This window comes from Erinaceus europaeus, chromosome 3 (assembly GCF_950295315.1).
Source record: "Erinaceus europaeus chromosome 3, mEriEur2.1, whole genome shotgun sequence".
Taxonomy (NCBI): domain Eukaryota; kingdom Metazoa; phylum Chordata; class Mammalia; order Eulipotyphla; family Erinaceidae; genus Erinaceus; species Erinaceus europaeus.
Window position 1 is genome coordinate 120,428,330 of NC_080164.1, and position 52,431 is coordinate 120,480,760.

The window sequence follows — 52,431 nt, forward strand, 5'->3', positions numbered from 1 at the left end:
CATCACCGATCCCAACTTAATCAATGCAATGAGTACCATCTCAGCATACTTCACTTCAGACTCTGTCTAGAGACGTCAGGCATGGAATGCCAACTCTTCACCCTCATTACTCGGGTAAGACCTTTTCTTCAACAGTATTCTCTAATTCCATTCCAGGAGGTTCACTTCCTAACAAAACAATAAAACCTAGATATATACCAGGTCCTATAAGATAGAGTATATGTTCACATGTCTCCATAAATTAGAGCAAAATATATACCTGAAAGCAAAAATACACAATAGTCTGTAGTGAGTCAGTATCAAGTTCATAATGAATAGTGTCTACTTTGACTTAGATACCCTCCTCACATACTTCCTATTACAGTTCTCTCACTCACTCTAAAGCTAACCTTACAAAATCAAGGACTGCAAATGCTGAATAAGGGCAAGACTGGTATACTTTAATGATGACTCTTTAGTCACTATCAGGCCATTCCATCATCTGGGGCCCTAATCGAGGAGTTATGAGATTTCCAAACAGACTTGATGAGCCTAGACCTCAAATAAATCCCTCTCTCCATTGTTACCAGTCATTTCTATCAGGAACAACAAAACAGACCCCTTTGTGGGCCACCATAGGACCTTGCTTTCAACTTGGATCAACAATGGTAGAGAATATTCCATCCTCCAAAGGGAGGCTGGACAACATACTCTATACTACACCTGAGGATGATGGGTTGATATTGGGGTAGCTTGGAATGTTCCTACTCATGACCACAGAATGTGAACTCAGATCTACAGGGATGCAGACGTCACACAGGATCCTAAGGTAATTATGGGGCCCAGATCACATCAGATCAGTGATGTTTACAGTCAACAATATTTATACCCCTTTCCCATATTAAGGAGATGCTCTCTTCCCTGATTCAGCTTTCTGATCCTTTTTCCAGCCATGACATCATCTCCCCAGACAATAACTTTGATCCACTGGCATATCAGATTTCAGGCTAGGGGGCAAAAAGAAAAAGGGAAGAAAAAACATAAACTAGTATAGCCACATGCCCTTTGGAATTTAACTAAAATATTACTACTAGCTATATACAAAATGGAGGACCCCCCAAACTCTTCATCTGTACTATTCCAGCCCTTAGGTCCATGACTGGTGAACAATTTGTTTGGTTTTGTATGTTAACTCTATTTTCTTTTTTATATATATATATATATATATATATATATATATATATATATATATGTAATTTTTTTAATTTGTGATTGATACTGGGTTACCAAATCTTTTTTTAAAATTTTTTTTAATATTTATTTTATTTATTCCCTTTTGTTGCCCTTGTTGTTTTATTGTTGTAGTTATTATTGTTGTTGTCGTTGTTGGATAGGACAGAGAGAAATGGAGAGAGGAGGGGAAGACAGAGAGGAGGAGAGAAAGATAGACACCTGCAGACCTGCTTCACTGCCTGTGAAGCGACTCCCCTGCAGGTGGGGAGCCGGGGTTCAAACCGGGATCCTTATGCCGGTCCTTGTGCTTTGTGCCACCTGCGCCTAACCCGTTGTGCTACAGCCCGACTCCCTGTTAACTCTATTTTCAACAACCAGGTTTGAGATGCTAGCATGATGCTGACCAGACTTCCCTATACAGACAACCCCACCAATGTGTCCTGGAGCTCTGCTTCCCCAGAGCCCTTCCCCACTAGAGAAAGAGAGAGGCAGGCTGGGAGTATGGATTGACTTGTCAACGCCCATGTTCAGCCTGATAATTTACAGCAACTTCCTGCTGTATGCTTTAAGTTTTTCTATGTATACAATCATATCATCTGCAAAGGATGTGTGTTTTGCCATGCATGTGTTCCAGGTTCATATTCCAACACTACATGGCAATGATGTGGAACTAAGGAAATTCTAACATTAAAATTCTAACATTGAAAAGTTGCCTTAGAGTAGTAAAAATAAATGTACAAACCTCATCTCTGAAAAAAAATAGAAGGAAAGAGAGAGATATGAAGGAAAAACAGCTCTGAAAAAGTTATTAACTTTAATCAACTTACATTTTTTCAGTGTACTAAGTTAGGTTAACAAGTGTTTGAAAACTGCACTGTTATTATTCAACATCCTTACAAATGAAAATTATCTTCCTTTATGCAACCATTTTGAAGAAAAAAAAACAATTTAGCTTGTTTTTCATAGAGTTAAATTACAGAAGCCAGACCTTCAACCTTCTGCATCCCACAATGACCTTCGGTCCATACTCCCAGAGGGTTAAAGAATAGGAAAACTATCAAGGGAGGTCATGGGATACAGTTTTGGTGGTGGGAATTGTGCAAAGTTATCTTATGGTTTTGTTAATGTTTCTTTTTTATAAATAAAAAATTTTAAGAAGTGGTTAATGAACACGAACCAAAATGTTGAAACAAAGCAGATGAGATTAGGGATACTGGGCTAGAAGGAAGCTAGGAAGTCCATTTTAGCCATGTTTCTAGGAACCCATGACTGTGGTAGTTTTTATTTAAGTTTGATAGCTAATATGACGTTGAATAAAAATATTTTCTGAGGGAGTCAGACTATAGTGCACTGGGTTAAGTGCACGTGGTGCAAAGTGCAAGGACCAGCGTAAGGGTCCCGTTTTGAACCCCAGGCTACCCACCTGCAGGGAGTCACTTCACAGGTGGTGAAGCAGGTCTGCAGGTGCCTGTCTTTCTCTCCTCCTCTCTGTCTTCCCCTCCTCTCTCCATTTCTCTCTGTCCTATCTAACAAGGACAACATCAATAACAACAACAATAACTACAACAACAATGAAAAACAAGGGCAACAAAAGGGAAGATAAATTTAAATATATATATATTGTCTGAAAAACTGTCCGAGTAGAGGAAAGGGCTAGAAAGGTGAATTAGGGCAGAGAATAGCTCCCATTCTTGAAAAAATTCTATGAATAAAATTGACTATTTAAGCCCATCAACCCAATCCAAGGCAGTCTATATATTTAACAACAGAACCTGTGTAACCTCTAAAATCCTATTGGACGGAGCTCACAACTTATAGTCATAGGTGAGAACATTGCAGGCTGCACTCATTTCAGCACCGGTCATCTTCGGGTGTCAGGGCAGTATGTCACAGTGTCGTTACGGAAGTTGGGGCAGTCCCTACCATCACTGCTTTATGGTGAAGGCAAGGTCCTGGGGAGGTCTGAAAGAGGGCTTATGATGATGTTCCTGATGAAAGTGACCAGTGGTTGCCACCAACATTTGTAGGTTAATTTTGTAGCCTGACACCTTTCTATATTGCCTGATAATTTCCAGCAACTTCCTGCTGTATTCTTTAGGTTTTTCTATGTATACGATCATATGATCTGCAAAGGATGTGTGTTTTGCCATGCATGTGTTCCAGGTTCATATTCCAACACTACATGGCAATGATGTGGAACTAAGGAAATTCTGATATTAAGATATCTGTCCCCTCTCTATCTGAATGAAAAAGTTGCCTTAGAGTGGTAAAACTGAATGTACAAACCGCATATCTGAAAAAAAAATAGAAGAGAGAGATATATAAGGGAAAAACAGCTCTGAAAAAGTTATTAACTTTAATTAACTTATATTTTTTCAGTGTACTAAGTTAGCTAAACAAGTGTTTGAACACTGCACTCTTATTATTCAACAACCTTACAAATGAAAATTATCTTCCTTTATGCAACCATTTTGAAGAAAAAAAACAATTTAGCTTTTTTCATAGAGTTCTAAATAAGCTGCATTTAGTAATAAGTCCTAGTGTAAAATGTGCTCATGTATTATTTTAGCATCTATTGAAGCTCAACATCTATTCTTGATTAAAATAAGAAAACAGAATTCCTGATAAAGGGTCTAACACACACACACACACACACACACACACACACACACACACACACCACTCTTCTAAAAATAACTTTTCAAAGATGTAAAAATGAGTTTTTTTTTAAAGATTTTTTTATTTTTTATTTATTCATGAAGAGAGAAGGAGAGAAAGAGAGAGAGAGAGAGAGAAAGAAGCAGACATTACTCTGGTACATGTGCTGCCAGGGATTGAACTCAGGACCTCATGCTTCAGAGTCTGATGCTTTATCCACTGCGCCACCTCCTGGACCACAAGAGAGTTTTTTTTTTTTCAAAATGTATATTACCATTGGTTTATAATGCTATAAAATGTTGGGACTATAGCTTCACATCTCTGTAAGTAAATAAGACTTACAGTACCCACCACCAAATTTCAGTGCTATCACACTATTAAAATCAACCGTTTTACTCGTTCCTCCTATCCCTTTCTCCATTCCCTCATGTCACTATCATATTTTTCATAGCCAAAGATTATTTTTGTTGTGTGCTTTGCTTCAGTTCATTTGCAAAACAGTTCATTCACTTTAGTTATTTATATTCCACATGTAAGAGAAACCATCTGGTAATGATCTTTTACATTCTGACTTACCATGCTTAGCATAATCATCTTAAATTCTATCCATGTTGTCATGAAGAAGTAATATCTTTCTCGGTGTGTTGTATATCACTTGCATTAAGTCTCTCTATAAAAATGTCTAGTTCAGTTTTTCTACAATTTGAATTTAGACTCCTAACTAAACAATTTTGAAAAAAACAAATTTCTAAAGACTGTATATTTTTCTCTTTTAATAAATTACAAATCTGAATGCTTTCCTAAAGCATATTAATATCAGATGTTAGGAGAATGATACCTTGTTTTTTATTGTTATTTTCATTATTTTTCATGGAAGCAGGGAGTAAAATTTTGTTGGTGAGACAAGACTCTTTCCAGATTTATTCTAAAACCCAATTTTATTTTATTTCATTTTTATTAGATCATTTTCAATAGTAATTAAGTTGAAATGGGTATAATTTTATAAATGTTTGTGACTAATAATAAACAATAATCCATATTGTTTTAAGATATATTGAATAACATGACTATGAACCTTATAAGTTATTGATAAAATATATTTAATCTATTAATGTTATTATATGGATATTTAACCTAAAAATAGCAGTGACTTGAACCCCAAAAGGTATTTCTTAGTAAGTTATCAATAGAGAATAATCATGAACTCTCTTGTATTATATTCTCTGTGTTCATAAGTTTTGTGTACCTATGTACAAATGCATGAACATATAATTCCTTTTGTATCATGCATCCATATGTTATGTTGTATATTTATATAAGTACATGATGGCTACTATATGTTAGGATACCTGTATATGTAAGTTCACTTTTTACTTTTTTATGTTTTTTAGTTTTTTATATATTATTGGATAGAGAAGAGAGAAACTTAGAGGGGAGGAGGAGATAAAGAAGGAGAGAAACAGAGAGACATCTGCAACCCTGCTTCACCACTCATTAAGGTTTCCCCCTGCAGGTAGGGGCAGGGGTTTGAGCAGAGGTCCTTGCACACTGTAATGTGTATGCTTAAACAGATGCGCCACTGCCTGACCCCTACATAAGTTCATTTTTACTCCAACAGTGAAATTATAAAATTCCTAACGATTCAGATTCATCATACCAAACTTACATTGTCAGCTACCACTTGGGGGCACCACATATTTGCAATCAATCTCCTGTTAAATAGAGAAATGTAGATGAAGACATCAAAATTACATTGATAATTTCCTGGCAACTAGAAGTTGAAATTATCATCCATTTTCATTAATTACATATTTTTCTTTTCACTTCATTTGGTTTAGATAACAATAAAACCATGGGAAGAAACTTCCATTGATATTTCTCTATCTCATTTTAATTTACTTGAGTTGTCAATTAACTCTTTCTATTGTTAAATGTTTCCTATACACATTAAAGTCTAAAAACCTGTGAACTACATAAATGTAATATTGTAAATAATTTGAATAAGAAGTAATATAGAATATAATGAGTAAAGAATTGATGAGCTCTCTTATGAAAAATTCAGAACAATTTCATTATGAGCAAAACAGGATAACTGCCATAATTTTCCAATTTTAATTTAAAGAATAACTATTTATTGAAGTATTCATAAACACATAGTTTATATTACTCTGAATTACTCTGTGAAAAAATAATAGAAATAGACTCATGACCTCTACTTTTGCCACTCACTTTTACTTAGCAAGTATCCAAGAAGTTAAAAACAAAACAGTAACAACAAAACAAACAAAAAAACCTAGAGAATATGGAGAGTTATACAAAATATTTTCATGCTTGAGGCTCTGAGGTCCCAGGTTCAATCCCCAGCACCACAATAGCCAGAACTGAGCAGTGTTCTGGTTAGTCTTTCTCTTTATGTCTTTCTCCCCCCACCTCCATCTCCCTCTCCCTCTCCCTCTCCCTCTCCCTCTCCCTCTCCCTCTCCCTCTCCCTCTCCCTCTCCCTCTCCCTCTCCCTCTCCCTCTCCCTCTCCCTCTCCCTCTCCCTCTCCCTCTCCCTCTCTCTCTCCCTGTCTCCCTCTCCTCTCTCTCCCTTCCCTTCCCTTCCCTTCCCTTCCCTTCCCTTCCCTTCCCTTCCCTTCCCTTCCCTTCCCTTCCCTTCCCTTCCCTTCCCTTCCCTTCCCTTCCCTTTCCTTCCCTTCCCTTCCCTTTCCTTCCCTTCCCTCCACTGCGGGGGAGTTGCTTCACAGGCGGTGAAGCAGGTCTGCAGGTGTCTGTCTTTCTCTCCCCCTCTCTGTCTTCCCTTCGTCTCTCCATTTCTCTCTGTCCTGTCTAATGATGACATCAATAACAACAATGATAACTACTACAACAGTGAAAAAGCAGCAAGGGCAACAAAAGGGAAAATAAATAAATAAAATGAAAATAATGACATATTATCTTATAGTGATAAGAAAATATTTGTTTATACACAAAACATGGTTTCATTTCATGTAGCTATGATAACATCAAAATGATTTCATTGTGTTTAGAGAAAATATTAAAAATTAGTAGAAAAATTTTCCAAATTATATTGACAATAAAAAACATATATTGAGAAAGTATAAGTAGATAAGTAAAAAAAAGTTTTCATCAATTTTTATTAGCACTATAATTATTCTGATCACATTTCTATTAGTGAATTTTAAAATTGTAAGATAATAATGGTGTAATTCTACACCACTCCCATCATCAAAATTCTGTCCTACTTACCCACCTCCAGTAGTAATCAACATATTTCTCTCAAAGTCACACATATGGGTTGATTATATATATATATAATATATATATATATGATATATATATATGATGCCAACCTACTATTTTCTTTTGCCTGGTGAGAAATTTGCTAACACAAGGGACACTATGCCCCATTTTGGCTTGTGTATTATTAAATAAAGTTACATAATCACTGCCAGTTCCATTCATTTTGTCCCCAAAAGGACACAATATAATATAGCGTATTTTTTTAACTGCTGAGCAATACCTTAAGTATATGTCTCAGACTTGTTTTGTATTAATAAGACTCAAATGAGTGATTTTTATTCCATTGTTAAAGATTTTTATCCCCTCTTACTCTAAGTATTCTTCCAGGGTTTTTTTTTTCTATTTAAAAATTTTTCAAATATTTTAAAATTCAAACCATGGAAAATAAAAAGGCATGCACCAGAGAGGCACATGGACCATTCAGGCAGATGGTTTTATCTTGTGGAAGCTGATGCCCATTTTTGTTTACTTCTAAGACCCTTCTTTTATTTTATTTCTAAGCCATATCTATACCTATTACAACTTCCAGCTGTGCTGCACTTTTCTCTTTCCTCTCAGGTAATCAGGGAAATAGGACCTGACTTACTGAGGTGGTTTCCAAATCCTCTTCCTTCTCACTGATGCAGCAAAAACAAAAATACTTTGACACAGAAGTCCTGGGTTCCAGTGGAACTGAAGTTCAGAACCCTCTGGTCATAGTATCCTAATACTTCTCCCTTTTGGAGTTTGGACCAAAAATTTTGCAGAGGTGCAGAAGGAAGGAAGTCTTGTTTCTGTGACTAATACTCTACTGGACATGATTTTGGCCAGGTGGCCATACTCCCAGTCTATATTTTTCTCTATTGGGTTAGGGCTCTGGAAAGGTGAAAGTCAGGGACACATTAGTGAAGTCTTCTGCCCATGGAGACCAGGATGGGATCATAGTAGCATATGGAACTTGGTGGCTACAGGCAGTGAGATATAAAGCACAACAAAATGTTCAGTAAATAAAGACTAAAAAGTAGGATTAGAGCTAATGAGAATAAGAATGCTAGATTGTAAAGAAGCTAGATTGTATATTCTAGGTATGATCCTCAGAGACCATGACTTTAATGATGTTTGGTTAAGCTTGACATGAAAGTGGACTAGAAATATCTGGGAGCATGGTGTCAGAGTGGGGAATGGAACTTGAGAGCTGAGTTAGAACAGAGAGTGGCACCCATACCTGAAAACATATATATAATTAAATATTAACTACATAAAATATGACTCAGGACCATATATAATATGGTCAAATCAAAGTGTTTATTTGAATACTTTGTTTTAATTATCTTCAAATAAAAGGGATGCTAATATTTAGCATAGGAGCCTATATAATTTCTAGGTGACTATCAGGCCAAGCTCATTGTCCATGGTTACCTCTGTAAACATTCTAGGCTGCACACATTACAGGACCAGTTTTCCTCAAGTGACAGCCTAGCCTCCCTTCAGACAATGGGACAGTCCTTAGCAGTTTCTAGTGAGGGCACCATGCTAACAAGTCCCCCAAAATTGCTTAATAAAGACACTCCCAATGGAAATGATCAAAGGGATCCCTTAGAGGTCATGCCAATAGTATATATGGGTGAATCCAAAGATTGCCTGACTAGGACCACAGATGATGAGGTGGTCTGACATTGACCAAAATGGTCATAATTGAGTGAACTAATTTCTTTCCCCTTTCCAGTTTTTGCAGTCCTCTCTTTGTCTCACAAACTTACATTTTCTCCCAATTGTTACAGCCATTAATTACATCTAGATATATTAGTATTTAAACTCTAGGGGAGGTTAAGCAGGTGGTATGAAGTGTTATGAAGCTATACTTCTATTATCATATAATTTTATAAGTCACTATTCAATCTGTAATAAAATGATAAAACAAGTTAAGTTAAATAGAATAAAAACAATAAAAAATAAGTAGATGTCAAATCATTTCTAACAAATATAGAGAAGCTAAGTGATTTAATATGAATTAATCCAACTTCCAGGATATTATTATTGGCTTAAATTACTCTTTTTCTATGAGATTTTTCCCTATAAATTAATATGTGCCCTACTTCCCACTCCAAAAGATAGCCACCACAGTTCTCCCAAGATCTTAAACACAAATTGGTTATTTTATTATTTTTAAAAATTTTTCCCCATTTGTTGCCCTTGTTTATCGTCATTATTGTTGTTATTGCTGTCTTTATTGTTGGATAGGATAGAGAGAAATTGAGAGAGAGGGGAAGACAGAGAGGGGTAGAGAAAGACAGACAACTGCAGACCTGCTTCACTGCCTGTGAAGCAAACTCTCTGCAGGTGGGGAACCAGGAGCTCTAACCAGGATCCTGATGCTGGTCCATGCGCCTTCTACCATGTGCGCTTAACCCACTGCACCACTACCTGGCTCCTGGTTATATTATTTTTTTCAAGTTCATGTATCTCAGTTCTCTTTATTACACAGATGAGTGAAACTATCCAGTAACTTTCTTTCAGTTTCTTACTTATTTCATTAAACATAACCATCTCTACATTCTTCCATTTTGTCCTTAAGGACACAATATCATCTTTTTTAATTGTCAAGTCACCCTCTATTGACTATCTTTCCCATTAATATGAAATCAAAGAAAAGTGTTTATTTGCACACTTTGCTTTGATTATCGTCAAATAAAAGGGATGCTAAATATGTTTTCATAGAGGACACTGTCTTACTAGTTTCCAATATATGAAAATATTCTGCAAATTCATTACATTATTATTAAATGAAACTTAATATATTTGAATATTCAGATAAAGAAGTACTTTGTTACATCTCCAACATAATAATAAACCTTATTTCTTATGAATATTATAAAGATATTAGAAAAGTGTAAGTTACTTGTTATAAAAAGAAGTGTTATTATTCTCTAGTAAATTTTAAAGCTGAAATTTGAAAGAGAGAGTGCAGTTCTATAAGGGTTGGCAATATGTAACAAAATGGACATAATGCAAAGAAAAATGATGAAAAGATTTAGTATGAGGGGCTAGAAGCACACAGCTTGGTTAACAACAATTTCTGAAAATTAATTATTAATTAACTTTATTATGAAATAAGATGTAACCTTGGAGTTTTGAAACAGAAAAGAAAGCATGAAATAGTCTTCTAGAAGACAAACCAAACCAACATGTGAAATGTGAAAGAGAAACTCCAAACAGAGTCACAAGTCATAATGGACACTTTGAATGTGTATGAGACTCAACTATTGAGGCTAGGAAGTAGAATGAATAACATAGAAGAGAGAATATTAGGACTAGAGCATACAGTGAATACATTCTATGAATTCAAAAATTATGGAGACGAATAATTTAGGAAAAATGAAGCAATTGTCCATGAAAGAAACTCCATTAGACATATAGATGTGAGAATTACTGGTTTGTCAGTGGGAAAAGAGGAGAAAGTTAGAACCCTGTGATTCATAATGCCTGTTATTTGTGGGTACATGACCCATGCCTCTAATTACCAGCAGTTATGTATAAGAACCACACATGTCATAAATTCTTTGGTTTCTCTGTGGCTCTGTCTCCAGACTGCAGGAATGTTTGCCTATTATCAGGGTAAACACAGATAGCAATGAAAAGATGTTTGGAGATAAATGAGGCCTTATCTGATTGCCCGGAACTGTAGTTTTATCTTTGTTTTAAAGTCAGAAATTGGAGTAAACACAGAATCTGATATAATCACTGGAATTGGAGAAAACAGGTCTGATATAGAATGGGTTACATAGTAGGAGAGAGGTTGTTCATTGATGTATGCCCTAGAGATACTTATGTAAACACTTGAGATGTTTATATTTGACATAGTTATATGAGCACATAATAAACAGACATAGAGAGCTACACAAAGAAAAATCTCATTGTGAGTGCCCCCCACTCCATATATATATATGTTTTTGTTATTATTACTATTTTTATACCCCAAATGCTGTCCAGAAGCATTTCTTTTTCTTTTCTTTTTTTTTCTTTAAAGCCAAGTGTGTCATTTCTTTTTTTTTTTTTTAATTTTTTATTTAAGAAAGGATTAGTGAACAAAAACATAAGGTAGGAGGGGTACAACTCCACACAATTCCCACCACCCAATCCCCATAACCCATCCCCTCCCATGGTAGCTTTCCCATTCTCTAGCCCTCTGGGAGCATGGGCGCAGGGTCGTTGAGGGTTGCAGAAGATAGAAGGTCTGGCTTCTGTAATTGCTTCCCCGCTGAACATGGGCATTGACTGGTCGGTCCATACTCCCAGTCTGCCTCTCTCTTTCCCTAGTAAGGTGTATCTCTGGGGAAGCTGAGCTCCAGGACACATTGGTGGGGTCTTCAATCCAGGGAGGCCTAGCCAGCATCCTGGTGGCATCTGGAACCTGGTGATTGAAAAGAGAGTTAACATATGAAGCCAAACAATTTGTTGAGCAATCATGGATCCCAAGCTTGGAATAGTGGAGAGGAAGTGTTAGGGAGGTACTCACTGCAAACTCTAGTGTACTTCTGCTTTCAGGTATATATTTTGCAGTAGTTTATGGATACGTGTGCACATAAGCTCTCTCTCACAGAAACTGGTGTATATCTAGGTTATGGGACTTTGTTAGAAAGTGAACTACCTGAGATGAAATTAGAGTGTACTATGAAAGGAAAGGTCTCACCTGAGTAATGAAGCTGAAGGGTTGTCATTCCACACGTGAAGTCTCTGGATACAGTCTGAGGTGAAGCATGTTGAGGTGGCAATCGTTGCTTTGGTTAGGTTGTGATCGGCGGATGCAATATTATTTGGTTTGGATTGGGAGATGCATACGGGAAAGTGGGCCCTATCCAAGGGTTCCAGGACTGGGGGAAGTAGGGGCTCTATAGTGGAGATGTGAGGTTCCTGCTGTCTTAGGGTTCAAAAAGACAATCGATAGTTAATATTATTATCACATTATTTGTTAATTGGGTTAACTTTGAAAAGTCCCTTTGTTAGGGTTTGCTGTACAGTACCCAGTATCTTGTATATAGCTGTGCTATTGGATGCTTCTTTTTCTTTTCAATCCAGGGATAACTATGGACATCCTGAATCCTGGCTGAGATCAGAGACCATATTCAAATAAATCATAGCAAAAGTGGAGAGTCTGTTGGGGACCTGGTACATGATGATGGAACATGTTCTAAGTTGGGAGAGTTTTTTTCTTTATTTTTATATTAGTAATTGACAAGGTTTTAAGGTAACAGGAGTATAGTTCCACACTACCAAAATCTGTGCACCCTCCCCCAACCCCACCCCTGGCCATGGTAACAACTATAGACAGTTCTCTCAAGGCCTTAAGATGGTTGGTTACTTTTTTTTTTCCTTTCATTTTTTTCAAGTTCATATGGTCAATTCTCTACATTCCATATAGTCTACTTTCTTACTTCACTAAGCATAATCACCCTTCAGTTCCATCCATTTTGTACTGAATATTATTAAGAACAGAATATTATTTTTTAATTGCTGAGTAGTACTACATTGAGTATATTTTCCATTATCTCTTTATCCAGTCATCTATCAATGGTCATTTAGGTTGTTTCCATATTTTTGGTTAATGTGAATAATACAGCTCTTAGCATGGGATGCATAAATCCTTTCAAATTAGTGTTGCTCATGTTCTTTGGATAAATGTCTAGGAGTTGTGTTATTGAATCATAAGATATTTCCATTTTTGCATGTTTAAGGATTCTCCATAGTGTTTTACATCATGGCTGCCCCAGTTAGCACTCCCACTAGCAGTGTAACAGAATTCTTCTTTCTCCACATCCTCATCAATACCTGTTCATTTCCTGTTTTGCTGATGGATGGCATTCCCACAGGTGTGAGGTGGAGTGTCAATGTGGTTTTAAATTAATTTTTTTAATGAGTGAAGTGGAACATTTCTACATATGTGTATAGGCCAGTTTTATAGGGTGAGAGTGTTTTGTAGACACCTATCATGGGAAGATTAGAAATTGTATCCAACTGTCAGCAACTGTACTGTAAACCATTAGCCTCAAAATAAAATGATTTTCTTAAATTTATTTATTTCCCTTTTGTTGCCCTGGTTTTTTATTGTTGTTGTAGTTATTATTGTTATTGATGGCATCATTATTAGATAGGACAGAGTGAAATGGAGAGAGGAGGGGAAGACAGAGAGGGGGAGAGAAAGACAGACACCTACAGACCTGCTTCACCGCTTGTGAAGTGACTCCCCTGCAGGTAGGGAGCTGGGAGCTCAAACCTGGATCCTTATGCCAGTCCTTGCGCTTCTCTAGGACTATCCGTCCACATTTACACATAATTGCCCCCCTTTTTTTTCTGATTCAATCCTCTCTTCCCCTCTAAACCACTCATGACAACATAACTACTTCCTGGCCACCCTGCCTGTAGCTTCACAAATCTTGCCTGTGGTACTTGAACCCATGCAGCTTGGCTTCAGAGTCAATGTCCCTGACCACTGTGCTACTTCAGTCTCAGGAAAAAGAAAGTGAAAGTCAGACTTGCTGCTGCTTATGCTGGCTCCCAGTCCTGGCCCCAAAGTGACCCCAACACTACCCAGCTGTAACAGCAGGTTTGGGGCATCACTGAGAAATGATTTCTCACATACATATATGCTTTGCAAGCTTTTACCTTGCATTTTCAATTCTTTATTTTTTTATTTCATATAATTTTTATTTATAAAAAGGAAACACTGACAAAAACCATAGGATAAGAGGGATACAACTCTACACAATTCCCACCACCAGAACTCCACATCCTATCCCCTCCCCTGATAGCTTCCCTATTCTTTTTATTTTATTTTTTTAATTTTATTTATTTTTTATTTAAGAAAGGAGACATTAACAAAACCATAGAATAAGAGGGGTAAAATTCCGCACAATTCCAATAACCTGATCTCCACATCCCACCCCCTCCCCTGATAGCCTTCCCATTCTCTGTCTCTCTGGGAGTATGGATCCAGGGTCGTTGTGGGTTGCAGAGGATGGAAGGTCTGGCTTCTGTAATTGCTCCCCCGCTGAACACGGGCATTGACTGGTGGATCCATACTCTTAGTCTGTCTCTCTCTTTCCCTAGTAGGGTGGGGCTCTGAGGAAGTGGTGCTCCAGTACACATTGATGGGGTCGTCTGTCCAGGGAAGTCTGGTCAGCATCCGGAACCTGGTGGCTGAAAAGAGAGTTAGCATACAAAGCCAAACAAATTGTTGAACAATCATGGACCTAAAGACTGGAATAGTGCAGATGAAGTGTTGGGGGTATTCCCTGCATGCTCTTGTGTACTTCTGCTTTCAGGTATATATTTTTCCCCTACTTTATGGGCACGGGTGAACCTATGCTCTATCTCAGGGGACCTGGACTATATCTAGGTTTGGGGACTTTATTGGGGAGTGGAACACCTGGAATGGAGTTAGAGAATACTATGAAAGGAAAGGTCTCACCCAAGTGATAAAGCTGAAGGGTTGTCATTCCACACCTGAAGTCTCTGGTCACAGTCTGAAGTGAAGCATGCCGGGGTGGCACTCGTTGTGTTGATTAGGTTGGGATCCGCGGATGCAATATTATTTGATTTGAATTGAGAGCAGCATGCAGAAAAGTGGGCCCCACCCTAAGGTTCCAGGACTGGGGGAAATATAGGCTCTATAGTGGAAATGTGAGTTTCCTGCTGTCTTAGGGTTCAAGAAGACAATGGATAGTTATTGTTATCATCACATTATTTGGTGATAGGGTTAACTTTGGAAGGAATTATGTTAAGTCAGCTAAGTCAGAAAGATAAAGATGAGTATGGGATGTTCCCACTCATCAACAGAAGTTGAGAAAGAAGAACAGAAAAGGAAACTAAAAGCAGGATCTGATTAAATCGAGAGCAGGGCACCAATGTAAAAACACTGCGGTGAAGGGAAGGGTGGCCATTGGGCTTCCTGGCATGGGGGGGGGGGTGGTGGTGGGTGGTGGGGATGGGACACAGTCTTTTGGTGGTGGGAGTGGTGTTTATGTACAATCATATTAAAATGTAAACATTATATAAACCACTATTTAATTAATATGAGGCGAAAAACTGATGATATGTCTAGAACTTCTTAAAACACAGACTGAATCTTTTTAATACATAGGCTGTCTTTGATATGTTCTCTCCCAAAAGCCTAGACCAGGGAGAACAGAAGCAACCGATAGCACAGTTATATACAAGATGCTGGGTACTATACCCCACACCCTATCAAAGCTTTCCTATTCTATATCCCTCTGGGAGCATGGACCCAGGGTCATTATGGGGTGTAGAAGGTGAAAGGTCTGGCTTCTGTAATTGCTTCCCTGCTGAACATGAGTGTTGACAGGTCGATCTGTACTCCCAGCCTGCCTCTCTCTCTTTACCTAGTGGGGCGGGGCTCTGAGGAAGCTGGGCTCCAGGACACATTGGTGGGGTCCTCTGCCCAGGGAAGTCCAGTTGGCATCACAGTAGCATCTGGAACCTGGTGGCTGAAAAGAGAGTTAACATATAAAGCTGAATAAATGGTTGACTAATCATGAACTTAAAGGCTGAAATAGTGCAGATGAAGAGTTGGGGGGATGTCTACGTTTTGTAGGTAGCTAGTAGGCATATTTTAGTTATATTCCAAAGGGCCCAGTTTAGTTGTCAGAGACTGAGTTTCATATGATGTGTTAAAATATCTGATCTGTATATAAACACATTGCTAAGGTAAGAATATTTGTGCAGAACACTAGATATAATTAACTAAACTCTTAGTATAAAAGAAGATAATAAAGAAAAATTATGAGTATTCTTTTTTTTCTCAGTTAAGCTACATTAGGGAAAAGGAATAAAAATCTCAGTGTGTCAAATTTTAATCTTGCTTGCTTAATTAATTTCACATATAAAAGGAAATGACTTAAATATCATTTTGTGGTAGCTAAACACATTACCATTTTTTTACCTTTCTGTAGATACACTTCTTTCAGCCTTTTTATAACTTTCACAACCATGAGAAATTAGTGCTGCTATTATTGAATACCAAAGGAGAAATAATGGGTGAAAATAGTACTATCCTTATGTTCTTATCATAATTTGTTTTAAAGTACATTGGATCAGAAGAATGAAAGTAAAGACAGGTGATACATTATTACATGTTATTACAACAGTAATAAACATATAAATCCAATACACTTAATACATTATGGATTTCTGACATATCAATAGAAATTAATAAATTATGTTCCCATTAAAATCATACTGTGGATTCCCATTACTTGATGACAGGAAAATTACAATATTTGGAAACCATGGCTTTAAGGTAGGCATACAAAGCAAGGTGTATATCATAAAGTATTTCCTTCTTCTTTATCAAGAAGTGACCCCCCTGCAGGTGGGGAGCCAGAGGCTGCAACCCAGATCCTTAAGCTGGTCCTTGCGCCATGTGCCCTTAACCCACTGTGCTATCTCCAGGGCCTTCTCTTCATTTTTTTAAAAGGTATAATCTTGTTTAAATTTTGAATTCTTATACAGAAGCAGGTTTCCACCACAAGGCAGGTATATTCCTGTTCCTAAATACATATTTCCCTTAAAGACTAGCATGTCTTCCTCCATCATAACCGAAAGTAATTTGTTTAAATTTGTCTCCCTGCTTAGATCTCACCTGACATTTCTGTCTAAAACTTCATTTTCATTTGAAATTTGAAAGTGAAGAAAATCTCTAGTCTATCCCATTATGTCTCCAAAAGTGTTAATCATTTATTTATTCTTCTTCCTAACTGAAGTCTCCCTAACTCCCTAGTATAAATGGACACAGTAAACACTACATTTTTATATTGACGTTCACTACAATTGCAGCTTCATGAAAGACCAAGTTTATGCTTAGCACTGGATTTTTTTTTTTTTTTTTTTTTTTTTGCTTCCAGGGTTATTGCTGGGGCTCTGTGCCTGAACTACGAATCCACTGGTCCTGGAGGCCATTTTTTTCACATTTTGGTTGCCCTTGTTGTTACTATTGTTATTGTTATTGTTATTGTTGGATAGGACAGAGAGAAATCGAGAGAGGAGGGGAAGGCAGAGAGGGAGAGAGAAAGATAGGCACCTGCAAACCTGCTTCACCGCCTGTGAAGCGACACCCCCCTGCAGATAGATAGCAGGGGCTCGAAACGGGATCTTACTCCAGCCCTTGCACTTTGTGCCAAGTGCGCTTAACCCGCTACACTACCGCCCAGCTCCCAGCACGGGCTTTCTTGAGCATAGTACCATGTTTGGTAGACAGAAGATGTGCTGTAAATATCATATGTTAGAAAATTTATAAAACCTTCAGATGAATACATTATTCGCCTAACTAGGTATTGTACATTTTTAGACATTTGTTTAGCGTTCACCAGTATTCAGTGGAAGTGAAGGAAGATAATCACTTCTTCATTTCTAGCATGCTTGGGTGTACACGGGGACCTCAAATAATGAAATATATTAATTTTTAAAAGATCCTGATTTAGAAAGACTAAAGTGGAAAATTTGTTCTTGAAGTTTTTGCCATGTGCCAGAGCAAAGAGAGGTAGCTGCACATAAGATAAATGTCTAAGTCAAAATTTATGCTTCCTAAACTATACCGTAAGGGGACTACTTGCAGAAATATAAAAACAGATACACAAATCAACAACCATAAAGTCAACCATTAAACCTCTCCAATCAAATGATTAAAAAAAAAAAGGAGGGGGAGTCCAGCATTAGCACAGAGGATTAACCACACCTGGAGCAAAGCACAGGGACTGGCCTAAAGATGCTGCTTAGAGCCTCAGGCAGGGAAGCAGGTCTGCAGGTGTCTATCTACTCTCCCCCTCTCTGTCTTCCCTTCCTCTCTCCATTTCTCTCTGTCCTATCCAACAAAACCACATCAATAACAATAACAACAATAACTACAACAACAATAAAAAGACAACAAGGGCAACAAAAAGGAAAATAAATAAATAAATAATTTTTTAAAAGAATTATTAATAAAAAAGACTCAGTCTGTACTTTTAAAAGTTTGAGGCATACAATTAATTTTTCCCCTCTCATATTAATTAAATTGTGATTTATATGACTACAAATTAATAGGAGTGTACATAAGCACCGTTCCCACCACCAAAAGACTGTATCCCATCTCACCCACCCACCACCCACAGCTGCCGCCCCGGGAAGCCGAACATCCACCCTCATCCTCACCCTCACCCCAGGGTTTTTACTTTGGTGCCCTACTCCAGACTTAGTCAAATCCTGCTTTTAGTTTCCCTTTCTGTTCTTCTTTCTCAACTTCTGTTGATGAGTGGGATCATCCCATATTCACCTTTATTTTTCTGACATAGTTCACTTAACATAATTCCTTCTAGCTCTATCCAAGATCATCAGAGAAGGTGGGTTCATCGTTCTTAATAGTTGTATAGTATTCCATTGTGTATATATACCACAGCCTTCTCAGCCACTCATCTGTTGTTGGGCACCTGGGCTGCTTCCAGGTTTTAGCTTTTATGAATTGTGCTGCTATAAACATAGGTGTACACATCTCTCTTTTGTTGGGTGTTATGGAGTCCTTGGGGTATATCCCTAGGAGAGGAATTATTGGGTCATATGGAAGGTCCATGTCTAGCCTTGTGAGAGTTTTCCAGACTGCTTTCCACAGAGGCTAGACCAATTTACATTCCCACCAGCAGTGCAGAAGGTTCCTCTGTCCCCATAGCCTCTCCAACATTTGTTGCTGCTGTCCTTTTTGATGTGTGCCATTCTCACAGGAGTGAGGTGGTATCTCCATGTTGTCTTTATTTGCATTTCTCTGACAGTCAGCAACCTGGAGCAATTTTTCATGTGTTTGTGAGCCTTTTGAATCTCCTCACAAGTGAATGTCTTGTTCATAGTCTCTGCCTATTTTTGGGTGGGGTCATTTGCTTTTTGGTTTCTAAGTTTGCTGAGCTCTCTGTAGATTTTGGTGATTAATCTCTTCTTTGCACAGAGGATTAACCGCACCTGGAGCAAAGTGCAGGGACTGGCCTAAAGATGCGGGTTAGAGCCTCAGGCTCCCCACCTGCAGGGGAGTCGCCTCACAGGCAGGGAAGCAGGTCTGCAGGTGTCTATCTTCTCTCCCCCTCTCTGTCTTCCCCTCTCCATTTCTCTCTGTCCTATCCAACAACAACAACATCAATAATAACCACAACAATAAAAAACAACAAGGGCAACAAAAGGGAATAAATAAATAAATATTTTTTAAAAGACCCTTCCCGAGTTTCTAACTCCTCCCATAACACTCTGTTAGGAGCTTCAATTTTAATTTTAAGAATATTAGAGTATGTTCCACCTCCACATGCTCCTGATTTTAGAAAATGAATTCTAAAGGATATGCATAAGTGGTTCGGAAGGTGGTGCAGTGGATAAAAGCATTGGATCCTCAACCATGAGGTCCTAAGTCCGATCCCCAGCAGCACATGTACAAGAATGATGTCTGGTTCTTTCTGTCCTCCTCTTTTTCTCATGAATAAATAAATAAATTCTAAAAAAACAAAAAAAGGATATACACAAGGCTATGAGCATGGACTAGTACAAGGACTCTAATTCAAGCCCCTGATTTCCACTTGTAGCAGGGAAATTTCATGAGTAGTGAAGCAGGTCTTCAGGTGACTGTCTTTCTCTCTCCCTCTTTATCTCCCCTCCCCTCTCAGTTTCTCTCTGTCCTATGGAATAAAACTGAAAAAAAAGAAGGGGGTGGGTGAGAAAAATGGCTTCCAGGAGCCCCAGTAAGAACCTGGGAGGCAAAATAAACGAACAAAAAGGATATACATGTATGAAATTTAGTAAGACATTGTTCATATTAGCATAAATTAGTTTGTATATAATGTGCATATAAAACATGATCAAAGTTATAATAACTATTATTCTCTGAAAAGAGTATCTGTACATTTTACAAATAAATAACTTTTGTTACCAATTAACAGGTTACATTCAAAAAATATCTAGAACAAAAAGCAGTTGTAGGTTCTGTTTTGAACTATTCAGGTAATACCTCTTTGGGAAGCATCAGTTAACTACCTAGAAATAGTCATGATTTATCTTTAGTTTTACTATCTGCGATATAAGCTAATTATTTTTGTTTTCTCAGTATTATTGCTTTTAATTTAAATCTCCTAGCTTGGAATCTGTGAATTTGTTTGTCATTCTGTATATAGGTCACTCATGTGCCACAGTATTAATTTCATCCACTCTTTTCATCTTGTCTTCACATTCTGCTCTGGTTTCTTCTTGTCAGGTGTGATACGTATCCATGACATCTGTTACGTAAACACTGTTTCCTGTGTGCCACCTGCTCCTTCAGCCACACCCCACAATGTTTATAGTTACTTTTTCTAGCGATATTTGAAATGAGTGACACTGGAGAAAAAAGTGTTTAAGCTGGCCAATGTATGTTATTAATCTCTATACATTAGTGTGCCTATGGTTCTGTATACATGCATGTATGTATGTATGTACATTTAAATATATTCTTACTTGGGGATTAAAACATTTCAGAGAAATTTTAGAGTAACCTATTTAATTAAAGGCCTTCACCTTACTAGGACAGGTGGTCAGCAAATGTTTGTGCCCTTGCCCTGCCATTCCATATATATCATTATTTGGTTTGGAACTTTTTGTGAACAGTTAATGACTGACGTAGGATCTTGATGCAGCCAGTGCTAGTACAAGGCCCAATATCTAAGTGTTATAGACATGCTCCCTCTTCTAGAATTAGGGGGGAGAAAATGAGCACTTATAAGTAGGATGCAACTAATGCTTGCAACATAATTATTTCACTGAGCTTGGCCTCCTTTCTCTCTTTTTAGTACATTTAAAAATATTAGATTCTAATTGGATATGTTAAACTTTAAAGACTAAGATGTTTTCTGATTCATTTCTTTGATGAGCTCTTTGGTTATGTACTTCCCTTTGATAACCTAGGTACTAGTGACTCAGTCTGTGGTAAGAATACTCTTAACAACTGGATATTTATAATTTTTTTAATATTTATTTATTTTCCCTTTTGTTGCCCTTGTTGTTTAACATTGTTGTGGTTATTGATGTCATCATTGTTGTTGGCTAGGACAGAGAGAAATGGAGAGAGGAGGGGAAGACAGAGAGGGGAAGAGAAAGATAGACACCTGCAGCAGACCTGCTTCACCGCCTGTGAAGCGACTCCGCAGGGGAGTCGGGGCTCGAACTGGGATCCTTACGCCGGTCCTTGCGTTTTGCGCCACGTGCGCTTAACCCGCTGCGTTACCGCCTGACTCCCAATATTTATAAATATTAAATATAAATTCAATGCCTCTTCTTCCCCCTCGTGTTTGGGCTTACCTTAGAATAGAGACATCCAACTCCAGGGATTCGATCACAGGCCTCTAGCTTCAGATCCGGCGACTTAACCTCCTGACCACAGCTGTCAGCCATGCTGGGGGACGGTTTCTAGTAATCTTAGCTTCTATCCATAATCATGAAAACCTGTAAGGACCCACTTCCTGCTTCCACTCACACCTTTCAGATGTGTTTATAATTTATAATGTGTTTATATTTATAAACATTAAATATAAATTGAATGCCTGGCAATGCCTTTCCTGAAAGAGTATCTGTATTTGAGCCTCAGCATCACATGAGATTATCATGGATGGCTGTGGGGAAGATCTACAGATGGTGAACCTTGCTGTGATGTCTCCTCTCTCTCTCTCTCTCTCTCTTCCATCTCTGTCTGTTGACTTCTCTATCAGAAATTTAAAAATAAAGATAAAAAAGCAGTGGAATCAAACATCTACAGAGGCTCAGTGCCACACGAAATTGTCAATTATTGTGTTCTGAAAAGTTAGCAGTATTTTTAATATTACTCGTTCTACCTTTCCTCTCTTCTATCAACTACACACAAGCATCACATACACACATCTCTGAAACCTAGAAAGCCTGAGATGTGGGTGCCTGCCTGGCTGGGTTCTGGTGAGACTTTTCTTTGCTTATAGAGATCACCTTCTTAGCATCCATTTCAAAAAGCAAAAATAGCAAAAGTACTAACAAGGAAAAAGAGGAGAAATGATGGGGTACAAAGGGGTGGTTTGAAAAAGTGGAGTACATAAGGATGGTTTGGTGTTTGTGGAGATATGGCATGGAAAGGGAAGAAAGAGGGCAAGAGCGAGATGGAGAATGGAAAATACCTGAAAGGTGTGAGTGGAAGCAGGAAGTGGATCCTTGCAGGTTTTCATGATTATGGATAGAAGCTAAGATTACTAGAAACATTCCCTCGGCATGGCTGATGGCTGTGGTAGAGAAGTTAAGTACTTGTATGTGAAGCTAGAGGCCCATGATCGAATCCCTGGAGTTGGATGCCCCTACTCAAAGGTAAGCCCTAATAAAGGTAAGCCCCATTTGGTAAGCCCGAATTGGGGGGAGGGGATGGGGAGAGATGGGGAGAGTTTTATAGTGCTGTCGTTGAGTACTATGCTATAAAAGATGCAAAAACAAGTAAGCAGGGAGAAATTTGCATAGATATTTACTTGTATACTGAAAAGTATGAGTCACTACTCGAGGAAATAGAAAAGGACACAAAAAAGTGGAAAGATATTCCACGTTCATGCGTTTGAAGAATTAACATCATCAAAATGAATATACTACCCAGAGCCATATACAAATTTAATGCTATCGCCATTAAGATCCCAACCACATTTCTTAGAATAGAACAAATGCTACCAATGTTTATCTGGAACCAGAAAAGACTTAGAATTGCCAAAACAATCTTAAGAAGAAAGAACAGAACTAGAGGCATCACACTCCCACATCTCAAATTGTATTATAGGGCTATTGTCATCAAAACTGCTTGGTACTGGAACATGAATAGACACACTGACCAGTGGAATAGAATTGAGAGCCCAGAAGTAAGCCCCCACACCTATGGACATCTAATCTTTGACAATAGTGCAAGTTCTAAGTTAAATTATTTCAAAAGCATTATAAGTTGTATATGGCATCTACCAGTTTTTAAATTTATTTTTACTTTTTAAAATTTTTACCAGAGCACTGATTAGCTCTGGATTATGGTGGTGCAGGGCACTGAGCCTAGGATTTGGGAGCCTCAAGCATGAGAGTCTCTTAGTTTATTATTATTATCATTATTATTATATCAGTTTTCTTTCTTTTTAACTTGAGAGCTTTATTGAGTAATTTTTTACAGTATAGTTTTTTTTTTCACTGCTCCCATCACCAAACATCTGTAAGACTCGTGAGAGTATCTTTGCATAACCATTATGCTATCTGCCTCTGTCCTATCTTACAGTTTTGACTGTAAACAGGACTGAATAACTATATGTTGGTTCTTACAGATTGATCTTCAAGAAACAAAGATTTGATTCCTTCTCCAAGTTTGTCAAAACTAAAATTGTTCGCTTGTCACACAAAACAAAAGAAAACATGATACAACCATAGTAACTAACTTCATTTTGAATTTGCTGTTATGATTGAGACCCTAGTGTCTTTCTGTGTTTCTGTTAACCCCCCACCCCTCCCAAAAAGTAATATTCAATCTCTTTGATGGTTTCCTTTGATCAAATTTTTTTGTTTTATTTTTCAGGCTCTCACACTTGATGTCAATTTTATTTTACCTTAGTTTGGTTTAGTAAATTGCTTTTTTATCAAATCACTGCTAAACCCTGGCTTATGGTGGAACAAGACTTGAACCTGGAACTTTAGAATCTGATATATGGATGTCTTTTGTGTAATCACTATGCTATCTCCCTAATTTATCTTCATTTATGTTAGAATAAATATGTTAAACAGGTAGTGACTCAAATGTTAGAGCACACATGTTGCCATAGTAGAGGACCCATAAGTCCCTAGTCTCTATCTATAGGGGAAAAGCTTCATTAATAGTGGATAAGGGCTGTAAGTGTTTCTTTTCTCTGCCTCTCTTTCTCTTTATCTCGCTCTACATTTAACCCTCTATCAAAAAAGAAAAAAGTCAGTGGTAAGTCATTGTGCAGGCAGTGAGCTTCAGCAGTAACTGCTATGGAGGTGTTCAAAATGATAGATTTAATCAATTTATATCTAGAAAATATATTTGTCCATTTTAATGATGCTACACAGGTTTAATTTTGTAAGGACTTCATATCTACTTGAAGTCTTTAAAAATATTTTTAGCACACCCAACAAACATATTACAGCTATGATACTTAACTCATTCTGGAAACAAGTAGAGATGCCAACATTCACTCATGATTCTCAGAAGACTTAAGATAATTCAGTGTTGTGAAGATCATTTAGATGTAAAGCTTCATTTTCTCTGGGGTGAAGAATTCTGAAAATGTCTATGAGGTTTAGTTTATCCATATCTTCCATTTGTTCTCTTGTTTCTTTGTTGATTCTCTGCTTAGATGATTTGTTTTAGTGTGAGAGTGTGGTGTTGAAGTCTCCTACTATTACTGTGTTACTACGGATGTATTTTTGTAGCTCTTTAAGTAATTTTTTATGCATGGGTCTTCACTGGGTACATATATGTTAACAGTTGTAAAATCTTCTTGGTTAATTGATCCTCTGATCACTATGTAATGTTCTTACCTATCTTTTATTACTTTATTATTTTAAAGTCTATTGTGTTAGAGATGAGAATAGCTATTCCTGCCCTTTTTTTGAGGTTCATTAGCTTGTATGGTAGTTTTCCATCTTTTCACTTTAAGTCTGTGTTTGTCTTGTTAAGTCAGGTGGGATTATTGCAGATAGCATATGTTTGGGTTGTGTTTTCTGATCCGTCCTCCTACTTTATGCCTTTTAGTGGATGAATTTAAGCTATTGACATTTATTGATATTATGGATGTTTAAGGTATTGCAGTGCCATTATTCAACAATTTTTTTTCTTTATTCTGAAATATGGCAAGTGTTTTTGTGATGTTGTTCTTGTTTATTCGAGGCCTTTCAGAACCTCTTTCAGGGCAGGATTGGTGATAGTTGCCTCCTTTAACTGTTCCTTGTCTGAGAAGGTTTTTTTATCCCTCTGTCTAGTCTGAATGACAGTCTAGCAGGATATACTATCCTTGGTTGAAACACTTTTTCATTGAGAGCTTGATAAATGTCTTGCCATTCTCTTCTGGGTTTTAGAGTTTGTGTAGAGAAGTCTGCTGATAATCTTATGGGTTTTCCTCTATATGTGCCTTTTGTTTTTCTCTTGCAGCCTTTAGGATTCTTTCTTTATATTTTCTTCTTTCAACTGAAACTCTGATGTATCTTGATATATCCAGGTATAGGTTGATTCTGTTTGGGACTCTCTGGGCCTCTTGAATCTTAATGTACTTTCTGTTGTTAGGGAAGGAAGTTTTCTTCTATTATTTCCTCTAGGATGCTTTCTTCCCCTTCCTATCTTTCTTCCTCTGGTAGGCCAATTATGTGTTCATTACTTCTTTTTTTTTTTTTTTTTTTTACCAGAGCACTGTTCAGCTCTGGCTTATGGTGGAATGGGGGATTGAACATGGGACCTGACTGAGCCTCAGGCAGGAGAGTCTGTTTGCATAGCCATTATGCTATCTACCCCCACCCTCATTACTTCTTTTGAGGTCATACCATATGTCTTTGTTTTTGTTTTCAGTGTCTCTCAATATCTTTTAGTTCTTGTACTACCTTCTTAGTTTTCTCTAATTTCTTAGTCTGACTGATTCTGTTCTCTGCTTCTGTTATTCTTTTCTCTTTACTTCAGCTTCTTTCTTCAGTTCAGCTTTTTTTTTTTTTTTAACCGTGTTCTGTTATAGTGTTAACTTGTTCTGCTAGCTGGCCTTTTAACACAGCTGTTTCATCTTTCAGTTCCCTAACTACCTCAAGATAACTTGTGTTTTCTTTCAGGGTCTCATTGGTTATTTCCCTATTTCTTATAGTATTTTTCCTCAAAAACTTTTCTCATGCCTGAGATTAATGCATCAATTATTGTTTGAATACTTTCCTTATTTTTAGTTGCTTCTGACTTATTTGGATTTTGTTCTGGTCTCCTATTGATGTAGTTGATTTAACTACTTTTGATTTAACCATTTTTTGGTGTGTTTTATAATTTTGTGTCCTGGCTGTTGCTGTTCAGTTATTGTGCTGTTTGAAGGAAAGTCACATTAAACCAAACTCTTCTCACAAATGGTATCACAAATCTCAGAAAATTATATCAAAGTGAAGATGAATTAAACCAGAAAGCAGGAAAAAACAAATGAATATGGTATAAAGGAAGAAAAGAAGAAAAAGAAACAGAAACAGAAACAAATAAACAAAATATCCCAGGTAGACCCATTCAAACCCCTCCCATTGAAGAGAATACTGTCCACCACCAGCCAATGCAACAAACGTAACTATAACATCTTAATTAAGATGGACAGCAAGAAGTAAAAGAAAAAAAAAAAGATGAAAGCTGAAAAAAAAAAAAAAAGATGAAGTCTGAGCCACACCACACCAGATTTCTCCCAGCTATGAAATCACAAACAAATCTCAGTAAATATAAGAAAACTAATGCAACAAAATCATGGACTGGTCAACGAGAAAGAGAAAAAAAAATAATAATCAAAACAAAAGATCAGCCCCAAACCAAAGGCTTCCAGGAAAGAGAACTAAGCCAGTCACTATTCAATGCAGTAACCACAACAAAAGTAAAAGGAAGAGTTTATCAAACCAGAGGGAAAGTAGAAAAAGAAGAAAGAAAAAAGAAGAAGAAAAAAATAATAAAAGTTGTGGGGAGGGGGCAAAATTACTACAACACAGATGTCTCCCACAGGCAAAATCACAGAATATCCTTCAGCCAATATCCAGCAATTACTTATCAAGCTAACAGTCTAACACAATAACAAACAGAAACAGCCTGTAAATCAAGTCAGACTAGGGGATGGAAAACCTCATAGCACCCATACTGTCCCTTGATGCTGCCTTTAGCTGAAATATAGGGAGGTAGTTTTAGATGACTCCCCACTGATTTCTGACAAAAGCTTCTTTTTTGGAATGTGGCTTGGAGATTTTAATTCCACAGGTGGGCAGCCTTTTAGATTCTACCCTAATTCCCCAGATCAGCTACCTCTTCCTCAAGGCTGGGTGTTGGGGGTTGGGTAAATCATGGTTTTGCTTCCTTTGTCTTTTAAGATCCTTTTTGATGGCTTATAGATCAGTTATATTTTCCCTCTATAACTGTATATATATATAGTCCTTTATAGTTTATCTCCTATAGGCCTGAAATCCCGTTTCTGCTTAGAATTCCCAGGGTGTGAATCCAGTTTTTAGGAGAGTCTGTCTGGGTTGCTGCTTTCAGGTCTCCATCTTGACTCCACCCCCTTAACTTTCTCTGAACAAGGTCCAGAACATTAAAAAAAGCACCAATTAATATTAAATAAATATTAAATAAATATAATAGGGAAATTATAGGGATTGGGCAGTGGTGCACTTTGTTAAGTGACATGTTCAAGGACCTAGGTTCAACCCCAGTCCCTACCTGCAGAAAGAAAGCTTTATAAGTAGTGAAGCAGAACTGCAGGTGTCTCTCTTATCTCTCCCTCTCTATCTCCCCCTCCCATCTTGATTTCTTTCTGCCTCTATCATATATATATATATATGAAACATATATGCATATATATATGAAATTATAAGTGAAATTCTGAATCATACATCCTGTAACAAGAGTGTAGAAGCATATACTTCTCCTCATTGGTTTCAATACAGATAATGAGAAAACAGTTTTTGATTTACCATTTAGTATTTTTTTAGAAGCTAGTCCAAAAGATCATCAATCCTCTCAAATGTAAATATACTATAATTTTTGTAACTTTTAGATGAGTTGTACTGTATTTTCTTAACAAAATTTTATTTTTTAAGTTTAATTCTAGCATTCGTCAGGAAACATATGACTCAGGGAAATGCCAATTAAATTTTTTATACATTCTTAATATAAGAATTTGCCATTAGGAAATGAGGAAAAAATATCCAAGTATTCATCTATCTATTTTTTAAATATATTTTTATTATCTTTATTGATTGCATAGAGAAATCCAGAAATAGAGAGTGAATGAGGTGATAGAGAGACAGACAGACAGAGACAGAGATAGAGAGACACCTTCAACACTGCTTCACTGCTCCTAAGTTCCCCCTGCAAGTGGGAACTGGGGGGGTCCTTGTGGATTGTAGCATGTGTACTCAACAATGTGCACCACCACCTGGCCCACCAAAGTATTCATCTTGTAGGATTCTGACTCCTAAAAGTCTCCTGGCAAGCTCAGAAGTATCTGAAACCAGAACTAATGTGACTGTTTTAACCTGAATTTCAGTTTCATTCTCCATTTTTGTACTCTAGGCCTCTTAAAAGTTTCTTCAGGCTAACTGGTACTATTCTGAGAAGGAGAATTTTAAAGCATAAAGATTGCTTACCATGTATAATGCTAACTCTGATGCATCATTTACAAGTCAATTATAGTAAGAAGTTGGTTATGGATCACATATTTTAGAACATGTATTTTCAGTTTTTTTTTCATTACCTGTTTCATAGTTCTCAACCAGAATAAACAAAGCATATTTTCCTAGAAATGATTAGCTTCATGAAATGTTCCACATAGCAAACTATTCTATATGTCTCAATCACCTTGCAACAATAGCTTTCTGGAATGTGTGATCAGTTTCAACTTAATGTGGTAATAGTAGTGAGTCCCGCTACACACCAACAATGTACTGTGCAGTCTGTACTTTTTACTCAGATAAATAGAATACATGTAGGCAGAAATATGTTACTATTTCCATCTTTACTGATTCATGTCAGGAAACTCAGTAGTATGTCACACTGAAGAAGGAACAGGGAGAAGCTATTTTATAACTTATTAATTATTTTATTTTTGCCAAATAAAAACATGTTGAAGCTACACCTTGTTGCTATTAACTACATAAAAGATCCCCATATAAATTTATTTGAACAAAGAAAAACTGTTTAAACTCTTTCCATATCTTTCTTCCAAGAGAAAACCACCATTTTGTCAAATGCCTGTTTACTGACCTTGGAAAAAAAAAATTATCAATCTGAGAATATGCTAGAAATATATGGGCAGAGTCTTAAAATATGACTTAGGGGGACAGACTCCTGAGCCTCTTTGCTCCACAGAGTGAAATAAAGAAAGATAAGGGTTAGTCAAAACCTCTTATGATTCAAGTAGCTTATGATTCAAGTAAAGCAATAGACTAGTCAACAGAATTCAGGATTTTGGAGCACTAAATGTATAAGAAAATGGAAGATAACTGGACACCATGAAAGTCCAGCTTCCCACATCTATGGACATCTAATCTTTGATAAGGGGGCCCAAAGGATTAAATGGAAAAAGGAGGCTCTCTTCAATAAATGGCGCTGAGAAAACTGGGTTGTAACATGCAGAAGAATGAAATTGAACCACTTTATCTCAACAGAAACAAAAATCAACTCCAAATGGATCAAAGACATAGATGTCAGACCAGAAACAATCAAATACTTAGAGTAAAACATTGGTAAAACACTTTCCCACCTACACCTCAAGGACATCTTTGATGAATAATATCCAATTGCAAGGAAGACTAAAGCAGAAAAAAACCAATGGGACTACATCAAATTGAAAAGCTTCTGCATATCCAAAGAAACTATTAAACAAACAAAGAGACCCCTCACATAATGGGAGAAGATCTTCACATGCCATACATCAGACAAGAAACTAATCACCAAAATATATGAAGAGCTCAGCAAACTTAGCACCAAAAAAGTAAGTGACCCCATCCAAAAATGGGCAAAGGATATGAACAAAACATTCACCTCAGAGGAGATCCAAAAGGCTAACAAACATATGAAAAACTGCTCTAGGTCACTGATTGTCAGAGAAATGCAAATTAAGACAACACTAAGATACCACCTCACTCCTGTAAGAATGGCATACATCAAAAAGGACAGCAGCAACAAATGCTGGAGAGGTTGTGGGGACAGAGGAACCCTTTTACATTGCTGGTGGGAATGTAAATTGGTCCAGCCTCTGTGGAGAGCAGTCTGGAAAACTCTCACAAGGCTAGACATGGACCTTCCATATGATCCAGTAATTCCTCTCCTGGGTTTATACCCCAAGGACTCCATAACACCCAACCAAAAAGAGGTGTGTACTACTATGTTCATAGCAGCACAATTCATAATAGCTAAAACCTGGAAGCAGCCCAGGTGCCCAACAACAGATGAGTGGCTGAGAAAGCTGTGGTATATATACACAATGGAATACTATGCAGCTATCAAGAACAATGAACCCATCTTCTCTGACCCATCTTGGACAGAGCTAGAAGGAATTATGTTAAGTGAGCTAAGTCAGAAAGATAAAGATGAGTATGGGATGATCCCACTCATTAACAGAAGTTGAGGAAGAAGATCTGAAAGGGAAACTAAAAGCAGGACCTGACCAAATTGTAAGTAGGGCACCAAAGTAAAAACCCTGTGGTGAGGGGTAGACATGCAGCTTCCTGGGCCAGTGGGGGGTGGGAGTGGGTGGGAGGGATGGGTAATTGTCTTTTGGTGGTGGGAATGGTGTTTATGTACACTCCTAGTAAAATGTAGTCATATAAATCACTAGTTAATTAATACGAGAGGGGGAAAATTAATTGTATGTCTTGAAGTTTTTCAAAACACAAACTGAATCTTTTTAATCTATAGACTGTGTATTTGATATACAGACTCTCTCAAAAGCCTAGACCAAGTAGATCAGAAGCAACCAATAGCACAGCTATATATAAGATACTGGGTACTGTACAGCAAACCCTAACAAAAGGACTTTTCAAAGTTAACCCAATTACCAATTAATGTGATGATAACATTAACTATTGATTGTCTTTTGGAACCCTAAGACAGCAGGAACCTCACATCTTCACTATAGAGCCTCTACTTCCCCCAGTCCTGGAACCATCGGATAGGGCCCACTTTCCCTTATGCCTCTCCCAATCCATATCAAATAATATTGCGTCTGCCGATCACAACCTAACCAACGCAACGATTGCCACCTCAACATGCTTCACTTCAGACTGTGTCCAGAGACTTCAAGTGTGGAATGACAACCCTTCAGCTTCATTACTTGGGTGAGACCTTTCCTTTCATAGTATACTCTAATTCCATCTTAGGTGTTTCACTTTGTAACAAAGTCCCAAAACCTAGATATACACCAGTTTCGGTGAGAGAGAGCATATGTTCACACGTATCCATAAACTACTGCAAAATATATACCTGAAAGCAGAAGTACACTAGAGTTTGCAGTGAGTACACCCCCCAACACTTCCTCTCCACTGTTCCAAGCTTTGGGTCCATGATTGCTTAACAATTTGTTTGGCTTCGTATGTTAACTCTCTTCTCAGTCATCAGGTTCCAGATGTCATCAGGATGCCAGCCAGGCTTCCCTAGACTGAAGACCCCACCAGTGTGTCCTGGAGCACCGCTTCCCTAGAGACCCACCCTAATAGGGAAAGAGAGAGGCAGACTGGGAGTATGGACTGACCAATCAATGCCCATGTTCAGCGGGGAAGCAATTACAGAAGCCAGATCTTCTACCTTCTGCAACCCACAATGACCCTGGGTCCATGCTCCCAGAGGGATAGAAAGTGGGAAAGCTATCAGGGGAGGGGGTGGGATATGGAGATTGGGTGGTGGGAATTGTGTGGAGTTGTACCCTTCCTACCCTATGGTTTTGTTAATTAATCCTTTCTTAAATAAAAAAGAAAAAGAAAAAAAAGAAAGTCCAGCTCGCAGGGAATGAGAAGGAAACTAGAGCTAAGCAATGAGGGGTAGTGTTAAATGTATGGTTTTTCATTTAATTTCTTTTCTTAGTTGTGTTATAGAAGTTGGCTTCCTTAGTCAACAATTTTTTTGGCTTTATATATTAACTTTTTTCAGCCACCAGGTTCGAGATGCTACCATGATGCCAACCCAACTTCCCTAGACAGATGACCCCACCAATGTTTCCTGGAGTCCTGCTTTCCCAGATCCCTGTACCACTAGGGAAAGAAAGAGACAGGCTGGGAGTGTGGATTGATCTGTCATTGCCCATGTTCAGTTGGGAAGCAATTACAGAAGCCAGACCTTCCACCTTCTGTACCCCATAATGACCCTGGGTCCATGCTTCCAGCGGGATAAAGAATAGGAAAGCTATCAGGGGAAGAAATGGGATATGGATTTCTGGTGCTGGCTTGCCTGAGGAAGAAAGAGAGGGAGGGGAAGAAATCATTCTATAAGACATGATAGCTGATGACTTACCTAATCTTGACAACATAAAATATATAAAGATTCAAGAAGCCTAGAGAGTCCAAAGCAGAATTAACCTAAACTTAAAGACACCAAGACACATCATATTTAGCATGAAAATAAATACAGATAAAGAAAGGATCCTCAAGGCTACAAGAGAAAAACAGAGTCACTTACAGAGGAAAACCCAAAAGATTAGCATATTACTCCACACAAACACTACAGGCCAGAAGAGAATGGCAAGATATCTATTGGGTGCTCAATGAGAAAAGCTTTCAGCCAAGACTACTGTATCCTACTAGACTGTCATTCAGACTAGATGGAGACATAAAAACCTAAGAGAAGCAACAGTTGAAGAAATTAACTGTCACCAAGCCTGCCCTGGAAGTTCTGGAAGGTCTCCTATAAAAAATCAGATCACCATAAACATGCCATATATAAGAACACTCTACAATTCTAGAATAATGGCATTAAAATATCTTCATTCTATAACATCAATAAATGCAAATGGCCTGAATTCACCTATTAAGAGACTATTAAGTAGGAAGCTGGATCATAAAACACAACCCAACCATATGGTGTCTGCAGAAATCCCACCTAACTCAACAAGACAAACACAGACTCAAAATGAAAGGATAGAAAACTATCATACAAGCCAATGGACCACAAAAAAAGGGCAGGAACAGCTATTCTCAATCTGACACTACAGACCTTAAAATAAATAAAATTAAATAGATATGTATTAGCATTACTTAACACTCAGAGGACCAATCAATTAAGAGGACTTAATGGATATTAACATCTATACACCCAAGGAGAGGTCATCTAAATACATCAAACATCTACTGAAAAGGCACAGCAATATATTAACAGCAATACAGTAATAGTAGGGAATTTTAACACCCCTTTGGATATTACACCAGAAATATTGAGTACTTAGAAGAAAATATTGGCAGAACTCTTTTCCATCTAAATTTTAAAGGCATCATCAATGAAACAAATTCAATTACAAAAAAAAAAAGTTGAACAATAAACTCAAATCAGAACTTGGACTAGGTCTGGTGTATTGGACCAAAGTAAAGGGCTCTGGGGTAGGTAGGGAGGGTTCAGGTCCTGGAACATGATGGCAGAGGAGGACTTAGAGAGGGGTTGAGTTGTTATGTGAAAAACTGCGAAATTTTGGGATGGATGGCATAATGGTTATGCAAAGAGACTTTTATTCCTGAGGCTCCAAAGTCTCAGGTTCATGGCGAATGCACTTTCTTTACCCCATCCTGGACGGAGCTTGAAAATATCATGTTAAGTGAGATAAGTCAGAAACAGAAGGATGAATATAGGATAATCTCAGTCATAGACAGAAGTTGGAAATCAATATCTTAAGGGAAAACTCCAATCAGAACTTGGACTGGAGCTGGTGTATTGCACCAAAGTAAAAAACTATGGGGTAGGGGGGAGAGTTTGGATCCTGAAACATGATGGCAGAGGAGGACCTAATAAGGGTTTGTATTGTTATGTAGAAATGTTATGCATGTACAAACTATTGTAATTTACTGTTCATTTAAAACCACTAATCCCCAAATAAAGAATTAAAATAAATAAATAAATCAAAATGAAACTGCTAATTTTTCAATAATCCCTCAGTGTCAGGAGTCTTTATAATTTCCCCGAGTATAGATATGCTTGGTTTTAATCAAAATGACATATCACAAAGAACACAATTTAACTTCTGATGCTATCACAAAATACTATGAAACTATCCCCTTGTTTACTAGAACAAGCTCTGGGAGCCCTGAGCTGCAACATAACAGGTGAAGTTACACTGAGGTTACCATGCCATGAGGATGGTCAAGCCTTAGTTGTAAAAACCTCCTTTATCAGTTAAGGGCAGTCTTCACCCCAACACAGCCCAACCTCCAAACCTGCAATTGAAAATACTTCAAGAGTATACTGCTTTGCCCTCATCACCACCTAAGTTCAAGTCTGACTAGCATTACATTTGAGGAAGCTTTGGTGCTGTGGTCACTTTCTCTTTGTCTCCACCCCCACTACTCCTTTGTATAAAAAACAATATAAGGGAATTTCCTTGAAGGAACCAAGCCAAGTGCAACAAGCCAGCAAAAGAAAGAGCAATACAGAGTGATCTCACTTAAAGGTAGAACTTAAGAATAAGGAACAGTACGGGAAAACAAAAGGTAAACCTTGGACTGAGTATGGCGTATTCCATCATAGCAAAGCTAAAACATCAGAAGCTGTCTCACTAGAAAATACTTTTCAAAACAGAGTAAGCATTTTTCAGTCCTTATCAAACTATACAGAGTATACTATGTAAGTTTTTTTTCACAAATTGATTATAAATCTACGATTATCTTATCCCTGATGGATAGATAATTCAGCTTCACAGCACCTCACTGGCCCCAGGTTTAGCCTGAGGAACTACCACATGCCAGAGCTGACTGTCATCTTGTTCTCTCTTTCTCTGCTTTACTCTTCACCATAAATAAGTAAATTAAAAAATAAATAAATAAAACTAAAGCTCAGGAGATATGCTGGTTATGCAAAAGACTTTCATTCTTGAGGCTCAGTCTCCTGCACAAGCCAGAGCTGAGCAGTGATCACTCTGGTGGAATACAAACAAAAAGAAACAATGTTGTGAGGTGATATTTTGACTTACTGTGTATGAATGTGAACTTATACCCTCGAAGTCTTATAATTTTATAAAACATTGCAAAATCACTAATAAAAGAAAAATGAATAAATCAGAAAAACATCTGAGAAAATATGATAATCTTTATTAACATGTGTATAGTTATATGAAATGGACAAGGATATACTAATAGTGTCAGAGAAAGGAAATTTGAAAGAGAAATAAGAAAATAGAAAAATAATAATTTTGGTAAAACAAACTAAATCCTTATTAAGTCACAATATGACATTCCCCCCCAAAAAAATATAGTGCTTCAGTAATATCAAATTAACCATTTTCAGAGAGAGAGAAAGAGAGAGAGAAAGAGAGAGAGAGAGACATCATAAAACTGAAGCTTTTCCTGGTGTTGTCATGGTGTTCCTATGTAATGCCTGGACTCAAACCCGACAAGTCACACACCCTATATGGTGCATTAACTCTTCAGTCAGCTTCTATAATTGTGACTTTGTAAATAATTTTTATGCTTTTGACTATCAGGACAATTTAAAGTAATATAGATGAATTCAATTTTAAGTCATGCATACCTCTTCAGTGACATTGTATTTATAATGATTAGTTCCACTTCAGAAAAGTCATAGTAAATTTGTTTTAGTGACACACTGGATCCAAAGGTTTTTGTTTGTTTTGTTTTTTTCTCTTTAGTAAACAATCCATGAAACATAAAATTTGGCTCATATTTATTTGAGTTACACTTACTTTAATGAATTCTCCTGAGAGTTTTAAAGTATATTTTTTTAATTTTTATTTATTTTCCCTTATTGTTGTAGTTATTACTGTTGTTATTGATGTCGTCGTTGTTAGATAGGACAGAGAGAAATGGAGAGAAGAGGGGAAGACAGAGAGGAGAGAGAAAGACACATGCAGACCTGTTTCACCACCTGCGAAACGATTCCCCTGAAGGTGGGGAGCCGGGGGCTGGAACCCGGATCCTTATGGTCCTTGCGGGGTCCTTGGGCTTTGCCCACGTGTGCTTAACCCAGTGCACTTAACCCGCTGTGATACCGCCCTATTCCCTTAAAGTAGATTTGAATAGCATGGTTTTTGGCAGCCACATCACATAGTTGTTCATTATTATTCTTGTCAGAATGTTTTTTTAGCATAATTTTTTAGCATAATGCACTGAACTGAGCATCTCTGAGTAGCTGAATGGGAAGAATCAGCACAACTATAAAACAAGGCACTGCCTAAGGGACTTTTCAACTGCTTTCCAGTTCTAGGCATGCCTGTATTTGTACACAACTTTTAAATTTATTTTCTTTTTTATTTTATTTTATTTTTTTAACTTCTTTATTGGGGAATTAATATTTTACATTCAACAGTAAATACAATAGTTTGTACATGCATAACACTTCCAAGCTTTCCATATAACAATACAACCCCCCACTAGGTCCTCTGTCATTCTTCTTGGATCTGTATTCTCTCCACCAACCCATCACAGAGTCTTTTACTTTGGCAATATGCCAATTCCAGTTCAGGTTCTACTTGTGTTTTCTTTTCTGGTTTTGTCTTTGAATTTCTGCCTGAGAGTGAGATCATCCCATATTCATCCTTCTGTTTCTGACTTATTTCACTTGACATGATTTTTTCAAGGTCCATCCGAGATGAGCTGAAAACAGTGAAGTCACCATTTTTTATAGCTGAGTAGTATTCCATGTTAAATTTATTTTCTTTTTAAAAATATTTTATTTTATTTATTTATTCCCTTTTGTTGCCCTTGTTGTTTTATTGTTGTAGTTATTATTGTTGTTGTCGTCATTGTTGGATAGGACAGAGAGAAATGGAGAGAGGAGGGGAAGACAGAGAGGAGGAGAGAAAGACAGACACCTGCAGATCTGCTTCACCATCTGTGAAGGGACTCCCCTGAAGGTGGTGAGCCGGGGTTCGAACCGGGATCCTTATGCCGGTGCTTGTGCTTTGCGCCACCGGTGTTTAACCCGCTGCGCTACAGCCCGAATCCCTAAATTTATTTTCTGTTTCTCTTTTTCTAACTTTTTGAGTGTGCTTTATGTTGTTATGCCAAATTAATCACATTTATTTGCCTTCTGTAGTAAGCGTGTGACAAAAGGATTTGTTAAGGAAAGTATGAAAGTGTTGTTCTGCTTCTAATTCTGCTTCTAAGACCCTTTCTGTTGCATTGCTTAATGCTGTGGTCTATTAACATAATCACTGCTTTATCTGAGACCCCCCCTACCTATAGGACATTCGTTTAATCTCCACTGGTTAGATGCAAGCTTGATACTTCCGAACACTTCGCTAGCTTTTTCCTTCTCCCCACCACCTATCCTACGTACATCCTCTTCCAACCTGACACTTCCTTCCGCCTCAGGAGATATAAAGGACAGGATTTTCTAATGAAGAGAAATTAGATTGATTGCTCTGCACACTCGCTTATCAATAAAGATTGAACTGCGTTATGAGTCCCTGGTCTTCTGTCTCCCGCCCTCGAAGCTAGCCCGGCATCTGGTGCCTGAACAGGGACCGGCATGAAAGTATCTTCTGTATATTCAGTTAAGATTATTTTTTTCTACCTTTTCAAAATAAGTTATCTGAACAGTTTTATTTTATTTTATTAGTGATTTAATATTGATTTACAAAATTGTAAGGTTATATATCTATATATCTATATCTGTATCTGTATCTATATCAATCTTTCCCCCATTTTTTCAATGGTCCTGGCTTCACTTCCTTTATAGTTCACCCCTACACCTATTTCTACTTCTAAATGTCTTTCTTTTTTTCCACTTCTCTCTCAGATAAATGAAACTGTTCCTGGCTTCCTTCCTTTGCAAGATTCACTTCCATTACATTGATGGTATAAGAACAAGATTTCCAATGGAATGGGGGTTACAGAGCCCTCTGGTTTGCTTTCCCTATCATTTAACCCTCTAGAAGTATGAACTAAAATTCTTTTTGGGCTGAAGAATATGGGAAGTCTGGCTTCTGTAGTAACTTCTCTGCTGGACATTGACAGGTCAATCTATATCTCCAGCTTGTTTCTATCTTTCCCTAGTGGGGTAGAGCAATGAAGAAGTCAGGTTCCAGGAATCACTGGGGAGGTGATCTGCCCAGGGAAGTCAGGATAGAATTATAGTAGCATCTGCATCTTGGTGCAGATGGAAAGCAGGACAAAATGTTTAATAAACTGGAACCATAAAGTAGAAATAGAGGAGATAAAAATAGAGATCTTAGGGTAGAAGGAAGCAAGGAAGTCTATTTTAGGAATGTACTTAGAAGTCTATATTTTAATAATCTTTGTTTGAGCTTGATAGCTAACAATAGAAATATTGTCTAGGAAGAGAGTGTCAAAGTTGAGAGTGGAACTAGGAAGCAGAATTATGACAGTTACTCATAAATTTGAAGAAAATACATAAATTCAAATAACTGTCTACTACAATGATCTAACCCAGGGTTCATATATATTCATATTTATCTCTGGAGCCTGTATAACCTCCTAATCTCTGTCAAACTGAGCTCACAGTCTATAGTCACTGCTGGGAACAGTCTAGGCTGCACTTACTTCAGGACCAGTAAGTCACAGAGTCCTTGAGCCACAGAGCGGCATGATCCAGCCTTTCTTCAGAGAGTAAGGCAGTCCCTACGATTGCTAGTTCATAGGGTATGATCCTGTAGAAGCCTACAAAAGGGCTGATCATGATGTTTCCAATGGGTGTGACTAGTGATGGTAGAGAGGGATTTATCAGAGGTCTAGGCCCATATTATTGTATGGGGGAATTCAAGGATTACCTGCTTAGGACCTTGAGTGATGACTTGGACACAGTTTTCTGTAAGAATTTTGGAGGTACTGGGAAATAGTTTAGCTGGTCAAATGCACATTACAAGTTTCTAGGACTGAATTTTGAGCCCCTGGTCACCACCATGCAAAAGGAAAGCTTCATGAATGATGGATCAATGCTGTCATGCTTCTCCTTTCTCTGTCATTCTCTCTCTCCATTTCTGTCTCTCACACTTTATTAAAAAGATAAACAAAAGAGTCTGCAGGGAAATTATGGAATCATACAGGTATAGAGTCCCAGCAATAACCCTGGAGGCAAATTAAGGAAAAAAGAAATGAAGGAAGAGTAAGAGGGAAGGAAAAGAAGTAGAAATCATCAGGCAGATGTTATCTGCCTACAAGAAACACATATAGCAGTCAATGAAGCTGCTCGATTCACCATCAGTGGATTCTATTTAATATGCTATAATCTCCATCCTAAACATGGCCGAGCCATCTACGCCAAATCGTGTCTTTCGGATGTTTACCACACGGCCTCTTCGACCTTCTACGACTCCATTACTATTGGAACTATTCAGCTCGTCAACGTATATAAGCCTCCCAGTGCCTCATGGGATAATGAGGTCCTGCCTAGCCTGAATCACCCAGCTGTTTATGTTGGAGACTTTAATAGTCATCACCAAGACTGGGGATATTCCTCCACTCGTGCTGACAGCTCTATCTTAGCCGACTGGGCTTCAGCGAATGACCTCTCCCTATTATACGATCCCAAACAGCCAGGCTCTTTTCACAGTGCTAGATGGAATAAAGACTCGTCACCCGACCTGTGCTGGATTAGCACAGTCAACGGCCAAACCTTTCCCGCTATGAGACAAGTTCTCAAGATCTTCCCTCACAGTCATCACCGCCCAGCTATCATCCACATTGGTCTCCAGCTCCCACTGATTCTATGCTCGGAGAAACTAAGATGGAACTTTCGGAAAGCAAACTGGCATCTGTTCAGTGATCTTACCAACGAATCTATTCCTGCAATTCCAATTAATTCTATCCCCTCTGAAGATTCCTACAGGAGCTTCCGCCAAGCCATCTTCAAAAAAGCTTCCCAAGCCATTCCTCGTGGGAGACGTGCTAACTATACGCCTTGTCTTGATGCTGAATGCGAGCAACTACTAAAGCAGTATGATGAGTCGGGTGACCCAGATGTGGCTGACCATCTCATTGCCTCCCTGGATGCAGCACGCCAAGCCCGCTGGCAACAACTCACGGAAAGGCTGAACTTCACCCACTCAAGAAGGAAGGCCTGGAAGCTTCTTCACAGACTGGGTGCCGGTAGCCAACCCTCTCCCGTCTCCCATCCTCCCGTATCTCCAAACTCAATAGCCAGTCACCTAACTCAAGTTGGACGTGTTAAGATTGACCCAGTCTGGAAAAGAGAAATTTCCCATGAGTGGTCATCCCACTTCCGGTTATCTTGTCCATCTCCAAAACTCTCTCCCTTTACACTGTCTGAACTGGAAGACGCTTTGAAGAGGGTTAAACCGGGAACAGCTGCTGGCTATGATAACATCACCCCAGAACTCATTCTTAACCTGGGTCCCGCAGCAAAGAAGTGGCTCCCTTCATTCCTGTCCCACATCTTGGAATCTGAGTCTATGCCCAAAGTTTGGCGTTGTGCGAAGATTATAGCGGTTTTGAAACCAAAGAAAGACCCAACACTGGCCGCCAGCTGTAGACCAATTTCTCTCCTCTCCGTGTGTTACAAACTCCTTGAGAGGCTGCTTCTGTCACGTATTTCTCATCTTACAGAGAAATTCCTATCACCCGCCCAAGCTGGTTTCTGCCCAGGAAGATCTACCTGCGAACAAGCCCTGGCCCTCTCAACTTACATTGAAAATGGATTCCAGAAGAATTTAAAGACGGGTGCTGTCTTTGTTGATCTCACAGCAGCCTATGACACGGTCTGGCACCGTGGTCTCCTAGTCAAGATCTCAAGATGCCTGCCTCCATGGGTGGCCAACACTATATCGTTTCTTCTCCAAAACAGAAGATTCCGGGTGCATCTGGGTGACAAGTCTAGCAGATGGAGACCTGTCTCAAGTGGCCTCCCCCAGGGTTCTGTTCTGGCTCCTATGCTATTTAATATTTACATCAATGACCTCCCAGAAACTTGTTCAAGGAAGTTCATCTATGCCAATGACATCTGCTGTGCAACTCAGGCATCCAAGTTCGACATCCTCGAGGAAACACTCACGAAAGACATGTCTCTGATATCTGATTACTGTAAAAAATGGCGACTAATCCCTAGCACTGCAAAAACGGTATCATCTGTTTTCCATCTACACCATGCCTCGGCCTCGCATGAGCTTAATGTGCAGCTTGGCAGTATGAGAATCCGGCATGAAGCCCAGTCAGTCTATCTTGGCGTTACTCTCGATCGCACTCTGTCATTTCACAGACATGTCATAAAAACTGCAGCAAAGGTGGGCATGAGGAATAACATCATTGCAAGACTGGCCAGCTCCTCATGGGGCGTGAGCGCTTCCACACTACGATCATCATCTCTGGCATTATGCTATTCCACTGCAGAATACTGTGCCCCAGTATGGTTCCGTAGCCCCCATGTCCACTTGGTCGATTCCAAATTATATTCCTCCATGAGGATAATTTGTGGAACCATCCATTCCACTCCAGTTCCATGGCTGCCAGTTCTTAGAAACATCGCCCCACCAGATATTCGTCGGGATGCGGCATCATCTAAGTTCATTTCCCACGTCTACTCTCGACCGGACCTGCCAATATACGCAGATATCTTCACCCACCCTGTCCAACGCTTGACGTCTCATCACCCAATCTGGTCCCCTACGCCTACACTGAACTTCTCTGTTCCAGTCTCTTGGAAACAGAGTTGGCAGTCAGCTGAGGTAAAGAACAAACACCTCATCACAGACCCCTGCAAGCGTCAACCCAGCTTTGACCTAGCACGTTATGATTGGGCCCTCCTCAATCGCTATCTAACAGGCCATGGCCAGTGCGCCGCTATGTTCCATTGCTGGGGAGCCAGAGATGACCCAAATTGCCCCTGCGGCTACAGACAGACTATGACCCACATAGTCAATGACTGCCACCTCTCCAGATTCAAAGGAGGTCTTGAAACTTTACATCAGGCTCAACCTGACGCTGTTGACTGGCTACGGAAGAAGGGCAAATGCTAGAAGAAGAAGAAGAAGAAGAAGAAGAAGAAGAAGAAGAAGAAGAAGAAGAAGAAGAAGAAGAAGAAGAAGAAGAAGAAGAAGAAGAAGAAGAAGGAGAAGTAGAAATTTTAAAAATTTTTTTTTGGAGGCCAGGAAATAATTCAACTGGTAGTACATTGGACTTGCGTGCCAAAAATTTCCAGGGATCTATTATCTCTATCTTTATTATATAAAACTTAGTCTCTTATGTGTAATAAATATAATAAGTAAATACATTTTAAAGGTTTAATTATTCTTATTTATGGTAGAAAGGAAGAAAGAGAGAGATGCTGAGTGTCATTCTAGCACATGTGATTCAGGGGATTGAACTGGGGACCTACTGTTTAAGAGTTCAACACCTATTCCTCTAAGACTCTCCCTGGGAAGCTGAAATACGTATTTTAAAGAAAGGGGGCTATACAGTGGCATACCTGGGTAAGTGCACATAGTTCAAGGACTCTTACAAGAATCCAGGTTCAAGTCCCTGACTCCCCACCTGCAGGGGGAATGTTTCACAAGCAGCAAAGCAGGTCTGCAGGTGTCTCACTTTCTCCTCTGTCTTCCTCTCTTCTCTCAATTTCTCTTTGTCCTGTGCAATAAAATAGAAAAAAAAAATGGCCTTCAGGAGCAGTGTATTCATAGTTCTGGCACGGTGCCTCATTGGAAGCAAAATAAAAAGTGTTTTAAAGTTCAAACACAGCAATTTAATTTGAAATCTTGCAATTATTGCCATGCTAGTGTACTATTTCATTGTATATTTTCAAGACAGTGTAACTAATATTAACCATTATAATTTATTGTATGTTTTATGTAGCACATAAGATATTATATACTGTGTAGGAGTAAAAGATGAATAATGAAAGAAAGGAAGAAAGAAAGAAAGAGAAAGAAGGAAGGAAAGAGAAGTGATCAAAGACAAAGTCAAATCATTACTATTTTCAGAGTGGTTTAGAATTAAGGATAACTAATCTTATTCACTTAGAAATATCTATTAGTAGAATAATATAACTACTGAATCACCTTTATGTATATATGAAATGCACTTATCTAAGCTATTTTATTAGAATCATTACGGAAAACCACATGAATATTGCCTCCAATAATCTAGAGGATCTTGACATTGTTGTTACTAGGACAAGAGGGGAGGAGATATATACAAGATACAAATTTGAAGAAAATAATTTGTTATTGAAATGCAGAAAAATAGGTTGCCATATTCAAAGTTACACAAGAATTTTCTCCATGAAATTTATTACAGTTATCCTCTTACTCCCTGAAGAAGAGAAACCAGGACAAGGTGCACTATGTCCCTATTTCATGAATAGACTGCATTACAAAAATTATTAGTCATTTATTTGAACTTCACAAATTTCCCAGAGATACACTTACTTATTAGTAACTTTTCGAATTACCAATTACAGCTACTGCCACCTTTATGCAAACAAGTAATACTAATTATGACATAGCTTAGACTTCCTGGGGTGGCATCTACAGTCTTTCACAATAGTTCAGTATTTGACCTACAAATATAAGCTGTCCAACAACACAGCCTCTAACAACACGAGGCTGCTCTGAACACTAGGTAATAATAGAATTATTTCACTTTACACCAAGAAGGTTCAGAAGGCACCCACATCTGTGTGTAGGGTGACTTCAAGGACTCTGTATAGTGAGTCCTAAAGTACATAAGAGACTGTCAAAGCCAAAAAAAGAAAAAGACAAAACATGGTTCTATGTGTGTTAACTATGTTCATGACAGAATCAAGCATGCTTTCCTTATTGAGGAGCAAAAAATCATCCTCAAGTGTTGAAGATGCAATCACAAACTTAGAAAGCTAAATAAGAAATGGAGCATTTTGGGTAATAAAAAATAAAAGGCAAAACAAAAAAAGATATAGTTTATTGAAGAAAAACTTCACAAACCTAACCTTCACAGTCTTTCTAGCTTTGTCTCTGCAATAATAGGACTCTGAGAACCATTGGAGATTGGACACCGTTTCATAACTGTTATATGTGTTTTGAGATGTTATCCAAAGGAAATTTTGTATTTAATTACATATATTTTCATAAAATAATCACAAAAGACATTTCAGAGTTTAACTTAAATTTGTATTCTTGTTTTGAATTCCAAGTACTATATTTTAAATAGATGCACTAAAAATTGTTTTGATAGTGGGAATGGTGTTTATGTACAATCCTACTAATTTGTAGTCATATAAATCACTATTTAATTAATATGAGAGGGGAAAATTGATTGTGTGTCTCAAACTTTTTAAAGCACAGACTGAATCATTTTAATGTACAGGCTGAGTCTTTGATATGTTGACTTTCTCGAAAACCTAGACTAGGGAGAACAGAAGCAATCGGTGGTACAGCTATATACAAACAATGTCAAAGGACATAAATTATAGTGATGTTGGGTATTATACAACAAATCCTAACAAAGGGACTTTTCTTTTTTTTCTTTTTTATTTATAAAAAGGTAACATTGACAAAACCATAGGATAAGAGGGGTACAAATCCACACAATTCTCACCACCAGATCTCCGTATACCATCCCTTCCCTGATAGCTTTTCTGTTCTTTAACCCTCTGGAAGTATGGACCCAAGGTCATTGTGGGATGCAGAAGGTTGAAGGTCTGGCTTCTGTAATTGCTTCCCCGCTGAACATGGCGGCATTGACAGGTAGATCCATATTCCCAGCCTGTCTCTCTCTTTCCCTAGTGGGAAAGGGCTCTGGGGAGGCAGAGCTCCAAGGCACATTGGCGGGGTTGTCTGTCCAGGGAAGTCTGGTCGCATCCTGCTAGCATCTGGAACCTGGTGGCTGAAAAGAGAGTTAACATACAAAGCCAAACAGATTGTTGAACAATCATGGACCTAAAGGCTGGAATAGTGCAGATGAAGTGTTGGGGGGGGTCCTCCATTTTGTAGATAGCTAGTAGGCATATTTTAGTTATATTTCTTTTTTTAAAATTTTATTTATTTATTCCCTTTTGTTGCCCTTGTTTTTTTTATTGTTGTAGTTATTATTGATGTCGTTGTTGTTGGATAGGACAGAGAGAAATGGAGAGAGGAGGGGAAGACAGAGAGGGAGAGAAAGACAGACACCTGCAGACCTGCTTCACCGCCTGTGAAGGGACCTGCCTGCAGGTGGGGAGCCGGGGGCTCAAACTGGGATCCTTAGTTATATTTCAAAGGGTCTGTAGCTATACTAGTGTTTTTTGTTTTTTTTTTTTTTTTTTGCCTGAGCCTGAAATCTGATATGCAGGTGAATCCTAATTATTGTCTGGGGAGATGACGTCATGATGGCTGGAAAAAAGGACCAGAAGGCTGGATCAGGGAAGACAGTAGCTCTCTAATATGGGAATGGGGTACAAAGGGACTTTTCAAAGTTAACCCAATTACCAAATAATGTAATTATAACAAAAACTATCTGTTGTCTTCTTGAACCCTAAGACAGCAGGAACCTCACATTTACACTATAGAGTCTATATTTCCCCCAGTCCTAAAATCTTAGGATGGGGTGCACTTTCCTGCATGCTTCTCTCAATTCATACCAAATAAAATTTAATCCACTGATCCCAACCTATCAACGCAAAGAGTACCACTTTAGCATGCTTCAGCTCAGACTGTGTCCACAGAATTCAGGTGTGGAATGACAACCCTTCAGCTTCATTACTCGGGTAAGACCTTTCCTTTCATAGTATTCTCTAATTCCATTCCAGATGATTCACTTCCTAACAAAGTCCCAAAACCAAGATATAGACTAGCTCCCGTGAGATAGAGCATATGTTCACATGTATCTATAAACTAGGGTAAAATATATACCAGAAAGTAAAAGTACACAATAATCTACAGTCAGTAACCCCCAACACTTCATCTGCACTATTCCAGCCTTTAGGTTCATGATTGTTCAATAATTTGCGTGGCTTTGTATGTTAACTCTCTTTTCAGCCACCAGGTTCCACATGCCAGCAAGATGCCGACCAGACTTCCCTGGACAGACAGCCCCACCAATATGTCCTGGAGCTCAGCTTCCCCAGAGCCCCACTCAACTAGGGAAAGTGAGAGGCATGCTGGGAGTATGGATCTACCTGTCAACACCCATGTTCAGCGGGGAAGCAATTACAGAAGTCAGACCTTCAACCTTCTGCATCCCATCCTTGGGTCCATCCAGAGGGTTAAAGCATAGGAAAGCTATCAGGGGAGGGGATGGGATATGGAGATCTGGTGGTGGGAATTGTGTGGAGTTGTAACCCCTCTTATCCTATGGTTTTGTTAATGTCTCTTTTTTTAAAATAAATTAAAAAATTGTACAAACTTCCTAACAATTAGAACTTTCATTAAATTGAAACAAGTAATAATTACATATCATTCCCTATACCATATATAATTTTAAATTGTAAAATTGACATTTATATTATTTTATTGCTACATCCTCTAATTATGAAAGTAATCATTTGTCACACAATGTAAGAGAAATGATGTATTTGCATTAACCAATTCTCAAATTCCTACTAATAAGCTCATGATCACTGTGGGGGTCATGAAAAATCTCAGTTAAACTTTCAAGCATATTTAGAAATTATTCTGCATTCACAAACATTTTATAAGAAATGTTTAATTCTGACATTTCCCAATTTCTATCAATATGGTTAGAAAATACTGTAGGGATTCAAGGCAGGGTAGTGGTACACCCACCCAGTAGCGCACATGTTACCATGCACAGGGACCTGGGTTCAAGTCTCCGGGTCCCCACCTGAAGGGGAGGGGCTACAGGAGAGTTGGTCAGTACTGTTAATGTTTCTCCTTTTCTCTGTCTTTAAATTTATCTCTGTCTCTTACTTTTTATTTAAAAAATGACCATTGGAGGCAGCAGTGTCTTGTATGCAGCAAACCCCAGAGACAACACTGGTATGAAAAAATTAGGCATAGGCATAGGCAGAGGCAGAGGCAGAGGCAGAGGCAGAGGCATAGAAATATGCTCAAGGGGAGTCGGGTGGTAGCGCAGCAGGTTAAGCGCACGTGGGGCAAAGCACAAGGACCGGCATAAGGATCCGGGTTCCAGCCCCCGGCTCCCCACCTTCAAGGGAGTCGCTTCACAGGCAGTGAAGCAGGTCTTCAGGTGTCTGTCTTTCTCTCCCCTTTCTGTCTTCCTCTCTTCTCTCCATTTCTCTGTGTCCTGTCCAACAATGACGATATCAATAACAACAATAAAACAACAAGGGTAACAAGAGGGAATAAATAAAAAAGAAATATGCTCAAGTATGCATAATGTTCTATATAGACTTTTATGGTAATTAAAAATTTAAAGCTTTGGCACAGCTTTGGTCAGGGTTTAAACAAATGGGAAGTTTATTACATTGTGGTCATTTAGGTATAGCAAAAGGGGCAAATATGGGCTAGTCATTATTGCTGGAGAGCAAAGAGTTTTTTAAGGTAAATTTACCGGAGCTAGGCTACACATATTCAGGTGCTGGGAGAAGTGGTATGGTAGTTGGAGAAGAAGGAGAACTCACTGGAACAGCTAAATTCAGCTGAGTTCAAGGAACAGAGAGGGCATTTCTAGAATACACATACTTAAATAACTTTCAATGCATCCACAATCCCTTGTGGGTTTGCATAAGTCTATAATATGCTCATAGACTGGTATCAGCTGTATGCTAATGATGTTCCTATAGCAACAATTTTCCACTTCTAGTATAAACAGGGACAAGATGCTCAGAGTCTGTATGAATATAGGAGAATAAGCAAATCTGTGTTGCTAGGGTTCCCTCTGCAAGCCCTGACTTTTCCCCCAAATGCACAATAACTGGGTATCAGATAAAGGCCCTGTAGGTTACTACAGACAGACCTGTAGCATTTTATTAGTCTCTAACCCAGAGATGGCCCAGCACTTATGGAGGCTCAGATCAGAGACCGGCAGAAGTAGCCCCAAATTCAGACGGTTCCTGAGTGATGATCATGGTGTATTCAGGGCATTGAAGTGCTGCAATCCAGGCTTCAGTTCATCATGTTCCTGTGAGAAGTTTGCAGAGGAAACATTTAAGTGTTCTGGCATGGGTCTAAATGAGACCTGTGAATGACAAACTAAAAAAAAAAGTGTCCTAGACCTTAAGTTCACAATTTTATTGACTTCAATCATAAAGGCTACAGAAATCAAGGAGAACCTTTAGAAGAAAACATTGAGTTAAATTCAGATAGCACATTTTTGGAGGGGTTTATTTGATCATCTCATTGATAATTCTGAACTTGCTGGAAAAGGACAGAAGCTCTATGGAGAAAAAAAGTAACATTTAATAGCTGTCTGATTAGACTTCTATAAAACAAAAATTTTTAAATGCATAAAGCTTTCTGTATTCTCCTGTTTCTGTCTGAGAATTTGCCCTTTAAGGGTGCTTTAGAGTGTTCTACAAGAACTCATCCAGTGGGATAGTAAGGTATGCCAAATAAATGCTTAGAAGAAATAAATCATAATCTAGAAGCATACACAGGGCCTGGGTCAGTCTAATGTTATGAGGAATATATTTTTTAAGATATTTATTTATTTATTTATTTATTTATTTATTAGAAAGATAGAAGATAACATTGGCTATCCATTGTCTTTTTGAACCCTAGGACAGCAGGAACCTCACATCTCCACTACAGAGCCTAGATTTCCCCCAGTCCTGGAACCTTAGGATAGGGCCCACTTTCCCGCATGCCTCTCCCAATCCGTATCAAATGGTGTTGCATCTGTGGATCACAACCTAATCAATGCAACGATTGCCACCTCAACATGCTTCACCTCAGACTGTGCCCAGAGACTTCATGTGTGGAATGACAACCCTTCAGCTTCATTACTCGCGTGAGACCTTTCCTTTCATGGTATTCTCTAGTTCCATCCCAGGTGGTTCACTTTCTAACAAAGTCCCAAGACCTAGATATAGACCAGGTTCTGTGAGAGAGAGCATATGTTCACACATATCCATAAACTAGTGCAAAATATATACCTGAAAGCAGAAGTGCACTAGAGTTTGCAGTGAGTACCCCCCTTACACTTCCTCTCCACTATTCCAGCCTTTGGGTCCGTTATTGTTCAACAATTTGTTTGGCTTTGTGTGTTGACTCTCTTTTCAGTCACCAGGTTCCAGATGCTATCAGGATGCTGGCCAGGCTTCTCTGGACTGATGACCCCACCAATGTGCCCTGGAGCTCCGCTTCCCCAGAGACCCACCCTGCTGGGGAAAGAGAGAGGCAGACTGGGAGTATGGACTGACCAGTCAACGCCCATGTTCAGCGGGAAGTAATTACAGAAGCCAGACTTTCTACCTTCTGCAACCCACAATGACCCTGGGTCCATGCTCCCAGAGGGATGGAGAATGGGAGGGCTGTCAGAGGAGGGGAAGGGATATGGAGATTGGGTGGTGGGAATTGTGTGGAGTTGTGCCCCTCCTACCCTATGGTTTTGTTAATTTATTCTTTCTTAAATAAAAAATAAATTTTAAAAAAGTACTAAAAGCAGTAATTATAACAGTGAACACTCTTCCCTGTGACACCCTCCATACCCTGTCAAACTCCCCAGAGGTGTCAATGTCACAAGGCTGACTGTGGTGGGAAGAGGACATCAGTATGAAGCTTCCAGTCTCTCCGCAACTTGGTCATCTCAAAGGTGGGAATTGTGTGGAGTTGTGCCCCTTCTATCCTACTGGTCTGTTAATGTCTCCTTTCTTGAATAAATAATTAAATAATTTTAAAAAAATAACTAAAGGAACCTGTGTGGGGCAGGAGAACATCTTGCTTGAACAATGCACGGCTTTGCTATGTGTCATGTCTGTGGCCCAGGTTGAAGCCTAGTCCCCACCACATTGAAGGAAACATGCGTGTTGTGGTTTCTTTCCATGTATTTCTGTCTCCCTGTCTCACTCTTACTATCAGAAAAATAAAAGTCAGCTTAGAGTTGAAGGCTCAGGAGACAGAGGAATCAAGAGCATAGAATATTAAAGAAATTGATGCCTGCGACATCAATAGCAGATACTGAAATCCATTCAAATTATTAACTGTTTAACGTCCACAACTTTGATAATACCATATGTTGATAAGGGGGTCAGACAGCGGTGCATCTGGTTAAGGGCACATATCATCATACTCAAGGCCAGGGTTCGAGCCCTCACTCCCCATCAGCAGAAGGTACACTTCACGAGTGGTAAAGCAGTCTGCAGGTGTCTGTCTTTCTCTCCCTCTCTCTATTTCCCTCCTTTCTCAATTTCTTTTTGCCCTGTCAAAAAATAAATAAATAAAAGGAAATGAAGAAAAAATTCGCCCCCGGGAGTGATAACTTCATAGTGCCAGCACTGAGCTCCTGAAATTATCCTGGTTGGGGAAAAAAAAAAAGAGTCATCAAATGCTTATAAAGATATTGAGCAACATGACCTCTGATTAAATGCTGGTGGCAATGAAAAATAATAGAGCTACTCTGATAGTTACATATAATCTCTTCTTACATAGTTACATATAATCTCTTCTGCATCTGTCATAAATCACACTCCTAAGTAGTCTCTCTTTCTCTCTTTCTTCATATATATATATATATATATATATATACACACATTTACTTTAGGTAGAGACAGTTAAGAAGGGAAGGGTGAAGTAGAAGGGGAGAGGAAAAACATTTGTAGGCCTGCTTCACTATTTGTGAAGCTTCCTGCAGATGGGGACTGGGCACTTGAACTCAGGTCTTTGGACATGGTCATATGTGCACTCAATTAGGTGCACCACCACCTGACCCCTGCACTCCTAATATTTCCCTAAATTATTTAAGAGCTTATGTCCACACAAAACCCATACATACATAAAAAAATATTCATAATTGTATTAGTTAGAAGCAGTCAAGATATCCTTCAATATCCTTCAATGAATAAGCAAACTGCGGTACATCTGGACATAAGATATTCTGCAATAAAAAGAAAAGGCCTGTCAAGGCACCAAGAGACATAGGGCAAACTTGAATATATCAACATACCTATATGCATATGTATATAGATATAGATATATATATATATAGAGAGAGAGAGCGAGCTGAGTCAAAGAAAATCTCAGTGACTATTGTTATTTTTTTTAAAAAAGGGTGACTTTTTCTGAAATAAGTTTGTTTTATTCTACTAATAACCTGTTCCTCTCTCTTTATCACTATATAAATCTTTTTTTATTTTTTTATTTTTATTTAAGAAAGGATTAATTAACAAAACCATAAGGTAGGAGGAGTACAACTCCACACAATTCCCACCACCCAATCTCCATAACCCATCCCCTCCCCTGATAGCTTTCCCGTTCTCTATCCCTCTGGGAGCATGGACCCAGGGTCTTTGTGGGTTGCAGAAGGTGGAAGGTCTGGCTTCTGTAATTGCTTCCCTGGTGAACATGGGTGTTGACTGGTCAGTCCATACTCCCAGTCTGCCTCTCTCTTTCCCTAGTAGGGTGTGTCTCTGGGGAAGCTGAGCTCCAGGACACATTGGTGGGGTCTTCAATCCAGGGAAGCCTGGTTTTTGGCTTTGCTTTTATTGATGTGGTGAATGACATTCAATTTCTTTGTCTGTGATAGGTGCATTTAGATCACTATATAAATCTTCCAGTTCCTACAGCTCTTTGAAAAACCCTCTATTAGCTTCGTACTTCAATCAATTTTTCTAAACCAATTAGGCCAGCAGAATAGTTCATCTGGCTAGCGCATTTGCATTGCCACACAAACACATCTCAGTTTTAAGCCTATTCTCCACTGCATTCAAGAAAGCTTCCATGCTGTGGCCTCTCTCCCTCTCTCTCTTTCTCTCTCTCTCTTTAGGAAAGTTGATTGGGAGTAATGGAAGTTGATCAGAGGTTTGGTGATGACTAAAAAAAAAAAATTCAACTGATCTTAAAATGTATTATTGAATTTGCTTTTCAACACTATATGCATTTTTGGCTTCACTGATATGACAATCTAGAAAAGGCAAACTATGTAGATAATGAAATGATAAGGATCTGTGAGGATTTCAGGGAAAGTGAAACAGGATGAAGAGGCAGAATGCAAGAGGTTTTCTGGGGGTAAAGTTATTTTTTTATGATATCATAACAATGACTACATCACATTTATCAGTATCAGTTGAATTGGACAAAATAAAAGAATGAATCTTAAAGTAAATTATAAACCTTTATACTGAGTCTCTAGTTCTGATACACATACCAAGTTAAAGCAAGATGACAATTAAGAAAGAGACCTATACAAGAAGACGAGACTTCATATAAGACTTTATTACCTGCTTTTGTTTGTTTTAGGTCATAACAAAATTTATCTAAAAATAAAATCAATAAATACATTTTTAAAGCTCTCAGTTACACTGCCACTTGTATTT

The 52,431-nt window shown here is 38.4% G+C and overlaps 1 pseudogene; it reads left to right on the forward strand.

Annotated features, from left to right (window-relative positions):
* The first annotated feature begins 22,433 nt into the window (after positions 1-22,433).
* LOC132537508 (large ribosomal subunit protein eL34-like) lies at positions 22,434-43,904 on the forward strand (annotated as a pseudogene).
* The last annotated feature ends 8,527 nt before the right edge of the window (positions 43,905-52,431 follow it).